The sequence below is a fragment of the Pinus tabuliformis genome, chromosome 8 (genome assembly GCF_031772625.1).
Source record: "Pinus tabuliformis cultivar Carrire ecotype Pingquan chromosome 8, CPIR1, whole genome shotgun sequence".
NCBI classification, from domain to species: Eukaryota; Viridiplantae; Streptophyta; class Pinopsida; order Pinales; family Pinaceae; genus Pinus; species Pinus tabuliformis.
The window spans coordinates 240,857,803-240,929,891 of record NC_142294.1 but is presented as its reverse complement, the minus strand read 5'-3'; the positions used below and the strand labels follow the sequence as shown (position 1 = coordinate 240,929,891).

General features: G+C 37.5%; 1 protein-coding gene across 1 annotated transcript; it reads left to right on the top strand.

Annotated features, from left to right (window-relative positions):
• The first annotated feature begins 13,623 nt into the window (after positions 1 to 13,623).
• Positions 13,624 to 44,090, top strand: LOC149235036 (uncharacterized). Its single transcript, XM_089368439.1, has 5 exons — positions 13,624 to 14,053; positions 14,243 to 15,123; positions 15,506 to 15,560; positions 15,795 to 16,903; positions 43,695 to 44,090. Exons 1-5 carry the CDS (start codon positions 13,624 to 13,626, stop codon positions 44,088 to 44,090), a joined length of 2,871 nt encoding a protein of 956 aa, XP_089224565.1.
• The last annotated feature ends 27,999 nt before the right edge of the window (positions 44,091 to 72,089 follow it).

Sequence of the window (72,089 nt, the reverse complement as noted above, 5' to 3'; positions counted from 1 at the left end):
CAAAGAGTTTGATGTTGCCTTCATCCGCATAATATACTTTTGCAATCCTACCAGTAATTCCTATAATGGGTTTCTTTGACCATAGTTCAAGTGGTAGTCTAGGTAATTTGACCCATATAATCTTCCCTTTTGGGGATTCCAAGACTCGATCAAAACCAATATTCCATTGCTGCAAAATTAAAAATCACCGACCCGAGAGATCTAGAATCTTGTTAGCATCCTCTTCCTTTAAGAAATGAAGGCCAAACTAACCATTCACCAATACAGTCAATTTAGGTTTGTATCCAAGCAAGGAACTCCATTGTTTTTGGATCCATTATTTCATTTGGACCCCTGTGTACGATGCATATACCCATCTTCCCACCAAAACCCTTTTCGGCAGCCTAGCAGCATTCTCCCAATAGACATCAACACCCAGAGTAAGACTTTGAATAACCTCTTGAGATTTTATCGGCTTTTTCTTCTTTTTATTAGTCTTATGGTGTCTAGAACAATCTTTGGGCTCAAATGAATCATCGGAGGCCCCAACAATGTCCCTATAAATTGGAAAGTCCAAATCCTCACCGACTCGGTGGGCAAAATGACTTCTATCTTTCTTTGTTGCCTCAATCTTTGCCATAATGGTAATGTCCACTAGTTCATTGGAATTAAGGATGTTGTAAAAAAAAATTGATTGAATTTACATGTCAGCTGTTGAGTTGTCTGAATTTCAAATATCCCCACAGACACAAAAAGCCCGCCAAATGGCCAAAAATAGTAGTCACCGAGGACACCACACAACCTGCGGATTTAGAGCAAATTTTGCATCAAAGCTGGTTTATTCAATTTATTTGGTATAGGTCCCAAATGATCATCTAATTTGGTTGGTTACTCTTCAGGAAACGAAATGTAGCCCTTTCACACAATAGAAATCATAGGGCCAGTCGTCGGCAATGATGCCCCACAACCTGTGATTTAAAGGACATTATTTTATTCAATTTATGCACTGTGGGGCGTAGGGAACATCCATAATGTTTGATCACCCTTCAGCCAATGCAATGCAGTCGTTTCAGAGAAAAAAGCACAATTGAGGCAGATACCCCTCCACTTGCCTATTAGAGTCTCCAGCTCCACATGTTGACCCCCTATCCATTTGCCCCTTGTCTGGATTTGGATCCCAATGAAACCCCTAAGAGAAATACACCACTCGCTGAATTCAAAACCAAGGATCCATCAAAATCTCCAAACAATACTCTGCAAAAGCTATTACCCTCCCTTGAAAGCCAACGCACCTACACCTAGTGGATGCACAGTCAAGTACATTTATGAAGTAACACCTTGGCAGTGGATCCAAATGCTCATCCTATAAGGCCAGTTAATTCTAATTCAAGAATATGAACCCACTAGCAACCAGAATTGATTACCTATGCGTGAATAAAAATGGTCACCCACAACGCCGCTGGATTTGGCCAATCGACCATACCATCTAAGAGAAATGGCACACATTCACAGTGTAGGATATGAAACACATGCTTACTTCACCATGCTCTTCCAGACCCATCTAATATAAAGGATATTCATATTGTCCACCCAATCCCCACTAGCTACTGGTAAACTTGGATATGCAATGTGTGAACCATTTTGAGACACTTGCTTTTAATCAAATTATGGACATGCAACTTGTAAATCTTGGCCCAGAAAACTACGCCAACATACACAACACTTGATCCGACTACCAACAACTCTAAATGTGAAAAATTTATCCCTAGACACCATACTTTCTATTATCACCCTGTAATTTGAAGGTTGTAGGAAAAATCACAAGAATGTAACATCAAACCAACTTCGGGGTGGGAATCTAGCCCTTCCAATCCCAGAGAGGGCTCTCTCTGTAAAATTTATCTTTGTTGCTTGAAAATCTTAGACTAGTTATGATAGTACTTGTGTTTTGGGTTTTGGAAGACTGATTGTATTCAATATAATTTGCATCTATTGGGCAATGGAGTCAAAAGGTAAATTGGATGGTTGCATCAATTTTCACAGAGTAAACTCAAGGCAAGTTAGGAATATTTACTGGATCTTTTAGAATAATAAGTGGATGATGGAAGAACAATGAAAACCTTCAGCAAAAATAAAGAGAAATTAAGAATTCTTTAGTGTGGCATAAACCTTCAGCAAAAATAAAGAGAAATTAAGAATTCTTTAGTGTGGCATTCATTCAATCAGGCAGAACTAAAGAGCAGTCAAGAATTCTTTAGTGTGGCCTTCAGTAGAAAACATATAGATTGCAAAACCGGCCAGAATAAAGTACTCAAAAGTAAATCATATTCATCACATTTTCTGTTTTGCAATTGGAATTTAGATGATTACAGTGAAGAGATGACAGTGAAACACTTTAACATAAGAAAAACATCACCAGTATTTAAGCCACAAGAATCCTATGAATGGTCTGCTTAGTATTGATGCTCCAGTGATTTTAAAAAAAAACTTACAATGCTCCAACAGATCACTAATATTTCTTATCTCAAACAATCCACCCCTAATACTTCAAAAGCAAAAGTATTTATACAAAATTTACAAATTGTTTACAATAAATGTTGTCTCTAAGAGACAGGACATTTTTAGACTATAGATGAACTAAAATCTCTAATTGTTGTAGATCAATAGTTCTGGTGGAATGTGTTGCACAAATGTCGTTGTTGTGGAAGTGGGAGCAGGTAAGATGTGGACCCAAATTTGTGGTTGTGCTAGCAAATGAACTAGTAGATGCAGATGTATCTCTCTTTCTCTTACTAATTCACTCAAATGCTTGTTGATTCTCGACTTCCCTGTTGTTTTATCATTCATTAGTGTCACAAAATATTTTGGAAAATTAATAATATACATAATTGAATAATATTTCCAAAATATTTTAAATGAAATTTATAATTAATTTTATTCAAAACCATGTGTTGTTTCCAATCCATGGTTTTGTTTTCTCTTTCCATGAATTCACAAAACCATGTGTAGTTTTATTTCTATTACTCCTTCCTCTGTAAATTCATTTTATTTGTATGTAAATTCCTTTCACCCTTGGATGGTTTTATATAACCATGTGTTGATTTGTATGGTTGGAAGAGTATTCTCACTTTACTCTTTTACTTTGACCTGCAACATGATTTTACACCTATAAATTGATTTCACCACACCTGTAAATTGATTTCACCATGCCTATAAATTGATTCCACCATGCCTGTAAATTGATTTCACCTTAATATTCTATGTTGAAATGCATTTACATGAATGCTATCTTTTCTCTCCTATTCATTAATTTCATGTGAAATTTTCCCTTTTATTTCCTCTGATAAATTCATGGCATCCATGAATTTTATTTCATGTGTCATTGTAAAACCATTTTACCTATGAATCTCATTCCACAACCTTAGTTTCATATTCCCTGTAGCCATATAATGTTACCTCAAGTATGGTTTCACCCATAGCTCTGAAATATTACCGCATTCTCATATCTTTGTATTTCACTTGAAATTAATCCACCCTATATTCCTGTAACATTTATAAGATTCAAAACCAAAACAGTTAATGGTTTATCTCACGGCTTTAAAGTGGTAGGTGGTATTATTTTTAGGATGCAATATAACATGGGGCTACCATGGCTGGTAAAACCATTAATCTCGCGTGTTTTTTTAGTGTTTCTTTTTACGAAACTCGAGGCAAATAAAAATAAAGGGGGTTTAATTCTTAGTGTGGGGTGGGCCATTGGTTGACTTTGCACGGGGAAGAGGTAGTATAGGCTTGTAGGATAGATTAATATAAAGTCCAAAACTTTATATTAATAGGGTTTTGTGAAGTAAGGGGTAAAAAGAGGGATTCTATATATATATATATATATATATATATATATATATATATATATATATATATATATATATATATATATATATATATATATATATATATATATACTTTATGGGATTTATCCCACATTCACATTCATGATGGTTTATATAAGCTCATAGTTACATTGTGTTTTGACAAAATAAGCCCAAGGCTACCCACTTGTGCTTGATGTTAGGTGTGCTAGGCTTAGGTATTGTGAATGCAGGTCGCATGGAGTGGGAGCTAAGCTTTTGGGCTTAATTTTTATGAAAATTTCAATAAAATCCAAGGCTTTAAAACCAGAAGCTCTACAATATATAACAATTTTGTCACACAAACCTATTCTTACTGATTTAAAAGCGGGTATTTGGCTTATGTTGGGGTAATATTCACATGAATTAACAAGGAAAGTGGGTGATAAAGCAGGAAGTTGAGTAAAGGATGATGGAAAATGGAGAGGAAGTGGGGCGAGTCAATAAGCTAAAATCTTCATCATGAGAGCAACAAATAACATCTAAATCATCAGATTTCCTATAATTATAGGACCCTAACACTTACAGCGGCGAATTTTTGTCAAATAATTATTTAATTTGGAGAATGAGTTTCTTAAATATAAATAGAGTAAGGGGCAGAGGCAGACAAGGTAACAGAAATTAACCATTAGGAGTGAGAGGAGAAAGGTCGCCCTATGTTTATGTTCATTTCTATACTAATTCCCAATTATTATGAGATTTTTTACATTCTGAGATGGCTAATTTTCTAGGAATCCCTAGGAACTTACCTGAACCATGCCCCAAGTTCTCTCTTTTGTGGTCACGCACTAGTGATCTTGTCCCCCACACATGTCTACTCCCCTCATTCATCCAAATAATGATGGATGGGACTTGAAATACATGCACAACCTTCTCCCTCTACCCAAGGTTGGTTCTCTGCCTCAGTATCCCATCGTACTTCATACCCACATTCGCCCCATTTATAGTTTTTTGGTTCATATATGTCCCAACTAGATTATGCGACTCTCATTGTCTTTCACAAAAACTATTACTGCAATCTGGAAATAAAAAGAGTACTTCTCCACTCCAACCAAGAACTCTTCAACAGAGGCTCCATTGATAAGAGTACTTCTCCACTCCAACCAAGAACTCTTCAACAGAGGCTCCATTGATTCAAAGGTGACTATGTACACCTCAAACCAAAACACCTTCTTCTCGAATTTTTCTATAGCCAGTGTTAACCTTTTTGAATAATTATTATGAATTATTATTAAAATGTTCTTTATAGTTTTAAATGTTATAGTTAAGTCTCAATGGGGCAGTTCAATTGGTGATTAAAGTAATGTGAAATTTGTGATTACTAAGATATATATCGAGTGGAGGACATGCCATAGACCCCATAGGTTTACTAGTAGTTACATGTCAAGCCAACTACTAGATTCAAAAACTAAACTAAAAAACAAAAACGTTTTAGTTTTATTATTTCTCAACTAGTTAATTAGTTATATTATATATGTTTATTATTCTCTCATATTAATTTGATAATTAAATCTAGTATTTAATTTGTTTGATATTTTAAAACTAAATAATTATTGTTATAATATTATAATTATTTTTATGATTATATATATAATTAAATTGTATGTAATATTAATCATCATAATTCTTATAAAAATTTAAAGTTTCATGGACATTTAATTATGATATTTACCTCTGCTCAAAGGGATTTTTTGTGGTCCAATTTGATACACAAAAAGAAATTTATTACCATGTGGTTTTCTAGTTTTGATGTGACATCCATGGTGTTCATTTCTATGTTAATATGGGTTAAGCTCCCAAATCTTCCCCTTCCATTTTGGCACCATCAATTCATTGAAGATATTGGGAAAAAACTAGAAAAATTTAAAAAATAGACCTAGAAAGAACTTAAAAAGGAATATTTACCTTTTCTAGGATCTGTGTGGAGATGGACCTTAACAAAGGATTACCATATCACATCACTCTTAAACATAATATTTTCCAGTGGTCTCAAATTCTAGACTACGGTAACACGACCTTCAGATGTTGTATTTGCTTCCAAACACGACATCTCCTCGAAAAAAAGATCCCAAAAAGAAAAAAGAGACAAATAGAAAAGGATGGTAGTTTAGTGATACTACTCACTTGGTAGTTTAGTGATACTACTCACTTAGAGGAAGAGGAGGATCAAAACATAGAGATACAACCTAAACAAACCGAAAAGATAGGGGAGGAGGAGAATGTAGAACATGATGTTTATGCTCCTCCCCCATAGTCAGGTATGGATCTTGAAGTGCAACATCCCTTAGCATGTCCGGGTGGCACCAAACAAGCTCATTCCTTAGAGGGTTCAGACTTTGACAAAGATCCCCCTCATTTGGAGGAGGGCAAAGAACTAGCTTTGGTTTTGGTTGACCCAGATCTTCGTGGGTGGCAACAGGTCCAAAGAAGGAAGGGCTAAAAAGAGAAATTCAACGCAAAATGATCAACTTTGAATTTCCTTTTTATTATCTGTGCTCAAATGTACATTCTCATATCAGCTTTAGACATGCACTTTTCAACTCACAAATGTAATGGCATGCTTATGTCATTACTCTTTGAGTATACACAGTATATGTGTCTACAAAATGTAATTTTTATTTTTATTAATGAAATTTATAGATTTTTTCTTGTGGAAAATAAAAATAAATAAATAAAAGTTTTACTAAAAATAATTTAAAACAAACTATTTTTATTTTTATTTTTATTTAAAATTGAAATTTTCAATGTTTTAAACTCTTATCAGTTGTTAGGTGAAAAAGTTCATTCTATAGTTAGGAAAATGTGTAATTCATATTTTGCTCAATCTTGAGTCGACACATACTCATTTTAAAATTAAAATTTTATATTTTGTAAATATAAAAACAATGTCAATTATCATTAACAAAAAAAATAAAAACAAAAACAAAAGCAAAAATGAATTTGGTTAGTTTTAATTAAACATCAATAATCCCATTCCCACTAGCTTGCTCCATTTTCCATCGATATTACAACATAGTATGAAGGAGATGTGGTAATAATATTTAACTCTCAGTTTAAACATAAATAAACTAGCACAACCATATAAATTAAATAGTTGGAAAATACTTATAGGCTTCATAATTGCTCAAATTGTAAAAATTAATTTATAACTTTATTATTATTATTATTATAAAAAAAATTAATGTTTTTATTTAAATAATAATAATAATAAAGTTATTTTTATTTAAAATTTAAATTTTTAATGTTTTAAATTGTTAGGTCAAAAATTTCATTCTCTAGTTAAATATGAGGAATATGTGTAATTCATATGCTGCTCAACCTTGAGTGTGACATACTCATTTTAAAACAAAAATAAATATTCTCTAAATATTAAAACTATATCAACTATTATAATAAAAAAATTGTATATGTTTGATTAGTTTTAATTAAAGATCGAAAATCTTACTCTCAGTGTGCTTGCTCGATTTGTAGTTGATAAAATAACTTGGTAAGAATATTTAAGTTTTAGTCTCAACACAAATAAAGTAGCACTGCCATACTCATTTTAAAACAAAAATAAAATATTCTCTAAATATTAAAACTATATCAACTATTATAATAAAAAAATTGTATATGTTTGATTAGTTTTAATTAAAGATCAAAAATCTTACTCTCAGTGTGCTTGCTCGATTTGTAGTTGATAAAATGACTTGGTAAGAATATCTAAGTTTTAGTCTCAACACAAATAAAGTAGCACGGCCATATAAATTAAATGGTTGGAAAAGGCCTATAAGCATCAATCCATGATAAACATCAAAATGCTAATTAATTAATTTATAACTTTATTTTAAATTATTATCTTTCTTATTATTCATTATAAAAAACAATATATAAGTTAAAAATATACACATTACACACTTAACAACATTCTTAACTATGGAGACTCCCCCCACTCTACTATGGAGATTCTTAATTTGTAAATAGGCTTTGTTGCAATACCATGGAGATAGTACTATGGTTTATTAATAGCACATGCCCAAAAAACCGTAGTCATTTCATATGACACTTGTCCATATGGCATTTTATTTAATTAATCAAATAAACTTAAAAGAGAAAAATGGCACAACTACTTTGAAGATAAATCTCAACCTTTGATATGTGCATACCACCAAGAATATTCTAGAATATTTTGTGGAGGTTAAATCTCAACCATCCAACTAATAATTATTGATAATTAAATTTAATCTCTGAAAATCTTATTCTAAAATAAACATGTTTGTGAGTCTAAATATTTAGACGTACATGTGAAGTGATATACTTTTATCAATTTTAAAGAGATAAAGTAATATAGAGAGAGAAAGAGTGAGAGAGATACATTTTTATGTGTGAGGAAAATGTATAATTCTTAAACTTAATTTTACAAAGAAAGTAGAAACGTACAAAAAAAACTATTTTTCTATTACACCACAAAACACTCAAATACGTAACACATTTATAGTGCTTATGAGATCCAACAAATTCTAAACTAAGAGATTTTTTGTTGAGAAAATATATCAACAAGCCAATCCACTCAACAAACCAATCCTACCTATATGTTATTGTAAGTGTTATTTCCAAGTCCCCCTTAACAGATACATTATTACATGAATCACAAAATATATATGAACATCATGTCTGATATGGTCTTCATCAGCAATTACACCCACTCTAGAATCTAGTAGGAACCGCTCTTTTTTCACCACCGCTCAACCTATCACTTGACCTCATTTAAAACATAACTTCCTCTAACCATCGTTGCTGAAATTTGTAAAATTGACACTTCTTGACCTCTTGAAGGACAATCTCGATACTAAACCAATCTATGGACTAACTACCATCCATGAAAATGCAGCGAACTACAGTTTTGACAATTATCTAGGTAAATTGTTTGCGTACTAAGTATACAACAGTCAATTATACAACTGACATGTCTAACACAAAAATCTCATAAAAATAACTTGTCACTGATGCTATTAAAGTCCAAAGCATAACAAGATCTATGAGCATATAATATATTCACATAATCAAATTAGGGGTATGTTCTTGAAGTCTGAAGCATAACAAGATCTATCACCATATAATACATTTACATAATCAATTTAGAAATATGTTATCTCGGAACCACTAATTTAATTATATTATTCTATTTATGTAATTAATTTTGCACTTTTTATACACGACTATAAAAACAATATTCTATACAATAAATCTAAAAAAAACCCTAGAGATAACCAGCATTGGAACAAAATGTCAAGCGTGTAGATCTTCTTAAACACATAAAGCACGTCGTCAAAGATTCGACAAGTGAAGTTTTGATCTTCTCTTCATATATGTAGAAGTTTCACATCTACTCTTGTGACACGCAATGAAACATGATAAGCAATCTTACCCCTGGCACTGTCTCCATTCAAAAAATACGTGAAAAAGCGTAATACGATCTCAACTACGATTTTCCGGCTCATTAGCGGTTTAAGCTTGCACTTTCCTGAATCGAGTAGCTTGTTGATGGACCCATTAGACGACACTGAAACTATCATTATAAGCCATGAGGAGGCAAGACTTTATAGCAAGCATATAACCTACTGAAAGGATTTTATCTCAAAATCCATTCTCAAATAAATGGAGGGTAAATAGACCATGCCGGCCAACCTATCATGAATCATCCCCCGTGGATGTATATAAAAAGCGGGAACTTACTATGTATTTTTTCATGAGCTAAGGTTGATCTAGGAAGGTAAAAGTGTGCCCATACACTAATGCCTGCATCTATAATGACATCTTTGATATTCGATCACGGAAGAAAATCAAGACCAAACTATGGTTACCCTCTTAGCAGGCCTTGTTGTGCAGTACTTAATCCACAAGGATTGTTCAATCTGTAAGCCTCCTGGGGAAAAAATGGCTTCATCCGGACTCCTCTAGCTAATGTTAGCAATCGTTCCAATTTCCTGCGACATCTTCGGAGATACATATTCCTCTGTTCCAACAAACAAAAGCAATATAGATTTGCTTCAATCGGTGTTTTCAACCCTCCATGCCCACTCGTTGTTCTATGCATCTTCCATGGTTGATTGGGAGTGAAGATCAACGATCTTGTTTCCAGTTGTGTCTTTGAAGCGTGGGTCGATCTAAGCAAGTTAAATGGATTCTATGTAATTCTTTTACTGAGATAGAAGCTTCGATAAATAGCACATTCCTGACAGAAGCAAGCATATGTCGAGTAGATCCTTTGATCCAGTGGTTAGATCATCAACCTCTCAAAATCTGTGGTATATTTTTCATTTGGAAGCACCACTAATTCACATGCCATTGGTCATTCAATCATTAAACCAGTCGTTCGATTTCCTCAACATCTTTCCCGCTTGCAATTGCACACAACTCCGCACTTGCAGAAACTCTACCAACGAGAATTCCATGAAAGGTTAATTCTACAGCAATTCCATTAACAATTAACACACACTAATCTAATCTAATCTAATTTTACTTATGTACAAAATATCATTCTTTACATGTTTTCCATCTTTTCTATCTCCTTGAGCCCTCCCCCTCCCATAAGGGACTCAAGCACATATGTGGTTCTGATAACAAAAAAGAAAGCATAAATTCACACACAAATTTATTTTTCTATTATACCACAAAACACTCAAATACATAACACATTTATAGTATTTATGAGATCTAAAACATTTTAAAGTAAGGGGGGATTGTTTGTTGAGAAAAAATCTCAACAAACCAATCTTACCTATATATTATTGTAAGTCATATTTCCAAATATTTTTAATTCGAAACTTAAATAAATAAGATAAGGTTTAACTTATGAAATGGTCTTTTTACCTTAATCAAGCAATACAATTTCAAGTAAGATTGTGATTTTGTGTTGTTTAAAATAAATTTTTGAATGCATAAATAGATTATAGATTAAACAACTTAAACTCAATTGTTTGAAAATCTTTGTCAAATTTAGGTTAAAATTAACCATAAAAAATGAATTGTAAAAATTTATTTCATTTATCAGTTAGAAAATACAATAAAATAAAGAGAAAAAATAATTAAAAATAAAAAATCCAATTACTTTTCAATAAATATAATGAGGAGAAGAAGATGTGTAATTTATTCAATTCTTAATATAAACTTAATAGGTAGCATTTAAAAATATTAATAATTAAAAAATCAAGATGGATTTGGAGTGTTAGACGTGTATTTAAAAATATATTAATAGCAAAAAAATATTTTAATGTGGACAATGCAGTTAATGAATAAAATATTTCAATGCCTATATTAAATAAAAGAAAAAGTATGTGGGAAACAGGGCAGGAGAAGACGCGCGAGGGTTTGGGTTAGGGTTTCAGGAACTCTTTGCAGTTTACTGAAACCGCGTCGGACCTCCGTTAACCCGCACTGCACAGCTGCCGTTCACCACACAACCGCCTAACGCACCTCCATCGCTTCGAGCTGGTAGACTTTTAGGGAAGGAAGGGTTACAATATCGCGACTCCCAGTTGACAACCCATGACGGTTATTACTTACCCGCCCAACTCGGTCCGTTTACCCGGAGTTCTGTCATTTTCTCCGGTTTTCTCGACTTTCTGAGGTGTACGCCGTTCCGAGATGCAGCTGGCGATATGGAGGACCTGGAAGCTGTCGATTACTCCGAAGACCCGCTGGAGGGGGTATCCATCTGGCGCTCATCTTTCTCCACATCAGAAGGTATGTTCAGTTCTGGCCTCTCCGAAAACTACTCTCCGTTTTCACTAGGGGTACAGTCAAGGTCATATCCTGTGGTCCTCCCAGATGTACCACCTACTTGGCCAACGCTCTCTACCCCCCCCCCCCCCCCACTCTCCGGCAACCCTCGGTTTTGTTTCCGGCTGTTTGAACCCTAACCCTGGTCTTGATCCCTCGGCATCTGGTACCATTTCCCGGCCGTTTTTAACCTCTTCACTGCCCACTGCCTCGGCCGGTCTCTCCGGGTCTCTCGGTCTTTCGTTGGGTAGCTTCACCACTGTTCCCCCGCTCTCTGGTCCCCCCCCTGTTACTGGCATCGGAGACCCTTCCTCCTCGGACCGGAACCCTACACCACTGTTTGTTACTGCCCCTCCCTTGGGTCGGCCACACAACCTACCTCCCCCCCAGGGCCCTAAAAAGAAGTACAGGTGTTTCAAATCAAAGGCGAACGACATCTTTCTCAGGCTAGAGGAGGACATTCAGTGGGGTGAGAGTATGGAATTTGCGGACCGAGTACTAGTTGGACGCATCAGAGGTCGGAACTACACGGCAGCACGTTTGAAGACCTGAGCAGCGGAAGTCTGGGGTCAACATTTGGTGGACATCCCTTTCGTGCAAACTTTCGTGAGGGGATGGTTCGCATTGAGGTTCACTCATGCTGATCATACCAACTGGGTCTTGTCCTCTTACTGGCACTTTGAACATGCCCCGGTGCTCCTCAAACGATGGACTCCCTTATTCGACCCCGAGACGGAGCAGATTGGCATCGGGCCCGTATGGATTCGACTCCCAGGCCTACCACTACAATATTGGTCATAAGATATCTTCAGGAGGATTGGCAACGCAATTGGCTCCTACATGGACTACGATAAATCCTACCAGCACACTAGCATGATGGCATATGCCCGAATTCTTATTAATCTGGATACTAGGGGAGGACTACAAGAGTTCATAACCATTCAATGGAGAGACACGGCTTGCAAGCAAATTATCGACTATGAGGGAATTCTGTATCGCTGCCGAAGATGTCACAAAGTCGGACACCTATACAGGGATTGTCCACTCCTCCGGAAAAGAAGGGAATATGTACAGGATGGAGAGTCTGAGCTTCCCTTGGACCATACTCCCAGGCTGAATTCGGAGAAGAATCAAGAGGAGTGAGCACATGGTGATGGAGATCCACGAGGCACTCCTGATAATACTGATGCTGCTAAAGAATCCACTGCTCCCTATCCTACATCTCCTGCTCCAGTACACTCAACGACTGAACAGGAGAGCATCGCGACGACGGGTATGTTAAATTCATCCCCCTCTCCTTTGCCTTCTGTTTCTTGCATATCAGTTGGCTTTACATCTCATCACATTACTTGCACACCTCCTATATCAGCACATTCGACCTCTGTGGTTTTTCATTATCCTCGAGACACTCCCCCTCCTCCCTCCTCTTTTGCTCCCTCCCGCTCCCACCTCCCGTGACATCCCCTTGCCAACCATCTCTGATGTCATCCTCCCTCGCATCCCTCTCCATTCCTTCCCCCCCGGTATCCCCCCGATATTCCCTTCGATCCCGATCGAAGGATAAAGGACTCGATGCTTTTGGTCTTGACTCTGAAGTCGCCCCTGCAGCGCTCAAGAACTCCCGAGGTCGACCCTCTTGCATCACCAAATCTAGACACACTGCTGACGAAGAAGTCGCCCTTGGGCGACAACAAACTATTCCCTGGGCCCTTAGAGCGAAGAACGCCCCCCCCCTACACCCCTCATGAAGATTATATCCTTTAACTGCCAGGGGTTTGCTAGTTTGGCCAAAAAACTAGCACTCAGGAGATTGCTTACCACATCACAGCCGGATATTATTTTTCTTCAAGAATCCCTCTGTTTGGCCAAACCTCTTATCCATACTCTCAACTCCTGGCTGCCCAATTGGACCTTCCATGCACTGGATGCGTCCGGGAGATCCGGAGGCTTAGCCATTGGGATTAGTAACAAAGCAATGGAGATCAGGAATATTTGGGGAGGCAGAGGATTCATTGGCTTAGACATTTTGGCTTATTCCATTGAGATGGACATTCGCATCATCAATGTCTATGGCCCTTGTGCTGACAGAGCAAATTATTGGAGAACCTTACTGGAATCGGAATTACTTCAGGCAGATAACATTATACTTGGAGGCGATTTAAATTTCTCACTGGGATTCTGTGAATCATGGGGACACTTGGCGCAGGTAGACTCTTTATCAGACACTATTTCCAATCTACTGGAGGAACACCAGTGGGTGGACATTCCTTCTGCCAGAATACAGTATACCTGGACAAACAACCGCAGTGGAGATCAAAGCTTGGCCAGAAGACTTGACAGATTTCTTATCAAGGAGTCACTTCACAACAGACTCCCCCGCATTCGTCAATGGGTTGGAACTGGAGGCATATCGGACCATCGACCAATTTTCTTAGAAATGGTCGACATTAATCATAAGATCAAGAGCCCCTTTAAATTTAATGCCTCTTGGTTAAAGGACCCCTCATACGTACAGTTGGTAACTAACTATTGGCAAACCAACCATATTGGGGAAAATGAGGATCATGCATAAGGATTCGTTAGAAAATTATCAGAACTTAAGAGGATATCTAAAATCCGGGCACATCAGAAGCGTATCCGTGATGACAATACTCTGAGGGAGGCTGAAAGAGTCATCGCTTCACTCGAGGACTCATTAGTTGGGACCTTCCCCACTGCAGAGAGCAAAGAACAGTACTCCTCTCTCATTGCGAAGCGCTCACATATTTTGAAGGAAAGAGAAGAAAGTTGGATATTAAGGAGCAGGGCAATATGGCTCACAGAGGGGGATGATAACACAAATTTTTATCATAAATTTGCCAATGGACGCAAATACATCAATACTATTTGGGAACTGCGGGATGAGCGAGGGCATCCAGTTTCATCTCAGAAGAACCTGGCCAGGTTAGAAACAGAGCACTTCATGGGTATATACAAAGCTCCTAGAGATATAAATATCATGGAGATCATGAGGGTGGCTGAACATTTCCCCAGGTTTGTGCTTCAAGAAGATTCGGAAGAACTACTGAAGGAAGTGACTATGGATGAATTGGAGGCAACTATAAAATGGTTTAAAAAAGATAAAAGCCCAGGCCCAGATGGGTGGACCATCGAGTTTTACATCGCTTTCTTTGAAATCCTAGGGAATGACCTTCTTAAGATTGTGGAGAATTGCAGAAGGAGGGGCAGAATATCCTCTGCCATCAAATCCACATTCATTGCACTTATCCCTAAATCGAACAATCCTGTCTCTTTCGATGATTTCCGTCCCATATCCCTCTGTAACTGCCTATACAAGATCATTGCCAAGATCATAGCCAACCGCCTGAAGCCCATTCTTTCTCGGCACATATCCCCAGAGAAATTTGCCTTCCTTCATCACAGACAGATTCACGAAGCTATTGCTACTGCACAAGAACTCATGCATACTTTGCAGGTCAAAAAACAGAAAGGAATGATACTGAAAGTGGACCTATCCAAGGCTTTTGATAGAACAAACTGGCTCTATATTAGACTGTTGTTGACTCATCTTGGTTTTCCCTATGAATATATCAAATGGATGATGAGCTGCATCACTGATGTGTCCTACAGTGTGCTACTCAATGGCGAAGCTACTTCTTTTTTCACCTCAGAGAGGGGCCTCAGACAGGGATGTCTACTCTCACCCCTGCTATTCTTGCTTATTATGGAAGGATTAAGTAGGATTATTACATCTGCTCGGGATAGAAATCAACTGACTGGCATTAAAATTGCGGATAATTTTTATCTCACTCATCTATTATTTGTTGACATGATATTCTAATATTCTTAAATGGCAGCATTGGGGAACCACTACTCTTCATAACTTAATCCTACTTTTCCAACAAGCTACAGGTATGAGGATCAATGATAGCAAGTCAACGATTACTACAGTCGGATGCACACAACATGAATTCACTTTTGCATCACAGCGCTTCCCTTTCACCTCATTGAATTTGACAGATGGGATAAAGTACCTGGGTTTTAGATTAAAACCACTCGGATACAGGATAGCAGACTAGACTTGGCTCATAGCGAAAGTGGAAAAAAGACTACAGGTATGGTATCACAAATATCTCTCTCGAGCAGGCAGATTGGTTCTCATTAAAGCAGTTATTGAAGCCACTCCAGTCTACTGGATGACCTTGGCCTGGATACCAAAAGGTATATTGAGCCGATTACAAAGCATATGTTGTCGATTTCTTTGGAAAGGACATCAACCGGGGAAGCTTTTTGCCTGGGTTAAATGGGACATCATTGCAAAACCCAAAAGTTGGGGAGGATGGGGCATAAAGAGGCTTGATCTATTCTCCAGAGCATTAGCAGCCAAGCTTGGGTGGCAGCTCCTCACCACAAACAGTCTCTGGACCCGTGTTGCCCAAGTAAAATACATCAAGCCATTGAATTTAATGGACTGGTTCCGTCTGCAACATGGAACTATTCATAACATATCTAATATCTGGAAAGCGGTCATAGGCTCACTATCACTTCTGCGAGAAGGAATTACATGGCGTATAAAGGAAGGAAATGTTGTTCGAATTGGATTGGTCCCGTGGGTCGGTTGTGGCAATGCCCATAGATTATCTGCAGACCTTATAAGATATCTACATAGCAGAGGAGTAACACACATAAAGCACATCGGCGATAACGACAACTCTACCTTTCTCCAACAGGCATGGATATTAGCGCAAGCATTGGAGATACATGTTCAGTGGCAGCTCGAATGGCAAGATTATACAGATGCCCTTACCCAGGCTCATATCAGGCTTACAGAAGGACCAGATGAGATCATTTGGGCCTTTGCTAAACATGGATTATACACCCCAAGACAAGGTTATAAAAGGCTCATGGAACCCTTCAAGCCTCGGGACATCCTCCCAACCTGGAAAACGCTCTGGAAGCTTAAGGCTGCTCCTCGCACACGCTTACTGATGTGGAATATCCTCTTCGATAAGATTCCTACCGGAACCAATCTAATGAAGAGATCATTTTATGGTCCCTTCCGATGCCATTTATGCCGCAGGGAAGAAGAAAGTACAGAGCATCTATTCTTAAATTGCAGCACAGCTATAGTATTTTGGCAATCCCTCATCTCTCACTATCCAAGTTTAAAGAACTGGCAAGGGAACACTCTCATGGAAGCTTGGATTGATTGGTGTCAAAATCACTTTGGAAAATTCATTAACATACCTTTGCTGGTATGCTGGGCTTTATGGATTACGCGTAACCAGGCCATCTTTAACTTAAAGATCCCCCATTGGCCTGCTATTTTGCACTACACGATTGCAGACTTTGACTTGCTCCCCAAAGTGGATTCCTCTACCCCCCCCCCCCCCCCCCCGCTCCATCAGACCTGAGATCATAGATAAAACCAAGCCCTGGGCTTATTTCGATGGCTCCGCTCAGGAAGCAGGCTGTGGGGGTGGAGCCATCCTTTATCTCAATGAATTGCACTGCTACAAGATCCAAATCAACCTAGGCAGAGGCACCAATAACTTTGCTGAACTATGCACGGCAAAACATATCATTCACTTTGCATTCAGACACCTGCAACTATTTGGAGATTCTAAAATTGTTTGCAACTGGCTGAATGATGCATCTCATTGCTATGCATTTTCATTGAGGCATATATTAGATGAAGCAAAAAGACTGATTACTTCTTTTGAATCATTTGTCTGTCAACACATCTACAGGGAACAAAACACAGTCGCAGATCAACTATCCAAAGAAGCAGCGCACAGACAAGGAAATGACTGGTTGATACAGGAGGAGATAGATGGAACTTTCTATCAGCATTATCATAGACCTTTTGATGATCCCATAGGAAATGGGCTATAAGGCCCACATACAGCAAGCACTGTTTTTTGTATTATCATGTATATATGACCACTGTATGGACATGATTAACAACTCTTTTTTTGGTAGTATATAGTTTATATGTCGCTCTCTGCGTAGAGCAGGACTTAATTTTTGATCAAATCATAGTCAAACCAGTACAGATTTTGTAGACTCCCTGCGTGGAGACTTCTAGACAATCTTTCAGATCTACAGACTGTGAACTCTACAGGCTCAGCAGCCTCCATATGAATATGCATTGGCATCTACAAAATGTAATTTCTTTATACTAATAGAAATTACGACTTTTTCCCATGGGAAAAAAAAAAAAAAAAAAAAAAAAAAAAAAAGTATTTATATAATATAGAAAATAATTGAAAAAAAAAAGTTCTTACTATGTTGAAAGACGCTTTACAATCTAGTATGAGTGAGAAATGTAATTAAAATTAATAAAATAATAATACTTAAATTAACAAATTAAAAATTATTAATAAGTAAAAATATTTCAATGTGAACTATAAATAAACTACTTCAATATCCACTTTTATTTTACATCATTTTTATATATTGAGGGGAATAATGTAATTGTGAAGAAAAAATATTTGATTTCATTTATAATTGCTGTCCTACTTTTTAATATGACATAGATTTGTAATTCCTCCACTATTCAATATGGAGTTTGACACATGCAATCTAAAATAATATAGATATTACTCCCCAATATGAAAGAGATGTGCAATTCATTCCATGTTCAACATAGAGTTGACATGTGACGTTTTAAAAATATATATATTACTAACACATGCAATCTAAAATAATATAGATATTACTCCCAATATGAAAGAGATGTGCAATCCATTCCATGTTCAACATAGAGTTGACATGTGACGTTTTAAAAATATATATATTAGTAACAAAATAGTATGATCCGTAAATAAGATATTTCATTGAGTGTCTTAAATAACATAATTTTGTATCAACTTTATATAGATAGAGCTAAAGTAATTGAAAGAGAGAAAAAGATGTATAATTTCTTTACATTATAACATATTTCAATGTCTCTTTTAAATAAAATATTTCAATATCCATATTATCAATGGATTTTAACATCAAATTCATATATATTTATATTAAAAAAAAATCGATATCTCCTTTAAATAAATATTTTAAATGTCTATGTTATTAATATATTTCGAAATAAAACAACTTCTAAATGTGATTTCCTGGCAAAAAGTTGACTGTAGAAACCCTATGTCACGATGGTGTCCCTAGAGAGGGGTCCTCCCCCTCCTCCTTCACATGTAGATGAGGCAGTCACATTCAAATCTCTTGTGGTTTCCTTGTCAAAACAAGCCTATTCATTTGATATGAATTCTAAGTTTGTTAAAAGAGTTGAAGGCATCCCCTCTGTGGCCCTCCCCAAGGGGGTTCGAAGGATGATTCTTGCATATTCAGAGAGGACTTTGATTGGAAAATTTACTAGGATGTGGCCATCCCCGCAATCATGATCTGAAATGATCATATGTTAAACTAAAGTAGAATTGATTATGCCAACAGTGAACTGAATGTTAACTTAAAGTGCTTAAACCGTGAGAACTACTTGAGAAGAAAGACTTTACGACGGATGATAAATATAAGAAATATGTAAAAACAGAAGTGAAAAGCAACAAAACACAGTGATACCAGACAGCAATATTGATTACGGAGTTCGTCCCTGATGGACTACGTCTCTGGGTCTGCTTTCAAGAGGGGCAACCACTTTATTAGGATTGAATCCAATGAGATTGATTACACAGAAAATTTACCAGACTGATCGTGCACATAGGCACTTCTGGTCACTGTCACAAGAAATCTCTTTGAATTATCTTTCCAATGCCTGTCTTGGTTCCCAATTCTGACTCCTAATGCTCATGTTACATTGAAAACAAAACAGCCTATATCCTCCAGATTCTGCATACAAAACTCAAAAAATCACTCTCCCCATCTTCAATGAGAAAAACTGCCTTTATAACCCTGAAAATGCATTCGAACTCCTTCATGCCAAGTTTAGGATTGAATGAGCTAGCAAAATGGGTTCATATGCCTCAATCTTGTCATTTTTTGACACCTAGGGATTTGTTACAAGGTCCTCGAATTAGTTTAATGACAAAAATAACCAAAAAAACCCATTTTAGAACTTTGGATAAACATAAACTGTAGGTGGTTTAACTAACGGCACGCTCTTGGCTAACGGCCCATGTGAACAGCAAGTTTGATTGGCAGTCGACTGACTGACTGCCACCTACGCGATTACCCTCCCGCGGTTCCGGTCTATGATTACTGCTCATTCATATGCTTGTGGTTTTCATGTCATGGTTATGTAACCTCCGCCCAGTTTTAGCTGACTTCCACAGTTTACAGCTGACTGTTCACATGCTACGTGGTTCCGATGAGGCTATTTGCTACGGGAATCATTTTATGTAACCTCTGTCACTTCGTTGTTTGGTCACATAGCACATGGTTCCGTTGCAGTCTCCAAGCCCGGAGGTTAGGACTATGGGTTGGAATTATAATGTTTTCTGCAATGTATTTGTTTATGTAATGTGTTTATAATGTCTGAGGGTTAGGATTAGGATTTTAAACTAGGTGTTACATCGCTTTTTTCACCATAGGTTTGTAGATTAGGTGTTTAGGCTTTATTACAATGTTTGATACAAATCTTTTAGGACTTGATACATCAAATTAAAATAAACCCTTTTACAATAAAATTGTCACAATGTGACACCACTCAATGACCACATTACTGAACCACACATTACTGACGATGATTGAATGATGCCCATGAACTGCACACTGACAATGAACTGAACCTGTGTAACTGCTCTGATGAGATCCTCCTAGATCAATCCTCTCCACTTGAAAGCTTTTGGACCATAAAATTTTCATTTTAAGCAGATATCAAGTGAGGGTACAGTTCCCTAACTTTTCATATTTCCATCCACCTTGCCTTGCTCGGATTCATGCCCTTGAGTCCTACTCGAAGATTGAATCTTCATGTCCAAGATGATATCTTCCGGCAACTCATTCATATACTCAGGTTCCAAATCATCAATAGTCGGAATATGTGTATCTTCCATGGGATCCATGACCATCAGAGGTTCATACAATTTCAGATTTTCCACATTTACAACTGAGTAAATTCGCATGTAAGGAGGTAAATTTAATCGAAATGCATTATTTCCAATATTTTCCATAATCTTGAAAGGGCCATACCTGATAGGTTTCAATTTCTTACCTTCTCCTTTCAACCTGTCTTTACTGATATACAACCATACCTGATCGTCGACCTGAAAATGATGATCAAATCAATGCTTGTCATGGCGCATTTTATACTTGGCTTGACTCTTCTCTAATTGATCCTGCACTGTTGCATGTATCTATTGTATATGTTGAATGAACTTAACTGCTTTGTTCGCATCATCATGTTCACCCACTTTATCCTCTTCACCAAACATGAAATCCATCGGTGACTTCGGTAGATACCCAAAACATGTTTCGAATGGCGATCGATTAGTTGATGAATGTAAGGCTCGATTGTAAGCATGTTGCACATAAGGTAAATATTCATCCCACAACTTAGGATGTTTACTGCAATAACCTTAGAGAATATGTATGACTGTCATATTCACCACTTCGGTTTGTCCGTCGGCCTGTGGATGAAAAGTTGTGCTCTTCTTCAGCTTTGTGTCCATGAGTTCCCATAAAGTGGACCAAAATTCTCCTACAAAACGAGTGTCTCGATCAGAAATAATGGAAGTAGGTAACCCAAAATGAACCCATACCTGATCAAAGAACATCTTTGCAGTCTGTTCAGCTGTCACTTGCTTTTTGCATGGAACAAGAATACACATCTTGTTGAATCTATCAACCACAACATACAGGTAATCATGCCCTCTCCTAGACATAGGAAGTCCTCCAACAAAATCCATGGAAATATTGTCCCATGGTCGCAAAGGAACTGGAAGTGGCATGTACAAACCAATATTTTGATTGCTTGGTTTGTTGGTAGAACACATCACACATCCTTTAATGTATTTAGCAACAGTTTCATACATACGAGGCCAGTAACAATACCTTTGAACTTGTGCCATTATTTTGCTTACTCCAAAATGTCCTGAAATGCGAGAAGAATGTGCTTCCCGGACAACATGCACTCTTTCTGTCTGTGGTATGCATAACTTACCCAAATGATATAACAACCTGTCATGAACATGATAATTGATCTCTTCCACCTGAGCACCATGAGTTAGTGATTCATAACTATCTTTGAAATCAGCATTCGTACTATATTTTTCTGTATAACTTTCATGCTCTAAAGTACTATGCAGCACTACTGAAGCATTCAAAGATGGTCTAGACAACATATCAACTACTTTGTTTGTGACACCTTTCTTGTACTTAATTACTAAGTGAAATTGCTGAAGAAATCCCATCCATCTATAATGACGAGATTGTTGCAACTTAGTTTGAGATTGAAGGTACTAAAGCAGTTGATGATCTGTGTGAATCACTATTTCCTTACCCATTAAATAATGTTTCCACTTCTTAACACTTTCAACCAAAGCAAATAGTTCTTTATCATATGTCGGATAATTCATTACTGCCTTAGAAAAATTTTCTGAATGAAAACAAATTGGTTTCCCTTTTTGAAGTAAGACTACACCCATTGCATAACCACTAGCATCTATTTCAATTTCAAATGGTTGTTGAATATCTGGTAAAGCTAAGATTGGTGTTGTGACTATTTTCTTCTTAAGTGTATCAAAAGATTTTTGTTGTTTACCTCCCCACTGAAAGGGAACTTTAGAACCTGTTAAAGCATGTAATGGTGAAGCAATCAAAGAAAACTGAGCAATAAATTTTCTCCAATACTGAATTGCACCTAAAAAACTTCTAACTTCAGTCACATTTTGTGGTCTTGGCCACTTAACAATCACATCGATTTTAGCTAGATCTATTTTTAAACTTCCACCTCCAACTATGTAACCAAGATAATTCAGTGAAGTTTTCCCAAACTCACATTTGGAAAGTTTAAGGTACAAATTTTCTCTGTGCAATACTTCGAAAACCTGCTTAACATGCTTAACATGCTCTTCTATACTGGAACTAAAAATCAGAATGTCATCTAAGTATATTATGAAAAATTTATCAATGTATGGGTGGAAAACATCATTCATAACACGCATGAAAGTTGTTGTTGCATTACACAAACCAAAAGGCATTACCACCCATTCAAAAAGTCCCTCTCTAGTTTTGAATGCAGTCTTCCAGATGTCATATTCTGCTATGCAGATTTGATGATACCCACTTCTTAAATATAACTTAGTGAAATAGACATCATTTTTCAGTTGATCAAGTAAATCATCTATCTTGGGAAGAGGATACCTATTTTTTATTGTTATCTTGTTTAAGTTCCTGAAGTCGACACACATTCTCCATGTCTCGTGTTTCTTAGGAACCAAAATTATGGGTGAGCCACATGGAGATGAACGAGGTCGAATAAAACCTTTTTCAATCAATTCTTAGATTTGTTTCTTTATTTCTTCGTTCTCTATAACTGATAGTCGATACATTCCAATATTAGGAAGAGGGGCATTAGACATTAATTGTATTTCATGTTGTATTTCTCTTTTAGGAGGAATATTTTTTGGTTCCTTAAATATATTTTGAAAAAAATCTACCACTTTAACCAATCTATCTTTGAACTGAGATTCACAAACTGGAAAAACATCTTGTCGATCCTTATGTTGTTCTTTTACAACCATAAGTACATATTTCTTACTTGAACTTATTAATCTCTTCATCTGATTAACTGAAACTAAATCCAAGTGTGTTTTAAGTTTATGTGCCCTGACAATAAATTCAATCCCATCTTTCTTAAGATGATATTTATGCTCTTTCCTATAAAACACGACATCACGATCATAGAGATAAGGACTTCCTAACACCACTCCACATATATATGTTGGAATCACATCTAAATCCACTTCATCAATGTAGTTATTTGTTATGGCAAATTTTAACTGACACTGCTTTGTGACATTAATCTGAGTCTTTAACCAACCTAGAGGGTATGGTCTTGGATGATTATGTGTCTCAAAACCCAATTTCTTAACTAAATCTTCAGATATTAAATTTTCTTGTGATCCACTATCAAATAATTTATCTATCTTTGTGTGCTTAGAAGTTATCCTTATGTGAAATAGTTCAACCATTTTATCCTCATTAATATGATTTCAGTTTGAAGAAGGTATAGAAGTGCTAGAACTTGAACCAGTATCAGAAGTTTTACCTGTTGAAACAATTGTAGTTATTTTACCTTCATCACCTAAGTCGAAGCCCAAATCTTGTTGGATTGTTGTATTGGCCTTCTTTTCACCTTTCTTCTTCTGAAACTTCTTTGGTCTGAGTTCTGGGTGAAGTTTCCAACATTTGGACTCATCATGTTTGATCCTCTGGAAATGAGTACAAGTAGGTCTTTCACCTTCCTTCTGAGTTGTCATTGATCTCTTTCCCTTCAGATTGCCCTTCTTCTTGCTGTCTTTTGAATCCTTGATTTCCAATTGCCTAGATGGTTTCTATGAAAACTTGAATGGTTTGCCACCTAATTCAACACGTATAGCTTGAACACACACTTCATCAAAATCATCGGGATTAAACATCAATAATGTATGCTGCAAATAGCAAATATGAATGTAAATTGTCGATGTATTTTAATAAAGTTTCATGTGTATCCAATGAAATACCAAGTGCCAATGATTTCTTTTTTATCTCCTGAGTAAACTCCTGAACACTATGCCCTTTACCTTGCCTCAAATGTTGCCAATCAATAACATCTTGCTGCATGTATCTTAAAGGATGGAATTATTTCCTAAGAGCTTTTAAAAACTTAGCCATGAAGAGATGACTTTACCTTTCCACTGTACATCTATTTGAGTTTTACTTTCCCACTATATTAAAGTTGTTCCCCCCATTCTAAGTGTAGCTAACTGATTTTTTGTTTTATTGTCAGAAATGTTCTGAATACGACAATACACTTCTAGCTGCTTAATCCAGTTATCTAGCTTTTCAGGATTCATTTCACCATCATAAATAGGTAACTCAAATTTTACATCAAGTTTTAAAACAGATGTTTTCTTAGGTTTCTTTTTTGTTTCAGATTCTGCACTGGAATAAGAAGAAGAAGATGATGATGATGGAGATGATGGAGGTGAAGGAGGTTTATCAGCCTTGCCTTTACCTTTGTCCTTCTTTGATGTCTTTGAAGAAGAAGCTGCATCTCTCGCCTTCTTATCTTCGTAGAGTTCTCCCAACATCTGCTGCATAGTCAAGAATGCTTGCTGAAACTGTTCATCGCTCATCTTAGTTTTAGGATTTTCACCTGCATCAGATCCTGTCATGGTCGACTTATGAGCGACTCTTCACTTTCCAATATTTGGATCAATCTCCTCGAGGATTCCTTCTCCATGTTGTAACTTTGACCTGGTTAACATTCACTGACAAATTCTACAAATGCAACCTGCTCTGATACCAAATTATATGATCTGAAATGATCATATGTTAAACTGAAGTAGAATTGATTATGCCAACAGTGAACTGAATGTTAACTTAAAGTACTTAAACTGTGAGAACTGCTTGAGAAGAAAGACTTTACGACAGATGATAAACATAAGAAAGATGTAAAAACAAAAGTGAAAAGCAGCAAAACACAGTGATACCAGACAGCAAGATTGATTACGGAGTTCATCCCTGATGGACTACGTCTCCAGGTCCACTTTCAAGATGGGAGACCACTTTATTAGGATTGAATCCGAGGAGGTTGATTACATAGAAAATTTACCAAACTGATCATGCACACAGGCACTTTTGGTCACTGTCACAAGAAAGTTCTCTAAATTAGCTTTCCAGTGCTTGTCTTGGTTCCCAATTTTGACTCTCTATGCTCCTGTTACACTGAAAACAAAACAGCCTATATCCTCTAGAATCTGCATACACAACTCAAAAAACCACTCTCCCCATCTTCAATGAGAAAAATTGCCTTTACAACCCTGCAAATGCATTCGAACTCCTTCATGGCAAGTTTAGGGGTGAATGAGCTAGCAAAAGGGGTTCATATGCTTCGATCTTGTCATTGTTTGACACCTAGGGATTTGTTACAAGGTCCTTGAATTAGTTTAATGACAAAAATAACCAAAAAACCCATTTTAGAACTTTCGATAAACATAAATTGCAGGTGGTTTAACTAACGGCGCACTCTTGGCTAACGGCCCATGTAAACAGTGGGTTTGATTGGCATTTTACCGACTGACTGCCACTTGTGTGGTTGCCCTCCGACGGTTCCGGTCTATGGTTACTGCTCATTTATATGCTTGCGGTTTTCATGCCGTGGTTATGTAACCTCCGCTTAGTTTTCAGCTGACTACCGCGGTTTACATCTAACTGTTCACATGCTACGTGGTTCTAACGCGGCTAACTGCTGCAGGAACCGTTTTATGTAACCTTCGTTGCTTAGCTGTTTGGTCACATAGCGCGCGGTTCCATTGCGGTCTCCAAATCCTAGGGGTTAGGACTGTGGGTTGGAATTATAATGTTTTTTGCAATGTATTTGTTTATGTAATGTGTTTATAATGTATGAGGGTTAGGATTAGGATTGTAGACTAGGTGTTACATCGTTTTTTTCACCATAGGTTTGTAGATTAGGTGTTTAGGCTTTATTACAATGTTTGATACAAGTCTTTTAGGACTTGATACATCAAATTAACATAAACCCTTTTACAATAAAATTTTCACAATGTGACACCACCCAATGACCACATTACTGACGACGACAAAACGATGCCCATGAACTGCACACTGACGATGAACTAAACTTGTGTAACTGCTCTAACGAGATCCTCTTGATCAAATCAATGGATGTCTTGGTCGAAAATACTTGGAGATCAATGATGAATTTTTTTTTACCTTGTATGCCTGTGGTAACAAATTCTTCACTTTTTTGTTTGATTTTAAAGAAGACAAAAATGTGATTTTCAGGAATGGTCCTTAATTTTTTGGATCTAGAGGCATGTATCTGAATAAGTGGATTTTATATTTAAACCCTGATGAGGACATCCTAATTGCAGTACTTGTATGGGTTAAATTTCCCCAACTTCCTTTGTCTTGTTAGAGTGATTATTGCCTAAGGGCAATAGGAAATAGGGTTGGAAAATACTTAGATAGGGTAGAACCTGAGGGATCCCAATTTACATGTGCCAATATATATGTGGAGGTAGATCTGGAAAAATGCTTGATGCCTGACGTCGATCTAACCCTAGGGGATTGGATCCATAGGAAAACCCTTGATTTTGAAAATATCCATTTTAAATGTTGATATTATCATGAATATGGCCACTTTGTTAGAAACTGCTCAAAGTCCTCTAGCAACAATGGCCTTGAATCAAATGAATATCAAGGGGAGCAATGGTAGATGCAAGGGCGAGGAGGAAATCAGGGTAAAATAGCAAATGAATACCCGAAATAATAATGGAATGTCTATGATTCTACAAACCCTTTCAAAGTTCTTCAAAATCAAGGGGAAGACAATCAAGATGACTCAAATTCTAATTTGAATAAAGGAACACCAGTTGAAGAAGTAGAAAATACGGAGCATGAGGAAAGGGAAGTGAATGAAGTAGAGAAAACTCTTATAAAGAACCCTAATCAACCGAGAACGGAGTTGATCCCCAAGTCTCCTACATTGGGATTCAAATGTGATAATGTTGAAGAAAGTCTTTATGTTATGAGGGTAAACAAAACACTAGTGCCTCCAGTTTCAGTTCAAAAAGAAAACCCTCAGGGCACACTAAGGCAAGATTCAACAAGTTCTCTAGCAGTAGTAAAAGGATCAAATACATGGTCCAGAATTTTAACCAGGAATGCCAAAAAGAATTTGAGTGGGGGAGACGATTCATCCAGCCATGAAACAAAAAGCAACAAGAAGGGTCAAGGAAGATACTCTAGAAAAGAAGAGAGTCAAAGGTTGAATTGAATAAAAAACTTGAAAGTCATTCCCAAATCATGCATGTTTTAAAAATCTACATCGACTCGTGAACAGGGGTCCAAAAAAGGAAATGGGAGTCAACCTCAATTTGATAATGTAATTATGCATGTAAAACCCCTCTGGTAAATATGAAATTGGAATGTAAATGCATTTTAATTTTGGGGGTGTTTTGGAAAATTTTAAAATGGAATGGGAATGAAAAAATTGTATTATAGGGTCATTTTCTGAGAGACTGGATTGAGCCTTCGTGTTTAATTCAACGAGGATTATTGGAAATTATGAAGAAATGTAACAATTCTAGGTTTTCTTTCAAAAATACATATATTTTCGCCTTGGCGGCGTAGCTCAATTAGTGATCGAAGTAATGTGAAAAATGAGAGATCCAAGGTTCAAATCCCCCTTATTGTGACCTTATTTATGGAGAAGAGGACACGTCGTAGACCCCCAAAGGTTTACTAGTAGTTACATGTCAGGCAAGCTATTGGGTTTATATATATATATATATATATATATATATATATATATATATATATATATATATATATATAGATATATATATAATTTTTATATTGACTAAAAAAAATATTTTACTATCTAACCTTGAGAAACTTTATATTTTAATATCCACTTTAAATAAAATAAACACACAAACAAGGGGAAAGTAAATACACACACATATATACATTTTAATTGCTTCCTACTTCTTAGTAATGTTCTATATGCTTAATTTATTGTGCTTAGTATGGAAGAGATGTTATAGTGTCATAAATTTATAAAAAAAAAAAAAAAAAAAAAAAATAACAAAAATAATAAATCTATTCTATTCAATTTATTACATTGTAATTTTGTTTCTAGTAATAAAATTACAAGTATTTTTTTTCCCAAAATATCACAATATGCATATCAAAATTAAATAAAGTTAAATAATATCGATTCATATCCTTAACTAAGTAATTAATATATATATATATATATATATATATATATATATATATATATATATATATATATATAAGGGTGGAGGATGGAAGCTAATTTGGGAGAATTAAAAGTTATCCCAATAGGCATCCAAGCTCAACCGAGCTTCACACAATCATGGTGATAGCATCCCATTGTAGCTTGAATATTCCCTTTCCATCCAATAAACGGACTAGCTCCAGCCTAAGCTCAACCTAATCACAAAAAATGAAAACAAAATGTGTGTGTGTGTGTATCAAGGTTTGAATCAAATTAAAAGTAAGAATATAAATAATATTGTTAAGAACCAGAATAGATCAATCTTCACTCCAGTTCTACTAAGCATTGAGACAAAATGAATCTCTCAAGATGAAAATTTTTCTTCAAGTTTTGCACTCAAAATAGGTTTGCATCTTGAGAGATTTAATCACTCTTGACTCTTGGTAGATACAGAGTTAAGATACATCTATGGTGGTGTCAAAACATTTCAAATAGCTTCATTATTCTACATTTTGGTCATTTTTTGGGTATATTTTTTTATCAATTTTGTCTTAAACATAACAACAGTTTGTTTGAAATACAAATTTAAGCTATGTAGTCTACACAATCTAATTGTCCAAGGAGATACAAGGTGTTGAATTCTTTTATGCATTCAAAAAATAAATTTAAACAATGAAAAATTATATATATATATATATAAAGTGACGAGAGGGATTAAATTTCTCGAGCTACAAATAATTTTTCAAGTTTTGCATACTAAAAGAGATTTTCACCTAAAAAGATTGGATCCCTCTTAGCTCTTGATATATCTGTGATCAAGATAAATCTATACGGATAAATATATTTAATCTCCAATTTTTAATAAGAAAAAATGCACATCGTTAACTTTAATAAACTCAAACAACATAAACATAAACCTACTTTAATAAACTCAAACAACATAAACATAAACCTAAAAAACAGACAACATGGAGTGTTAATTTCTAGATCCATAGACTAACGCTAATGCATCTCTAAGGTTTGTAATGCATTTGGTTTCATTGGGTTAATGTAAACTTTTCTTAAAATTGGTTACATATTATTTAACAAATGTACCCCTCTATTGCCAAGTCTAAAGACATGACTAAATCGATGTTGTATACATGGGAACTTCCAAGTAATAAGCATTTTAATACTCAACTAATCTTTATAAAATTCAAAGAAGATTTCGTAAAAATATTAACAGATAAGAATCATTTATAAACTCAAACAACATAAACATAAACGTAAAAAACAGACAACATGGAGTGTTAATGCATCTCTAAGGTTTGTAATGCATTTGGTTTCATTGGGTTAATGTAAACTTTTCTTAAAATTGGTTACATATTATTCAACAAATGTACCCCTCTATTGCCAAGTCTAAAGACATGACTAAATCGATGTTGTATACATGGGAACTTCCAAGTAAAAAGCATTTTAATACTCAACTAATCTTTATAAAATTCAAAGAAGATTTCGTAAAAGTATTAACAGATAAGAATCATTTATGATGCATAACATTACTCGTGAAAATTAAGATAATTATAATTTGTTAATGTTTTCGTACTCGGACTTAATGTGGTCATCACCCTACCCTTCTTTATTAATCCCCGCCTTCAACATAGCAAGGACTATAGTGATCGGTAGACGTTGAACCAACATTAATTTGCCCTAACAACCAGCTTATTCAAGATTTTAGTCAATTTTTTAACATAAATATTTCACAAAACAACGTTTTATCCAAGGTTTGAGTTTCCACCTCTTATTGCCGGCAAAAATATGTGATTTTCATAATCTTTATTAAAAGTTAGGATAACTAGTTTTACATTTCAATTGAATGATAGTTTAAAGCTCGCTTGGAGCTAGCATTACTTACAAAATATTTAATGTTTTGTACTCTCCATTGCAATGCATGTCCAAGGAAGGACATATCAAAATCCACCACTTGGATCAGCAGGCCACATGATGCTTCCTATTGCCACTTTTCACCTCACCTGTTCAATCGTCCTCCCTCCTCTTCATTTCACGGAAATGTGTTCTATCCTCTTTCCCCTCTTCATTCATCATTGTATTCAGCACTTGTTGGCAACAGATGCGACGGGTGATCCAGCTGAACAAAATGTATGTTGAGGTTCTTTGCATGATTTTGAATACTGTGGGAAAACATCTTGAAAGAAACCTCAGGGGCCGTAGTATCGTTGATTATGTAAACATCTTGAAAGAAAGCCCATTCGTAGTATCGTTGATTCTTATTTCTCCACAATGAAACAGGTAAGTAATAATCAATTAATCAACGTCTTGCATTTCAAACAAGATTCATGGTCAAGAAGGTTCTTGATTTTGGTGCTAATTAATGGATCCCTGGACATGAAAATACGAAATCCAAAACTATAAATGAGTTCCACTCAGAAACTAGACAAAATATCGGTTTAAACCAAAAAAACATGTAATATGCTGTAGGAAATAGTTTTGGTTTAAACCCCAGAACAAAAAACATGTGTGATATGTCTGCACGAAACAGTTTTTGTATTAGACTTGTCATAAATGGTGGGAAGGAGTTAGGAAAAAGATCAGGGGAACTCACATGTTCAAGTACACGCTGCAAGCTGCCGAGAATGAGAACATTTTTGCGAGCTTCTGAGCATGGAGACATTTTTTTAGCACTGACATTTCTGAGAATTGTATTCATGGTGGCTTCCCAAGACCACACTGCAAGCTGCCGAGAATGATAAAATTTTTGCGAGCTACCCAGAATGGAGACATTTTTTAGCACTGGCATTTCCACCTGAGGGCGCGAAACGAAAAGGGTCGTTGGTATTTTTACTCTATCTGAAAGTTCTATGGGACAACAATTGTCAGAGGCATGGAACTAGAGACAAAAGATGGTTTCATTTTTCTTCACTTTAATTCCACTCTATCTGAAAGTTCCCAGGGACAACAATTGTCAAAGGCATGGAACTAAAGGCAACCGATGGTTTCTTTTTTCTTCACTTTATGCAAGTGGGTTCACAATTGAAGACAACACGTGCTTTTTTCTATGCAAATTCTCACAACTGGAATTAATGAAAAATTTTAAGTCTAGCGGTTTCCAAAAGACTACGTTGTTTTGTGAGACTACATGGTTTTCCAAGACGTGGCTTTCCACCTCGGTCTCAATTCGATTGACAAAATTCAAAACTGGACCCTCCAAGCCAGTGTTAGATTTTAATAGTGTTGTGTGCTACTACAGTTTTATTTATCCTTTTGTAAAAATGTTGTGTTGTTAAACTCAAAGTTAAATTCATATTTAGCTTAAAATTTCAAGTCAAAACCATTTTTTCTTACTCGGTATATTGATTATATCGCTTCAAAATTTATCTCTACGATATCTCTTGAATGAAAATTTATAAAAAGAGCAGTTAAAAAAAAGGCAAAAGTGACCTATTCCACATGTTTCCATTCGGCACATACTAGCTCCTTCTGGAATAGGCTTTTAACAAAAACAATGTTATTGATTTCATGAAGGAGACCATTACATTCTTGACATCTAGTATATGTTCTTCGATTTAAATTCTTTAACTAGCTAAACCATATATCTCTTGAGGGCCCTCTAGCCCCATCTTAATTGACAGCATTGAATGGAGTGCATATGAGATATGGCAAAATTGTCACATTAATATTTAAAATAGAGGTTTACAGTTGTTCGATGATGAATATTTCGGTTTATGCAATTCAATGTATTTGACATTACTCTCCTTTCGGAACTGAAATGTCTAAAATTCTACACGTTCATTCTTATGAATATTTCATATTAATCCTCTTATGATTAACATTGAAAATTATTATAAATACAAAATGGGATACGGGAGTGGGGAGCTAAAGGACACATGATCTGTAAATGAGATCTTAAATCAATATAAAGGTATTACAGACTCATGTGCAGGAATGCTATATTACTTAGTGCAATGGATCGAAAGATTGCAAATAATATAGACAATGAGTAGTTAGAAAAACATAACAGTCACACATATCAACACAACAAATAATCAAGGAGTTCACCAGACTTCCTCGCTACATTTCCTGGTCCAGCTTTCAGTTTCAACCTCTATATTATGCCTTCAAGAGCAAATTATTACAAGTGTGAGCTCAAACCGAGTCTCAACACACCAGTGACAAAACAACAGGGATTTACTTGAAATCCTCAAGTTTACAAGAGTACATAGACCCTCCCTCTTGCTCTCTATCTTTTTCTTTCTCTCTGTCTCAACAACCGCCCCCTCTATCTCTGCCATTGAATGGCTTTTAAGCCTATCGGCGCTCGTCTGTTCGTCTCCCCTTTTGGGCTCTCTGGCTCCCGGCCGCTATCCCTTCATCTCCTTCTGGAGCATTTAAAAATCATTGCTAAACGCCCTAAGGTATGGTGGCCACCTGTTTGTAACGGAAAGGACCACTGGCGCAGGTGAAATCCCAAAAAGTCGTTTCTCTATTTACACAGAGAAATACACAGAAAACACTGTAAAATCCGACAAAACATTTTTTATCGGACTTTAAATAATACTGAATTCGCCCTATAATCCTATCGAGTCTGCCTTTGATCGCTATCGCAAGCCCACCGTTGATCTGCGTGATCTCCGATCCAACAGTTGATATCCATTTCAGGTGGCTTATGTGCACGGAGATTACCCGCCCGAAAAGGCGGTTTTCTCTCTCCTGCGCCAAGCCACATGTCGACCAGTGTATGGAATCGGGCGGAGCCCATCCAATACCAGTTACCGCTTGAGGCCCGTCCGAAATCCCGCTTGCCACGGAACTCAAATAACCCAAATCCGCATCTATAAACCTTTCGGGTCCGGCTTTATCACTTTGGGTCATTTCCTTTGTATTTCGGTTTTATAACGAAAATGCGAAAATACACAGAAAAGCCTGACAAATCCCTTTATATCGGAACTCAAAATTTATAGAGCCACGTTTATAAACCCCATGGGGTCCAGCTATCGCAAGTCACATGTTGTATTGGCCCCACTCCTTTGTATTGTTGTGATGCGATATTGCGATGCGATATATCGCAATCGCATATGGCATGGTCTTTGGGCCTCCAATCAGTCTTCCCTTTGTGTTATAGCGATGCAATATTGCGATTTGATCTAGGTCGTTGATCTGCGCGCTCAATCAACGGTCCTCGTTAAATTGCGTTGATCGCTATCGCGATTTCCATAGGGCTGCCTCTGATGTACTCCGTTGGTCTCTCCCGATTGCGATATTCCGATTTGATCTGGACCATTGATCGGTCCAATCCGACGGCTCCTATGCAGCGTCACTTCCACCTTTGCTTAGCTCTATTTTCCGCCATTCTTTCACTATTTTCCCTTGCGATAGTGTTTCCGATAGTTAATATATATGAAGACTTAGAGGTTTTAGGATCCATTTTGGATCAACACATGTAGTGGATAAAGCAGTCTACCGTTAAAATATACAGAAATATCAAGAGGAATATGTTCATGTGGATATGAAGGTTCTTCGTCAATCTTACAATTGGACTAAAATATTATTAAGATTATCTATTTTTCCTTTTATTGTTTCCATATGGGCCAAAAAAAAGTTAGTCATTCTCAAAAATGGTTTCTAAAAAATATGTGCATTAGTGTTACATTTTCACACAAATTTATTAGGCTAAATGGTATACATTTTCACACACATTTAATATGCTAACTGGTATGATTTTGTATGCCTCCAACCATATTTTCAATAAGGGATGCAGTGTTCTTCAGTGGTAAATTACATCTCACAACTTTGCTATAAAACATATATATTGAATCCATAGTTTCTTTCATTCCCTTATTTCGGCAGGGACTAGGGCAACGCTAGTCACCCTTGTTTTGATCATGGTTCAATGTTTTCATACTCAAATCAATTAATCAACACTCTAGTGTTATTCCTCCTTTATTTGAATCATTGTTAATTATTTCATACTCCAATGATTTCATACTCAATAGTAATGTATTCATCACTCAAGTGTCCCTCGTCTTTACAAACATCATCTATGATATCCTCATGGATGCCTACATTGTCACTTAGTTTACCATATGATTTTGGAGGTTGGATTTCATGGAACACATATTTTGATGACTTCATTGAACATATTTCATCGAGCAAGTATTTTAAGGTGACTTTTCCTAACGAGGATGACAATGATGACAATGTTGTTCATAGTAATTTGGATTAAAAAAAAAAAGTCTTTAATACTAATACGGTTACATTTAATAATGTGGTTGATTTCTTAATCAATATTATTTTCATATGTTGGTTGGCATGGATAAAAGGTGGAAAATGACATAGATCAGTGTATATCAACCACATTAGCAAATGTGGTTGTGCTAGTTAACACTCATCATGTATGGGGACGTTTCATTGATTCATTAACCACATTAGAAAATGTGGTTGTGCAAGTTAACACTCATCATGTATGGGGACGATTCATTGATTCATTGACTCTAGCTGACCATAGTTGAAGAAAGTTGATGAGTTTGATCATATTATTAATGTTAAAAATATTTATGTTAATATTATTTTTTTCCCATGGGGAAAAACCGTAATTTTATTTCATTTTGAAAATGATACAAATTTGCATTCTTTAGATACACACCCTTATATGTATTCTCCTCTATTTTTTTTTATACTTCAGGGACAAAGATAATATTAACTTTCACCCATATTTCTTTACTTTTTTCTGTATATGCGTTTCAAAATAATGGAGAAAAGGGTTCTCCACCTTATCTCTATTTATAATTAATGTTAATGTTAATGTTAATGTTAATATTAATATTAATATTAATGTTAATGTTAATGTTAATGTTAAAGTTAATATTAATATTAGTGTTAATATTAATATTAGTGTTAATATTAACAATAATGTCAAGATTAATATTAATATGTCAATATGTTAATATTAATACTAACATTAACTTTAATATGTTAATGTTAAATTAAAATGTTGATGTTAATTTTAATATTTATATACGCATTATAATGTTAATATTGAACAATAAGTAATATATTTTGTTTAACCATTATCAACTGTAGTTAACAATGGTTGATGTTAAATTAATGTTAATGTTACATTGGTTGATAATGGTTTGCTATGGATGACCATGGTTGACCATTGTTACATCGTTACAATAAAGTTACATTAATGTTGACCATGGTTGATATTACATTAATCATAGTGCTAATATTGATATTGCATGAATGGTTGATGGGGTTAACCATGGTTGATTTCAGTTAACTATTATTGTCAATAATTATGGTGTTTTACCTTAGTTGAACATGATTAGCAATGATTAGAATGGTTAATCAAGGATTAAGAGGAAGATTACGGTTGACTTGGTTTACCACGGTTGAACATGGTTGACCAAGGCATGTGGTGCTGATTTGTTTATCATGCTTAGCCATGGTTGAAGAGGGTTGATGATTTCGATCATGGATGACAAATCAAACTGGAGTTCAAAGGAGGTGAGTAAGAGTTGACAATGGCCAAACATTAATGTAACAATATATTAATTTTACATTGATTTAAAAATGTTATATTAATTTTACATTGATATTGACTATGGCTTACCATTATTAAACATGGTTGACAACGATTCATATTATAATAATGTTAATGTTAATTCTACATTGGTTGATAATTGTTGACCATGGTCGATATTACATTATTCTTAGTGCTAATGTTGAAATTACATGAATGGTTGAAGTGGGTTGCTAGGGTTGACCATGGTTTACCTCACTTGACCATAATTTCCAATAATTACCCTTGTTGACCTTAGTTTAGTATGATTAACACTTATTACCAAGGTTAATCAAGGATTAAGGGAAAGATTATGGTTGACCTTGGCTTAGCATGGTTGACCATGGTTGATGATTCGGACTTATTCAAGAACACGACAAAATATAGATATAAACATAAACATAGAGATGCAGCATGAATAAAATTTAATTTCATTAATATCAAAGAACTGAAATATGCTTACATAAAAAATGGAAATAAACTAGCTCGAGCAATGGTATCTTATCTTTGAGAAGAGATGTGGCGGCTACATGTCTCTAAATTGTGTTACAATGAGGCTCGAAGGCCTATTTATTATTGAGAAATAATGGAAAACACTAAACATCAAAAAATCTAACCCTAGGAGATGAAGCGACAAAACTATGGGCCTCGATTGGGTAAATTGGTACATCAACTTCCCTGGGTGGTTGGCATACGATCTTTGTTTGATGCACACAATACCTCACTAGAAAGATATATTTGAAGACTACAAATTTTGGTTGAAAACATCAATCAAAGACTCATGTTTGCTTGGTTTCCAAAAAAATGTTGATTAGGGCTCAAAACAGATCCGGAAGTTTAGGACCTAAAAAACTGCCAAAAATAGTAAACTGTGCTACAATTAAGGAAACTAAAAAAGTGAAAGAAATAGTGATGGGGGACCAAATAGGATAGGTGAGTGGCCACCAATATCTATTTGGATCATTCCTCCCCCTTAGGAAGCAATGGTCCCCATTACGTTGAGTGCCTCCATGAGATGGGCAAACTTCTGCTAAACTCAGTCCTTCGTGAACCACTTGCCTTGGTGTAGGAATTGGCCAATGTTGACAATGCAATACAGTTGTATCTTATGATGGAGAGTGTTCTTGATCTATGTGTCCATGACTTGATCAGTTATGTCTTGTTCCATCCAGTTTGGGTTTAACTCTGTTTGTGTGAGTTGCTCAGCAATGTTTGAAGTGTCTACTAATGGTGGAAAGTATGGTTGAAGGCAGTCCACATTGAACATTGGGTGCAAGCCAAGTAATGGGCGAATGCTGAGCTCAAAATCATTGTCTCCCACAACCTTGGTAATGGTGTAAGGACCATATCGGAGTGGTTTGAGCTTCTGATGGGCTCTGGTAAGGCATTCTTTCTACAAATGCAACCAAACTTTGTTGCCCACTTGAAACTTGTGTGGCACCCAATGTTGATCATGTCGCTGCTTGTACTTTCCATTTGACTTCTCCAATATGTCATGAACCTACTGGCGGATGTATTAGATGCATTCAATAAATCTAGTTTCTTTATCAGCCTCGGATAATATATGTGTGGATTTTGTTTATGTAGTCACATGAGGCATGGCAACATTAATCATACACAATGGTTGAAATCCTAGACCCACTTGAAAGGGACTGCGACCAGTCGAGCTATGGAGAGCTCTGTTATAATTATGTTTCACATAGGGAAGACTCTCATCCCAAGTTCATGGATGCTTGGAGTTGTACATGTGGAGTATGTTCACTATCATCCTATTGACGACCTCTGTCTGGCCATCACTCTAGGGATGGAATGTAGTCGACTTGGTGAGCTTAGTGTCCAATAGTGTCTAGAGGCTTGACTTGGATGTGCTCAGGAAATTGTTAGCCTGATATGCTATAATGGTCCGCGGAATCCCAAAATGTATCAACACTCATTCAATTAAGAGTTTGGCAGTGTCCTCTATTGTGATACTCTTCTTGCCGGTCACCAATATAGTCATCTTAGAAAATTAATCCACGACCACAAATACACAATCATTACCATGCTTGGTAGAAGGGAGGCCAAACATATAGTCCTTGGAGATGGATTCCCAAGGCTATTTGGGAGTAGGCAGAGGAGTGTACAAGCCTTTCTTCTTGATGGTTGGCTTGGGGATGGCACATGCAGTTCAAGATTTGATATATTTCCCAACATCCAGTCGGAGTTTTAGCCAATAAAAGTAATTTTGTAGTACAACCAAATTTTTCTCCACCCAAAGTGTCGTACGACCCGACTATAGTGTGACTCCCAAATCAGCTTGGCGTGCTCGCTTGAAGGAACAAAAAGATGGCCCAGATAGCATAATAATGCATCCTTGAGGTGGAAATCAGGAACTTGCATGCCATCTATTGGCATCTAGTATATGGAGGTGAACTCAAGATCATTTTTGTATAGTTACATCCATCTAGAGGTCTCATGGCCACAAGAGTTGAGAACAATAGTCAGTGCTGCAACTGGGGGTCGGCTGAGGCAGTCTGTAACATGATTGGTGCTACCCTTTTTGTATTTAATGTTCAAGTGGAATTGTTGCAGATATGTAGACCACTTCTGATGGAGATCGTTCTACAAATTTCATTATGTCTGTATAAACTAAAGATGTCATTGATTGGTGTGGATGAATGTCTCCTTCCCTAAAATGTAATGCTTCCATTGCCGACAAGCCTGCATGATGGAATACATCTCTTTATCATAGGTGGGGTACTTCCAAATTGTATTGGAAAGTGTCTCACTATGATAGACCATTGGATGCCTGTGTTGGGTGAGAACTGCACCAATAACATAGTCAGAGGCATCTCTCTCAATTTCAAATGGTTGTTGCAAGTCTGTCAATGTGAGTACCGATGCAGAGTAGAGGCGATGCTTCAACTCAATGAATGCCTTCAGTTGGGACTCAACCCAGGAAAACTTTTCTTTCGCTTTTCCTTTGGTAATTTTACTCAAAGGCCAAGTGATATGGGAGAATCCCAACATGAACCTCCAATAAATATTTACAAGACCCAAAAATTTGTGAAGCTCTGTTAGAGTGGTCGGGGCTGGCCAATCCCGAATGACATGGATATTAGTTGGATCCACATGCACGCAATGCTCATCTATGATGTAACTCAGATATTGGACCTGGTTCATGCCAAAGGTGCATTTCTCCAAGTTGGCACATAGTTTGTGTTGTCGAACGATTTGAAGGACCTGGTGAATATGTTGCAAGTGCTCTTCCCAACCCTTGTTGAAGATGACGATGTTTTTTAGATAAACCACCATGAATGAGTTGTTGAAGGGCTGCAAGATTTCATCCATTAGCCTCATAAAAGTAGCAGGGGAATTTATCAACCCGAAGGGAATAACTAACCATTCAAAGTGGCTTTCCTAGGATTTGAAGGTGGTCTTCCATATATTTGTGGTCTCTATTGGAACCTAGTGATAGCCAAAATACAGATCGATCTTGCTAAAATAATTGGCCCCCTTGATTTGGTCTAGAAGGACATCAATCTGTGGGATTGGATACCTATTCCTGACAATGATTCTTTTTATTTCCTGATAATCAATGCAAAGCCTCTAGGTCCCATCCTTCTTATGTACAAGTACAATCAGGTTACCCTAAGGCAAGGAACTTGGTTGTACGTGCCCTTATTGTAACAACTCCCGGATTTTCCACTTGATCTCTTCATTTTCCAAAATAGTGCAAGGGTACCCTTGTGGGTGAGGAGAAGATGTCCCTATATTCTCACATGACTATATCCACCTACTTCTACTACATGGAGGAACCCTTCCCGAGGGCCATGGATGTGGCCACGATCTTCCCTTTACTCCATGGGAGGTCGTCAGGGTTTGTGAGGCTGGTCTTTCAAAGGTTCAACTAGTTCAAGCCCCAACTCCTTATACCCTGGCCTCGTTGGGGACATGCAAAGAAAAATAGAAAAAGAGCAGATCGTTATGATAACACTGATCCAGGCTTATACAGGAGCACAACAGAATATAGAAATAAACATAAGAACATAGATGCAATAGGAATAAAACTTTATTTCATTAATATCAAAGAACTGAAATATGCTTACATACATAATGGAAATAAACTAGCTCAGGCAATGGTAGCTTATCTCTGAGAAGAGATGTGGCGTCTACATGCCTCTAAACCGTGTTAAAATTAGGCTTGAAGGCCTATTTATTATTGAGAATCAATTGAAAACCCTAAACATCCAAAAACCTAACCCTAGGAGATGAAGTACCAAAATTATGGGCCCCATTTGGGTAAATTGGTACATCAACTTCCTGGGGTCGTAACTTTGGCATACAATCTTCACTTGACACACACAGTACTCTCTAGAAATATCTATCCGAGGAATACAACTTTCAGCTGCAAAAATCAATCACGGATTCATGTTTGGCCATTTTCCAAAAAAACGTTGTTTAGGGCCTCAAAACGGCTCTGGAAGTTCAGGACTCGGAAAAATTTCAAAAATAGTAAATTGTGCTACAATTAAGGATCAGTTGACCAAGGCTAAATGGTGTTGACTGTGGATGAAAAGGCTTACTAAGCTTGATCATGGTAAACCATAAATATATTAATGTATTTATGTTACAGTAATCTAATAATTTAACATTAATGTGGTCAACTTGTTATGTTGTTACATTAATGTTTCACATGGTTGGTGTTACATTTATGTTCATTCTAATGGTACCTTAATGTTAGAAAAATGGTTTCAGTAATGGTTGAAGAGGGTTGATGAGGTTGACAATTGTTGAAGAGGGTTGACCTAGCACATTGTTGTTGACTTTGTTGTTTATGGTTGACTATGGCTTTTTATTTGTCACATAGTGATATCAAATTATAGTTTTTATGTTTAGTGTTTAAGTATTTTCATATCTAATTATTTATAAAAATAAATAAAAAGAAAAATTTATTTTATTTTACTTTCCTTTGTTTCAACATCAAACTTTATAATTTAGTTACTCTTTATTAATTACTTAACTTTATTTGGTCAAATATTTAACTATAGATGACTATGCTTAATCATGTTAATTATGGTTAACTATTTTTTACCATGGCTACCCAAATTTAAAGATGGGAAAACATGGTTGACCTACTAAATTATGGTTGACCAGGGTTGACCAGGATAACTACTCAATTTGCATTCATCACTTTGTGGCATTGATTTATATTTGACACATAGTGACGTCAACATTGTTTGTCACTAAAATAAAGGTTTTATTTTCCATTTTATTAATTTATATTCATTTTTATCATATCTACATTTCAATTGTATTGTCAACATTGATTTCTCACATTATGACCTGAATGTTGTTATTGTTATACTACAACATGGATATTTCTTTCAGACATTGTAAAGTGATTTTTTGGTCGTCCAAAATATAACATTAATTTGTGTTTGTCAAATTGTGACATCGATATATGTTTTTCACATATCAATTTCAACCTTTATTTGTCACATTATCAAATGTCATTACTGTAATAACTTCAATGTAAAATTATACAATCATAAATTCAATGCAATTATTAAATCATATAAAGCATCACGTCTGTCTATCAAGACATTCAAATATCGTCCCTTTGCATATTTGCATTCATAATAGAAATATAACCTAACATATATGAAATTAAAAAATCAATTTAATGTAACTCAAACATAAGGTTATGACATAAAAGAATAAAGAGAATTCAATTGATAGGAATTGAAGTTAGTAAAATTAGAACAAGGGAAATATAAATAGCATTCATATTTGAATTTTACATAACCATATGAAAGGGACACAATTTATAGTAGAAAGTTTAAAAACAAAATGAAAATTTTATTTCAAAAAATATTTGTGTTTTTACATCATAAAATTCAATTTCCAAAATAAAGTTGTAATGCTTATTTCCATGCAAAACATTAGACAACCTATTCTAAAGTGCAACCAGATTGATGACACCGACATCAATTAACATCAACACTATGTGTGGCCCGTTTCCTCTGTAGTCATTCTCTTCTCAATTTTCTACATGCTTCTTTATCACAAACATATTGTAAATATATGATGATTGATTCATCTCAACTAAAAGTTGCAAGTGATCATAAAAAAGGTGGGTAGGAGATACATTTCTTGTATCAATCTTATTTTTTATGTACCTAAAATAGTTTCAATTGCAGTGATTGCATGGATTACTAACATAAATTTTGAAATGCCTTCATTGTCCATATTTGTATGTCAATGAAATCAAAAATAATTAAAATTAGTTAATATGCTTTGTGTGTGTTAAAAGAAATAAATTAATTTGCACAAATTATAATAACAAATATCAATATAATTCAAGTATGAACACAATATTGTTTCTTCCTCCCTTTTAAATTAAGTTGGAAATATAAAAATAATAGGTTCTCTAATGTGATTTCTCCGAAAATGTTTCAACACATAAGCCAAGTTGGATGCCAGACTAAAGATGGGAGTACATGCATACGAAGGTAATTTGAATATTAATAAATTAATAGCTTGGATAAATGTCATGGATAATTATTTTGATTATGAAGAACTAAATAAGGCAAAGAAGGTGAAATTTTTTGTTACAAGGGTAAAAGGACATGAAACCCTATGGTAGGATGAAGTGCAAGCTAACAGAAAAAGGAAAGGTAAGCCTAAGTTGAGAAGCTGGGACAGAATGGTGTCAAAAATCAAGAACAATTTTCTACCCAATGATTTCCAGCTAAATTTTTTCATACAATTGCAAAACCTTAGACAAAAGTCCATGATAGTAACGGAATATAATGAAAAAATTTATAAGTTGAATATGAGAGCTGGACATATTGAATAGGATGTTGAAAGGTTGTTAGATATATCAATGGCTTAAGGTATGATATTCAAGATGATATTAGTATTTTCACTCTATACACAATTAGGAATACTTATTATGCCACTTTGAAAGATGAAGAGAATATTGCTCGAAAGCAAAGTCAAAGAAATCGAGAAAGGAGCGTTGTGAGAGGCAAAGGATAGTATAGTGGAAGAGGAATAGTCCAAATTGCAAAAGAAGAAGGAAGATCCAACAGTCAATCACCTGGAGGAGATTATTCGAGAGGAATAAAATCATTCTTCAAAGGTAGAGGTCGAGGAAGATATTATCATCCTAGATGTTTCGGATGTGGGAAACCAAGACATATGTCTTGGGAATGTCCCAAGAATGCACCAACATGAAAAAGAGGTGCTCGTGTTGCAAAAGAAAAGAACAAGAATTATAATCCAACCATAATTAAAGAAGTTGCTCAAGCAAGGGAGTTCTTGTCGATGAAAAAAGAGTTGAGCAAAGCATAAAAGGAAGTCAAAGAACTAGCTCAGAGGAGAATGTGCAAGTATGAAGGTAAGTGTTGTAAAGTCATAATTGATAGTGGTGGCACAAGAAACTTAGTCTCCACTAAAATGGTAGAGAAATTAAGTTAGAAGAAAACAACACACCCTCATCCTTACAAAGTTTCATGGTTACAAAAAAAGTCATCAAATCATAGTCAATGAACAATGTAAGATAAATTTTCAGATTGGAAGATACAAGGATGAAATATTATGTGATGTAATGCCTATGGATGTTTGTCATATCTTGTTGGGAAGACCATGTCAATTTGATAGGAGAGTTATCCATGATGGTGGAAGGAACACCTACACACTCGAGAGGGATGGTCACAGGCATACATTATTGCCTTTACAAGATGGAGGAGCTAAAGAAGAAACTAGTCCTAGTGAGTTGTTGATGAGTGGCAAGGAGTTGCTACAAGAGGTCAAAAAGAAGAAATTTGATTTCGCCTTGATTGTGAAACCCAAGGTAATTCTTACTAGCAACAATTTAAATGATTTACCTAAGGAGTTCAAGGATATATTAGATGCTTTTGTTGATATAATCATGGATGAATTACCGAGTAAGCTACCGCCTATTTGAAGCATCACCATCATATAGTCATGATTCAAGAGCAAGTTTATGAAACAAAGCATCCTATAGGATAACACCCAAGGAGAATGAAGAAATCAAAAATCAGGTTCAAGCATTATTGGACAAGGGACTAATCAGGGAGAGTTTAAGCCCTTGTGTTGTACATGTAGTTTTAAGTACAAAGAAGGATGGAGGCTTGAGAATGTGTACTCACTCTAGAGCAATAAATAAGATAATGGTAAGGTATAGATTTTCTTTACCTCGCATAGATGGTTTAATGGATTTTCTAAGTGGTGCAAATTAATTTTCAAAGGTAGATTTGAAAAGTGGATATTATCATATTAGGATGAAAGAGGAAGATGAGTGGAAGACAGCTTTTAAAACCAACAATAATTTGTATAAATGACTTATCATGCTTTTTGGCTTAAAAAATGCACCTAATACCTGCATAATTACTCAAAGATTTTATTCCAAAATTTGTAATTGTTTATTTTACCGTTTTTTAAATTGGTGTTGAAAACGTTGTAGCATGAGAAACTTTTGATAAATCTAGAGAAAAGTTCCTTCATAAAAACATAATTAGTCTATTTTGGTTTTGTAATCTCTCCAAAGGATTAAAAAAGGATCTTTATGACTGGGCTAGTTTTTATAAAAAGTTTATAAAAAAAATTATCCATATATGTGCACCCATAGTAGGTGCATAGTAGAAACAGAACATCAGCAATTTAAATGGACAACAGCAACTAAAAGACGATTTAGATGGTTGAAAAAAAAAAAATAGAAAACTCTATCTCAGCTCTACCATATTTTCATAAACCGTTTCAAGTTAAGTGTGATCCAAGTGGAATGGAAATCGGCGTTGTTTTAAGCTACGGTGATAAACATCTGGCTTATTTCAGTGAGATGTTGAATGAAGAAAAACAAAGTTTTTCTTCTTATGACAAATAATTTTATGCTATAATTCAGCTTTGAATAAATGGAGCCATTACCTCGTCCAAGGGGAATTTGGTTTGTACACTGACAACCATGCTTTGCAATTTATAACCAGACAAGAGAGAAGTTAAATCTTAATCTCACCAAATGGGTAGATTTTATGCAGAATTTTACCTTTGTTATTAAACATATCAGTGGTGGGAATGCTAGCAAAGTTGCACATTCTTTGAAGAAGAGATGTTCAGTTTTGCAGGAATTCCAATTTACTATTTCGGGATTTGAAACGTACAGAGTGGAAATGTTACTCAGACAATCAACTACTTTTCTCGTTAAATTGTACATCTCAAGGAAATGTTAATCAGACTTTCTCCTTAAATTGTAATTCATTTCTAGATACTTGAATACCCATTCTAAACCACTGTACACAAACAATTGTGTTTGAAATTATAAAACGAAACGAATCGAAAGATTTTATGAATCAGTCATTCTGCCATTTAAGTCTCCAAGAAAACATGAGTATATATATATATATATATATATTTAATATGAAAGCCGTTGATATATTGAAAAAATTGCTTGAAAAATGTACAATTGCCCTCTGGAGCATAAACATAATTATTCCAATAGTCTTGACGTTAAGTCAGCTGAAATCAGCGACCCTCAATGCAACATTTCTGAAAGATTTCTGCAACATTAAGTACAGAACATTCCTTGCAATACACAGTTCACTCGTCATCATGGCGGAAGAATGATAGTGAGACTGAAAATGAGACAGTGAATGTTTTCGATGCTGGTGATGGCGGTGATGGTAATGCTAATGGGGGTGGGGAATCGGAATGCTGCAGGTTGGAATGATGGTGTTCACCATGATGGTGGCGGTCGTCGTCGTCGGGATGGCGGCGGGGGTGGTACTTGTGGTCTCCAGAGGATTCAACGCCGCTAAATTGCTCTCCGACTGAGGTAGAGGTATTAGTGCACATGACTTCGTCTACTTTCTTGGAGCTCATGGAGCCGTTTGCACATACTTCATCACGCGGAGATGCGCCAAGGGCAGGCAGCATTGGCCCGGTAGAGGAGTCCTCATGCCCACCAGTTTCCGGCATCGATTTGCCAAAAAAATGGTCAGGCAGCTGCGTTGGCGCGGTTGAGGAGTCCTCTTGCCCACCAATTTCCGGCATCGACTTGCCTAAAGAAAGGGCAAAGAACTCGTGGACGCATTTCCGAAATTCAGAGACGCCGCAATTGGACGATCCGTCGACTGCTGAGGGCTTGAGAAGCGCGGCGACTCCATGAGCGGCAAAGCGGTTGTCGAAATAGAGATTCGGGGAGGAGACGCTTACATTGTTAACCATGTGGGTCTCGGTCTCGCCCTCCTGGTCGCCCGGAGCCAGCAAGGTCGTAAGCCTGATGCTGTGACTCTGGAGAAGCGTATCGAGGCGTGTCCCGTTGGGCACATGGCTGGAAATGTAGTACGACAACTTGGCGTTCACAATGTGATACTTAATGGCGTCCATGTATTCTTGCGACGATTTAGAATGACAACGCAGGGAGTAGAGAGCTTCGTCGGGCGGAGCGAAGAATGTGTATGAACCCCGAGAGGAGAGGAGGGATTGACTGTAAACCCTTTTAAGATCGTTAGCGAAGGCACGGTACCCGGACCTTTTCAGCTCTCTGATCACAGACTGAATCTCGTCCTTTTCCGGATCTAGGTGGTCCTCAGCCAGCGCCGTCATCTGCAAGAACGCAAGTAGCAAGAACAGCAGAAGAAATAGCATCACAGAATGCTTAATCCGCAACAGTAATTCCCTCGACATCGGCATTTTCTGTGAAGTGAAACGGATATCAGGGCTAACTTCTTTGTTTCTCCTTCTTCCTCCTGGATGTAGTTGCAGCAGAGCAAAGAGCGAATGATCAACTGAAAGCAATAACAGAAAAGAATGGCAGACACCGTAGGAATAGGTTCCAATACTATTCGTTTAAAATCTAATTTAAAAGTATTGGGAGGCTTGCTGAATTACGGCCGTTGGAGTAGTTGTGAATGATGTTGACGGAAAACCGTAAGTCGGCCGAATTATCGTTGGTATGGTTGTGAATGACGTTGACGGCGAATCGGTGAATGCTCCTTCTACAGAACTTTCTAGACGTTGCTGCAAAGCTTGTAAATACCAGACAACATTTTATTCATGCATGAAGTGATCATCTTTCTGGGGAACATGGGAGAAGGCGGGTGGACTAGAGTTCCAATGAAACCAGGGGACGACGGTTCCACTGTCCTACAGATGCGTGGAGCTTCGTGAACTGTAGTGATGGTGATTTGGGGTTGTTGCAGCGGATATCTGGACCTTTATTTTCGACACCATTGCCTCCGAAGGTTTGATTTGCTGCATTGCTTATATCGTTATTTGTCACACTGTCGTTGTCTCTGTTTCTTCTTTCTCTATGGTCACTGGCCCTGATACTTGACTCACGCTATAGCGGGGGTTTCCACTCTTATTTGGAATAATGCTCTGTGACTATTGGGTGGTTCGAGCTCAGTGATATAGCATGCTCCATCTGTTCCTCCATGGATTTTATTATATCCTTCACTCGGAAGTTTTCCATATAATGATACTTCTCTGTCTTGCCATATATCTTCTTATCTGCATATACCATTCCCATCGACATCCTTTCTCTAGCCGTCCATATACCTAACTAATCTGAGCTACATTTCTTTGTGTGCTCCGCCTTCCCGGGCAGATGGTTCTTGTCTGCAAACTACCCATTTTATTCCACTCTGGCACCGCTGGATTGACTCCTTCATCATATCACGACTTTGTAAATCATTTGGTTTTCGTTTTTGCAATATCTGGTGGACCTGTCGATGCTGCAGTTGTTGTTGTTGCTGCGAGGATTTTTAATTGCCTCCTTACTGTATCATTGTTTGGGGTTTCGATCACTTGACCAGTCTTGAGTTGGTCTGGTTCTTGTGTTTGGGTGGCTTCATTTTCCAGTTACTGGTAATTGGTAGTTTTCCGAGGTATTTTCGCATTAACTGGCTGGGCGGTACTGTCCCTACTTGAGGTGACTTGCTTGGGCACCACACATTCCTTTTATGACATTCTCATACCTTTTTTAGGCCGACCTGATCACAAACTCATTCTTTTAAGTACTAGGGGAGGGACGCCATTAGGGGAACACCTCCATGTCAACCAGCGACCCCGTTGGCGTACCCTTTTTGCTTACGTCTTTCCCATGTAGCGATGTGTTGCCCACCTACTAATACTGGTTTGGGAGGTATTTGGTGGGGTTTAGGGTTTCATTCCCTCATTACGCTGCGGGTAGTTCATTCCACTGTTCATTTTTGTTTGGGACCATTGCTTGTCTGTTCACTTCGCCGGTTGTTGACCGCGGCTACTCCAATGGCGGTGACTGCCATCACTATTTTCCGTCATGCGAGTAGTGGCTTCGCAGTGTCAGGTGGTGTTTATTGTTCAGCTAAGGTGGTTGTTCCTCAGCTCGCGGCGTTGTATTCGTCTGTTTCGTGTTGTTTTTCTGCCTGGTTTTTCTTCCCCGTCTGGTGGTATGGCCTTGTTCTTTGTCTGCGTTTATCCCTGTGGCTAATTACGCTCAGCTCAATGTTGGAGATGGTCGTTTTGCGCTCCAAACGGATTTTTCAGGTTTGTGGTAGAAGAATTTAGCTGCAGTTTCATTGTTTAGCTTATTTTTGGTCTCTATCTAACAATTTTGATGTTGTTTTGCAGGTTTTTGCAGGTTGTTGCAGTCTGAGCTATTGTTTGAGCATCTAGGGTTCCTATGGCTTTCTAGCATGGAGAAAAAAGGTAGGACACTGTCCTACCAGTCACATTTATTGTGTTTTTTAACACATTTAACATACATTGGAAAATTGTGACATTGTTTACCTATTTGTATGTGTTTACCTATTTGTGTGTTTAACTGTGTAGGTTTAGGGTAATTATTGAATTTTGGGTTGTGGATTTAACCTACATTGGAAAATTGTGCCATTGTTTATCTGTTTCTATGTGTTTCTCTGTCTATATGTGTTTAATTGTGTGGGTTTAGGGTAATTATTGAGTTTTGGGTTGTGGGTTTAACCTACATTGGAAAATTGTGCCATTGTTTACCTGTTTGTATGTGTTTACCTGTCTGTATGTGTTTAACTGTGTGGGTTTAGGGTAATTATTGAGTTTTGGGTTGTGGGTTTAACCTACATTGGAAAATTGTGCCATTGTTTACCTGTTTGTATGTGTTTACCTATCTGTATGTGTTTACCTATCTGTATGTGTTTAACTGTGTGGGTTTAGGGTAATTATTGAGTTTTGGGTTGTGGGTTTAGGGTAATTATTGAGTTTTGGGTTGTGGGTTTAACCTACATTGGAAAATTGTGTCGTTGTTTACGTGTTTGTATGTGTTTAACTGTGTGGGTTTATGGTAATTATTGAGTTTTGGGTTATGGGTTTGACCTACATTGGAAAATTGTGCCATTGTTTACCTGTTTGTATGTGTTTACCTGTCTGTATGTGTTTACCTGTGTGGGTTTAGGGTAATTATTGAGTTTTGGTTGTTCTTGGTTGTTCTATGTGTTTACGCTATGCTTGGTTGTGCTCATTCAATCAGCTATGCTCATTCAGTTGGCTAGGGTTTATGCAAAATTTACTGAAAAATGCTTAAATTTTCAACTGTTTGTTTTCAGCTGTAAATATTAGGTATAAGTCCTGTCATAGTGAACTCAAGAATATTTCCAATTTCTGAATTAATTTTGTATATAAACTTCCAATATTGGAGAGTAATTTTCTTTAAAATTAATGTTCAGATGTGATATTATTCAGAGCCTCTTGTGATAAATTTAGGATAGTATATGTTAATTCTTGTGTGATTTGGTGGTTTTGGGAATGTCCCATTTTTTGTCATGGATGGAAAAAAGGTGTTTTCATTTTTGGGGTTGTGCTTCTCTTCTAGGGATGTGATGTGCTTATTTATGGGTGAATTCACAAGTATACTGAGAGCATAGGATTGACTGGAAAGGGCAGAGTGAGCACTGTTGTTATGGAACAATATTCCCTTAATTTTTTGTTTGTGCATATAATAGACTGCCTCTTTATATGCATGGGAAGTTTCATGCATTTGGAAGAACTCTTTGGGAATGTGGAAGGGGTGTCTGAATTGAATTGAGATTGTATTTGAGGTAGTATCGACCCTTACCAAAGTGATAAGTTTTTATCTGTAGTACAATGTATACCACCCTTGAGGCGGATCTGATATAAATTATTGGTCTGATCATGTGTGTGATTTATATATTATATCATATTCTTATCTCGACTCTTTGCACTCAACGAAAAATCTAATGTGTTTTTTGCAAAAATTTCATGAGTTTGTGGCTCTGTGCAAGTGAAAGGATACTGAGTAAGGTACATGGAAGCCTATTTTTTCTCATCTATGGTGGGGATTTACTTCTTCTATAATCATCACTAGGACTTTTATATGTTGTCATAGATAGTGGAAATGCATGGGATGTTGGTGTTGTTGAACTAGTTCACTACTATATATTTCTACACATATGAATGTGGAGCTTCCCTAGTTTCGATCCCTGAAAGGTCCAGACAAGCAAAAGGTGACAAAGCTTATGGCTAGAAATTTCGAATTCATTGTTTGATGGTATTTTCCTACTCTTGTAGGTCTTGAGTTTGGAAAATATGCCCTAAAGAATTAAAATCCCATGTGTAGGTTAGAGGTGATAAACTAGAACAAGGTTTTGTTTCATTTTTGTATTCAATGTGTGGAGGAAGTTGAGGTACAGAGGATGCACAATGAAAGCTTCACCTAGACATAAGAATCATGTTTGAACACTTAATAATTGACTTACCATCTAGAATTCTTATATACGTAAATATAATTAGAAAGATAATGTTAAGAATATTGATTGAATTATATCGATGACCCTATTAATCATGAACAACCTCCAACTATAAATGATACATCCCTTTTTAGTAAATGTTGAACTGGTAAGTTCTACAACTGTTTCCATTGTTTTTTTTTTGTGAAATATGGGGAGAGTAATGACATTTGAGTTCTTGATCTTTTTTGTCCTTTTGTACAGGAAAATTTCTCCCTCTAATCATTGCCTTACTCAAGGAAATGCACTTGATTTATGGCACAATGATTGAAGATATAGGAGCCATAATGTACAAACTATAGAATGGGTTTTTCATGATGCCCTCATTAGTTTTAATAATGATTCTTAATATTTAATAGAGAGAGAATAGGGTCACCTGCAAGAAGCCAATTATCTCCCCCATGGCCTATGGGGAAATTTTGTATGTTTAATATTGGGGTGAACATAGTTTAGCCAAGGTAATCTACAACTCTTGCCACAACACTTAAGACCATGGAAAAAAAAAAAAAACAAACTTCTCATCTTATTTACCATCATAACACAAGGCTACATATCTATCAATAACACTATTAGTACTTAATTATCATTCACCTACTTTTATCTGAATATTTGTTTAAGACTGTTAATTTTGTAGATCTGTGTTCATAGATGAATAATAGTAGTTGACTCTTCTTCACATATTGGTTACTTCTTTAGTCTTAAGAAGCCCACAATAGATTTTGGCTCTTCTAGCATGGTTGGGAAAAGAAAGCAATGCCTTGTACTTTGATGTTTTTCTTTTTGTGATTTTGCATTGAAAATGCATTGTTTGTTGTTGCAAAAAAATCCAAGCCTTACAACTTTTTCAATTACAAACATTTCAAGAATCCACACCTAACATGGTTGGTTTTGTTACTATACTTAATATGTTGATTACTTGGAATCTATTATTGTAGCATTTCTTATTGTGTTGTATTTTTGTAGGCATTGAGTGGTGGCTAATTAGAATCATGTCCAATCATGAGACATTTTAATTTTTTCATTGTGGGAGTTTGAAATGATTTTTACAAGCCTTGAATACATGTACTACATGCAGGATATAGAAAAGTTGGTTTAACAATTTGAATTCCCAAATCTAGGTTGTTATATTCTGGTGGTAGCCCATGGATTAACAATTAAAATCACTCATCTTTAAGGTAAAATGTGGTTATGGTTTTTGCTTAATTGAATTTATTTTTAGAAGTGTGAAGAGCATGATCAAACAGGGATTATGTATAATATGTATTGGAGCCCTAATTCCAGATCATCATCCTTCCAGATCATAATTCCAATTCAAATTCAATTTAACTGCATGGATCATCATAATTCCATATCATAATTCCAATTCAAATTCAATTTAACTACATGGATCATCATAATTCCATATCATAATTCCAATTCAAATTCAATTTAGTTTATAGTTTAGCTTCTACTATGAAACCAATCAACATATTGCATCCTTACAAAATTCACATTGGAATGAATAGGTCCCAAACAGAAATGAACGTTGGAATGAACTACCCGCAGCGTAATCACTGAATGAAACCCTAAACCCCACCAAATACCTGCTGAACCGGTTTTAATAGGTGGGAAACACGTCACTGCATGCACGGGACAGGTGTCGTTACAAAATTCACATTGCAATAGCGGTTACAAAAATTAATTCATGCCACCCCTATGCTTGATGGCATCCATTTCTTGCATTGCCTAGAATTGTTGAGTCTCCTACATGACCCAAGTATGGTGGACTACCCAAGATTGGTTGATTAGGATGTGCCTGAATGTTACCATATCCTTGACTCCTATTTGCTCCTTGTAGCCATGGAGGGACTGAGTAACCCAAGTTTCCACTTGTGTTACTAACTCCAACACTGGGTGTAGGTGCCATATAAACACATTTTGCATTTAAACCTACACTGGTAGGGGTATATGAGGTGGGAAGAACACCTGGCTGATAGCAGGGGACTTGGATGTTAATCGACTCTTGGTATGATGGTGTGTGCTTTGCAATGTGGTCCAACATATTGGACATCATCCTATTTACCTCAAACTGGCTTGGACCATAGACTTATGTGCTTGTCACCCCTCCTCTTTCCAACACTTCTTGAACCTTTCTTGCCTCCCTCTCTTTCCTTGCCAATTGTTTTTGATGTTCCTTATCTTCCCTTGCTTTTTGTCTTTCCATCCTTTCCTTTGTTCGAGCTTTTGCTGCTGCAATCCTTGCAGCTCTCTTGTCCTTGGCCAACTCCTTCTTTCTCTTTTTAGTTTCCTGAATTTCATTTTTTTACGTTCAAACTCAAATAATAAATTCATATAATCTTCAAATGTGAGAAACTGTGAACTCCGCCCCAAACGAAGACAATATGAAGTTAAGTTCCTTGATGAGGCCTTCACTCTCTCTACTAGTAGCTTTAGGAATGCACTAAGTAATTTGGGATTTTCCCCTTGCTCCCTAGGATATGACACTTGGCTTTCAGCCTATGGCACAGCTGATTGGCCCCCATTATCTTCTTCAGGTACCTCATGTTGAACAGGCTCCTCTTCCAATGAACCATTGTCCACAAAATAATGAACAAGTTTGGTGTTCAACTCTGATGGTTGTGAAGGCATGTCCATGCTTTCCTCATTGGTGGTAGACACATTATGTGGGTTGATATTCATCATGGCCTCTACCAACCATGAAGGTGGGCTTACCTGGGTTGGCATGCTCAATTGTTCATTGTTTAATCATGTTGCATTATCATTTGAAATCAAGTTTGCATTTTCATTCACTTCATCAACTGCCTCATATGGAATATCACATGCAGAATTGGCATGTGGTTCAGTAGGTGTGATAGCCTCCATGACATTGACAGTTGGTTCATGATTGAACTGTGTCTCATTCACTTGTTCATCATCATCACCACATAAGTGCCCTTCATAAAGGGACATTATACCTTCAGCAGCAGCAACATCTTCTTGGGCATCAACATGGTCTTGTAAGTTCTCTGCTTCTTGACCTTCCACATAAAATGCTTGGCTACAACAAGTATCATGCACGAGAGCATCAACATTAAGTGGCCATATACCAGTCCTCCTAAATCCAGCCTTGATATTAGAAGGTGTGAGAGCCCTTTTTAATGCTTTACTTGCAAGCTCATCTAGCTCAAACCTCTTTACTTCCACCCCTGGATTCTTTGCCATCCACGAAGCTCACTCGATCTTGAAATAATTCTTGAAAGGCCCAAACATGTTGACATCAAGGGGTTGCAATCTGTGAGTGGTATGAGCCAGTAATGTTAACAGGTCAATGCCAAAATTGTTGGCCTCCTCAATTATTTGCAAAGCCATGTGGCTTCCATGGCCATCTAAAATCAGTGGGTGTCCGTTTTCAGGTGAGACAGCACCTGGTACAGATGCAGCAAAATGACAAAGCCAATTCAGGAATAGTTCCCTGGTAATCCATGCATGGGGATGTGCTGCCATGCACGCACCTAGTTCACAATTCTGTATATAGTTTTTTAGTTGTGTTTTACCTTTGAATAGGTAAAATCCTGGGATTGAAGAACCAATTGCATTGACATAAGAAAGTATAGTGATCCACTCCCTGCTCTTAGGCAAAATATTAGGCACATTTTTGCTCCCTCTTTTGGCAATTACCCGCATACCACAATTCCTTCCTGCCTATAAGCCAGTTTCATCACAGTTCCATATATGGTCTAGGGCATATGGTTGTTGCTCATATGCAGTAGAAAGAGTGTTATAGAACTTGGACACAATTGCAAGGCGTAGATTTAAAGCCCTATCTCTGTCAACGCCCTCAGTTGTACGTAGAACAAGGTCTAGATGCCTTTTTTTAAATCCACTCCACCATGATTTACCCACGATTTACCAGGAAACCCATCTTTGAAGGGGTTTGGCCTCCCCTGACATATTTGAGCTATTGTGGATTTCAATTGTATAATCTCTAACCCATGTCCCAATTGGGCCATCTCCTTACACCACTCAACCACCTTGGCCTCCTCCTCTTCAGTCATAACTGTAATATGCCCTCTACGCTTCGTATTAGTCAGCCCATTTATCCAATAATGTATGTTAGAGGAAGAAATACCATGTTTTTTTCCAGAGGCACAGATTGAATATCAATTAAATTCGATGTCATCAATTGTAGCCTACATGTATTGCTTTGTCCAGCCTCTGATGGCACTGATTTTCTTTGTTGAACTTGCACCCTGCACTGTGGTTGAAGGCGGCTCTATGGTTGATGGTGGGATAGCATGATCTGCATCCACAATGCCCTTTTCAATGACACTGCTGGGTGCATTGTGAGCATTAACATCACCCCCTCTATCCTCATCTGATGAAGTGGACCACAGTTGGGCCCCCCTCGCCCCTCGCCTCCTCCTGTTCCTTGTACGATCTGCAACAGAAACTCTTCGCATGGTTGCAACAACCTGCAAAGTGACCACCAAATTCTGATTTTAAAAAACTGTAAGTGTCTAGTAATAACTGGTAAATGAATCACACAACCAACTGCAACATTAGGTGCAAAGTGATTTATAATTTGCAAGAAACTAGAGCCCTGCTTTCCAATGCAAAAGAACCTTCTATTAACTCAATGAGAGGCACTATTATGTTGATTTGGCTATCTTTTGACATGACTTGACTTGGTTTGGACCTTTGTATGTGAGCTCCCAAAGTCATGTGTGCATCCATAGCTCAATGATGGTTTTCTTAGCACATTCACACTTTGTGTGGAGAGAGAGCACTACACCTTTGGACCAATTGATGATCATGATGTAGCCTTCAAAGGGGTTACATGCATAATTGAAATTGGCTTGATCATGATCTATCAACACAATTTTATTGATTCATTTACCACATCTAAAGGTCATTGTTGAGCATTTAAAATATATCCATTGCTTAGGCATTTTACCTTGTACAATTGTTGAGCATTTAAAATATATCCATTGCTCAAGCGTTTTACCTTGTACCATGTTGGGTTCTTGATTTTTCCAAGTCTCTTTTATGTTTTATTTCTAATAGAAATCGTAGTGGAGACCCACACATGAAGGTAAACTTTGTGTGAGACAATAAGTGTATTTTTGGCAGTATTTCAGATATTACAGAGAATTACATGCGCATTAGATTTGAAAGATCATTCCTTCATGGAGGGATGCTAATGACTAGGCACAATAACTCTATTTTCTATTATAGTAGTCTGATATTGAGTTGCAGGGTCAGATTTGATGTACGTTGTAATGGCTTTAGTAAATCAGTAATGAAATTGGTTGTAATGGCTTTAGTACCTGAGGCTATTTGTCTTTCCTCTTTGAAAGGATATTCTTTGCTATTATAGTAGTCTGATATTGAGTTGCAGGGTCAGATTTGAGGTTATAGTGGCAATGAAATTGGTTTCTAAATCAGTAATGAAATTGGTTGTAATGGCTTTAATTTACCTTTGTTTCTCAACATAAATAACATTATTCATTATTCAACAAAAATGGTAACATTATTCAACAAAAACATACATGTATGTCTCCAGCAACTGATGAATAGAGTGAATGTAACACTATGCACACACTCAGTTTGTATGTTTCCAACAACTTCTGAAACTTCTGAATAGAATGAATGTAACAGTGTTTGAACACTTTGATTGCATATCTCCAATAGCTGATGAATAGAATGAATGTCTGAAATGAAAATGAGTAAGAGTTGATGTTTTATAGTTTTTTCATATAGAATTTAATTGGTAGGGAAGTTTGGCATGGATTTCCATCTCCCAAATTCAAATGTGTGGCCTGGATTGATTTGTACATGATCAAATGGTTGATAATCTTTGAAGGTTGATCCATGTGATTTCCTGTTTTTAATTCCTGAATTGAAAAGTCTAGTGTGTTGGTGACATTTATTGAGAATGTTGAGAATGTTGAGAATTGTGTGTTGAGTATTGAATGTTTTCATTTATTGTCTTTAATCCTGAATGGAATGTTGTCATTTATTGTCTTTAATAGGTTGAATGGTTAAATACACATGTACATATGGCTGACACACATTTCACCTATTCTTATGCAGGTATTACTGAGCAATGGGATGTGTTGCTCCAGTGGAAATATGTAGGTGATTGTTTGATGGGATAGGTGTACTCCTGAATAGAATTCAATGGAATGTTTTGTAGTGCATTTTGCCTTATTTAGTAATTCAGAGCTAGAGATATTTGGGACATTATGTCTTGTCAATATGTGATGTTAAGGTTTGGTATTTGACACTTGTTGGCCCAATCAATATGTGGGCCCATTTTGGACTAAATTATATAACTTATATAACTTAATATAAAGTATTTATGTACAAATTTTTGATGATTTATGAATATTTTTTTATGGTTGTGTGGGACCAGTACTATAACTAGTATTGGTACCTGCACAACAATAGAAGGCTCTCCCCTACCTGGGTACCTTCCTATTTTAGCCTAGACGTTTGATGGTACTTCTCATTAATTGAGCTTTATGCGGGTGTTACTTCTGAGGGTCCAATCCATCGTTTTTTGCACACTGTGGATCCCTAGATATCTGTCAGGGATTCTCTAATTATTCCCCATTTATTTCCATGCTACCACCTGAGCTTTATTCAATTCGCATTTACTACCTCATCTATCGATAGACCTGGACTCTCCACATGTGTGCATGCACCTGCTAGCATCTGACACCTCTGCTCACGAAGCTTTCATCCGAGCCATGATGGATGCGGGGCATCCTTCGGGCGGCGAGGTCCTTTGATCTTCAAAATCTGGCACACATCTCAACCTTCCAATATCTCACTAGATGGCACACATGCGGACTTGCATTTGCATGCACATCCCCACGAGGTATATGGTCGGAGAACCAAAAATCAACAATGTTCTCTCTGTATCTCATCTTCGATCCCTGCTCTGGCTTTCGACCATGATGTTATCATAGATCGAGTTATCAGACTACAGAAACGTGCACTGGTTGGTAAGTGGCATTTCGCCAAGTTGAATGAAGCGGATATGCGGATTTGGGTGGCATCGAAGTGGAAAACACTGTTGGGATACATGCCAACAGTGGTGCGATTGTTAAACGACTGGTATAGCTTTCACTTTCTCAGCCAAGAGGATCTTCTCAAGATCAAATCCATTCCCTGGATCAATGGACAGAGCTTCTTGTCGCTTCACTCATGGTACATAGGGTTCAATCCCCTAAAAAATACCCCGCAGAACAAGCTAATTTGGGTCAAGCTGCCCGGCTTACCCTTGGAATTCTGGTTGAAACAGGTTTTCAAGGACATTGGCAACGCTATTGGCACATTTGTATATATTGATCCGAGATGTTTGGGCACACAGGAAAAAAATGTTGCTTGGATTCTTATTGAAAATGAATACAGGGGCAGCTTCCTGAATCACATTGAAATCATTTGGGTGACACACACTTGGCTCGGTGGCTCGACTTCTGGGGGGTTCCTTTCCGGTGTATCTACTGCCATCATACCGGACATCTCATGGCTCATTGTCCTCGGCGGCAGGGTGGCAGACATAATTCACATCGTCAGCAACATCATATGCCGGGTAAGAATATTTCTCTTCCTATTGTTTCTCCTTGTAGCTAGTCTGAAACCCCCCCCCTTCCAACCATAGCCCACGTCATCCTATGGGAACCTCACACCCACTCCATAATTCTCATACACTTGATAATCTTCTCTTATCTGCTCATCATCATATCTCTAACTCTCCCCGATCCTCATATGAGCTAGGCATTCCCCTGGAAGTTCCCACCTCACCACAACCCCCAGACAGCTACCTAAGGCACTCTTTCTTCATGCCTTCTCTCAGAGTTTACATCAAAAACACTAAAACTTGCTCCCTACAAGACTTGTTCAAGAGAATTAAAAAGATAGAATATATAGTTAATGATAATGGTGATGAATAAAGGCCCTCTTCTTCCTTTATATGGTATAGTTGAATGAGACCAACATACAACATGGATTTGGGTATATACAAACAATCAACAACGGAAACCTCACATGGAGTGCTATACAATAAAAGAATGACAATTTTCAAGCTAGGTCTTTTACAAGACCCCAAGGTGATTTTCCCTCCAAGCATGATCCCCCTTGAGGCTCAATTTCACCTCTCCAAGATGTTGTGTTATCCAACAAGTTGTCAGTCCAATGCTCCCTCTTCCATGGTGGTTCATTATCCGAGCGTTGTCATGCAAGGCGTTCCTTCTCAGGTGGTGTACCATATGTCCTCTTGTTCCCAATGCTCCTCAACATGTGTATTGATGTGGTTACTATGCTCTAATGGTTTTGCTCGACATATATGTTTAGGTCCATAACCAACCTCCATTAAGCATGCTATTCAACCTAAGCATCCTCAATTCAAGTGTCCAACCTCCAAAGTGTATGTCACATGATCCTACGTTACTATTGCTAGATTCCCTCCTTCAATATCTTAGTGATCCTCCTAAGTAGAATTCACTCCTAATTAACAAATCAACTCCCCACTTTATGTTCACCCAATGAGTCAGTCATCATGAAAATTAGGAAAACAACCTTGAAGTTAAGGGAAACATGTTATCGTTGTAACCAAGGTCAAACATCTACCCAAAATATTTCATCCCTATGTCCATGAAGCAAAGCCAAAGGACTAGAAGACATAACACTCTTCTAGCTTGGTGAATTATTTTTTGGAGAAAACCCAAAAGCTAATAGATAGATCTATAAATGCCATTACCAAAACACATAGGTTATACTATACTTCCCAATGATTACTTATGACTAGAATGTAATATGACAAGCATAATGCTCAACATATGAATTTAGAATGAAGAGAAAAGTTCATAAATAAAAATATGGCATTACCATTATCACATTGAACACAAGATATACCCTAGGAAATTCAATGTGAGGAACTTTGTAAACAAACAAGGAATTTGCCTTGCTCTTTTCATGATAGATATATAATGCAAGATACAAAGAAATATCTACTCAATATGGAGTTACAATAAACAACATGTGTTGAATTGTCGGTACATGTTATTCTTTCTATGTTCTACTAAACTGCTCCCCTTTTATGCTCAACTATGAAACAATAAACCATTACAATATGAACAAGATGACTTCATTTTCTCATGAACATCCTTGACATCCATCTAGGGTTAGGATTTTTACATGTCCCAACTCTTGACCAAGGATAGGGTTTTGGATGCTTTAAAATATTTTGAAACTCCACATATGTTAGTAGTAAGAGCCAACATGGCATCCACTTGGCACTACAATGGTCAAATCATATGTCAACTTGTTAGAAGCATAAATTCTTCATATATATTGTGATTGAGGTGATCTTTGGACCATTAGAAAACTCTCAATGAATATAACAAAGTTGGGGTATTTGAATTATTATAAATTTTGTCCTAAAAATATTTATTTAATGCACAAACAAATTTCAAAACTTTAAATCACCAAACCAAAACAAAAAAAAAAAAAACCCATTATATGGAAAATACAACGAAAAAATCTATACTATAAAATTCCACATAACATAACATATTTGTGTATGTAATATATGATAAAAACCTAAAACTACACATTCCATATAATAATTATCCTTTCTTGTTATCATCATCTATATATAAACAAGTGTTGCATGAAGCCTAGTCCGTGCAGAGTAAGTTTGAATATCAATGTATGCTAACTTGTGATTGTTTAAGAATTTTTTAAAAGAATTGTTTTGAAATTGTTTAGTAAATTTAAAACAAAATACTAGAGACAAAAATTTGAATGGTAGAAATTGTGAAGTCTCTAAAGCTTAGAGAAATGATATTAATGTTAGACAATATTTTTCATAGCTATAGTCTATATGTTATATGTTTTGGATTGGTTTTCAACATATTTTTTGGTCTAATTTGCCCATAATTCAACAAGGATTTATTGGAATCACAAGTTTCAGTTTTGAACTTTCCACAATATGAGTTCCCTAGGGGTTTTTCAGGGTGTTGAATCCATGTACGTTGTCAAAAGCCCATTTTAAATCAAATATCAAGATTTAGCCAAAAAAAAATTATTTGATTCTGGCAACAACAAAAAAATTGACAGATTCTAGCCAAAAATTTCAAAAACTTATAATGTTTAGACTGTTGAAAATAGCATCAAGAAAAATCCTAATTTAATTTGTCCTTGAATTAAATTGGGAATAAAATTGCAATTCCACATATCATGAAAACTTGTAATAGTTAACTAAGTTAATTTGACTTAGTTGGATCAGTTAATTTGAGTTGAGGGTCTAACTAGAGTCATGTAGAGTGTCTCCTACAATTAGGAGCACTAGTTTAGTTTATTTTTACTTGTAATTATTTAATTCAGTCTAACTGAGTTAAATTCAGTTAAACTAGTTCAAACTGATGGAGGAATTAGTGGAAGATCCAGTAGTGGGGTGTAACCAACACTGCTCAACCAGTGAACTGAAGATTCACTCATAATTAACTCATGCATGTCAGATCAGAGAAAGACCCAGTTGAGATTGGAGTTTAGGGACAGTGTACTATCAGTTGTATAATCATCTGAATTATACAGGTGGTGCATGCAATCAGAGGAAGGCCTATGATGGATTGCGCAGTTATGGATGAGGAATTTCCCAATTAAATATGGGTTAATTCCCTAGGAAACTGCGCAAGGAAATAGGAGCTTGGCAAGAAAAATATTTGGCTAAGTATTGGCTGGAGCTTGTTTGTGAAGCAATGAGATAGATTGAGATAGTGCAAAGGTTGCTCGGGCTTGAGCAAAGCATTGTAATCTTCTCATATTTTTATTAATGCAATATACAGATAGCAGGGGTTTTTAACTGTGGTTTTCCCCATAAAATTATTGTGTTATGCATGATGGAATTCTTATTCTTTTATGATTCATGATTTCATCGATCGATTATTATTTCTGCTAATGAGTAGATCATATTCAAGTCAATTGTTTTAGCACACTACAATTTGTAGTTGAAACTACAAGGAATTTCTACATGGTATTAGAGCTGAAATCACTATAAAATAGGAGAACACAAGTTGTCTTTTGTAGGATAAATTGAATTTGCAATATCACACTCCAGAGCTAGCAAGATTTCATTCTACGGATTGAGACTCGAATATGCCCTTGAGGGTAGTTCGAACTATAATGCTTGGAAGGATAGGACGGAGGCAGTGTTTGAAGACAACGTGCTTAAGTAATTCATAGAAAAAGATATTCCTAAGCCAGTTGATGCTCGGGATCTGGCAGAGTGGAGAAAGTGTGGAAAAGGCGAGAAGGATTATCCTAGAAGGAGTTCTAGATCATATTGTCTCAAACCTCCATGGTAAGGAAACTCCATTTGCAATGTGGAAGGTCTTGGCAGACATGTTTCAAAACAATAGTTACCATAGGAAGTTGGCACTAAAGAACAAGCTCAAAAAGATCAAGATGGAGAAGGGTGACACAATACCGAATTACTTGACCAAGTTCACCCAATGTCGGGATGAGCTTGGAAGTGTCGGTGTTATAGTTGTTGAAGACGATCTCGTGAGCCTAGAACTTCTAATACTTCCCAAGAGATGGCACAACTACTAGGACTCAGTTAATGGGAGGGAGAAGCTACCAGAGTGGGGTTGATTATGGTCCGACTTGGTACAAGAAGAGATTAGAGAAACACCAAGGATCCTCATCCAAGCATGATGATGAAGAGAATTGTGCCTTAGATGGAAAGGTGAACAAATGGAAGGGGAATTCATCTCATTCCAAATCAGATTCCAGTTAGGGAGGCAAGAAGAAGGACATGTCGAAGCTTAAATGTTTTCACTGTCACGAGTTGGGATACTATGCCTTAAAGTGTCTGCACAAGAAGGTAGGTAAGAAAACCTTAGGAAGAGTGGCAAGTGAAGCTCTTTCTTCACAATTAAAACTAGATTTCACCCCCATCGCTTGCATGGTGAAATTGGTGATGGGTAGTGTGTGGTACCTGGATAGTGGAGCCTCATTCCATATGACCGACAACAAAGAGTTCTTCAATGACTTGGATGAGAAGGACTTCTGTTGATGGTGTTGGACCCGCCAACATGTCAAGGGGGTCTCCTTGATAAGAAGTCCCAATTATACCTCAGACCTTTTGGTGTAGGAGTCCCAACAGTGGGTCGTAAGGTAATGCCTTGACCGCGATGTCGCACAGAGGCAAGTAAGATAACTCTGTCAGTAGAAAGCGTGTGACTATTGCAGTGAGTCAAGGAAGGTGTATGAGAGGTTCCAACACATAAAGGGGGAGATAAGGGTGAAGGTGAGTTCCAAGTTGAAAGGGATTAGTCCCAACTCAGCTAGGAACACACAACACAAAAGGACATACACAACTTCTGGTGGAGCAGTCCACTCGGATGAAGTAGTCACAACATACAAGTTAAGATAACATGTATAGCACTTACGGATCAGTCCGAACGAGTGCAACAGTTATTACAGCAGAGTAGTCAACACGGACGAGACATCATTAGCAGCATATACAACACATTTGCAACAAGATTCATATAATTGCATGTGAATCAGTTCATACACAAATACGTAAGTTAAACAACATATATCCTTAAGGAAACTGGAGCAGTCCAACTACAATAACAACATGTGCATGAAAATGTGCTAGATTTTATTATATAAAAAGGTGTAAGTTCCAATCATACAATACATCCATGTAAACCTGCTAGCCCCATCAACAAAACATTACATCCACATTCGCCTACTCCTCCAAAGAGATGTACTAGCTCCGTGCAGTGGAGAATCCAAGGCGCGTTACAATATTGTCCAAGCTTTCTTCAAGATAGTCTTAGTATAAGCTTGGCTGACCAAAATCCTATACAATGAGTTATGAGGGACTATTTATAGAAAAGGGTGGGATGACCCTTGACATTCCCCTTTGTGACCATTCGACTACCCTCATGACTCTTCACCTACTCTATGACTGTTACATCCACTATTAAGACTTGACTTACACTTAACATGACTCAACATTACAATGCACATGTACCCATGTGAACAATGGCTTGAACAAGCCAAACTAGACATCATTCTGACTTAGACAACTATATAAGTCCAACTGGTCAACATCCTCATGCTGATCAACAGTAACATATTGATGCCAAGATTGGTAGTCCTTGATAGTGTCCGTGTGTTCCGCCGTGACATCTGTCTGAAACCTGAACCTTGCCTCCATAGCATCTGGGTACACTACTCGGGCTCCTCTGTCCAACTCGTCTGAGAGCATGTGCATCATTGTCTTCAATGTGGCCAGACCAGCAATGTACTTGTGCATGATGTCTGCACTGATAGGCAAGTCTGGGCTGGTGGCGGTGTGCATCAACTCGTCGAAGTACGAGTCAAGCTCCTGTCAGACTTGCTTCTTCATCTTTGCCTGGGTGAGAGTCCCAAGTGATGGGATTGCATGAGTGTGCACTATAACATCCATGCTCTTGAATACTCGTGCATGGGAAGCCTGTATGCTAGTGATGAGTTGTGGTAGGTCTTCATAGTTCCAGATCTGACTCCGGATACGTGCTTGCAGCTCGACCACATTGGCCCTCATCATCTTTGGCAAGTGAAGCAGGGATCCCTTGTACTTCATCGTCCATGTTTGCATGTTATCAACAGAAACATGTATGTTCTTCAAGATGCATGCTCTTCTCGCACATCGCTACTGCCATCCATGGAGATGGACAACTGCTTGGTGCACGGTACCAAACTTGGAGTACAATGCTCGCATAACTGTATCAAGGGACAATACTTCATCTAGTATTGCCTTCTTCAGTTCAGCTCGGGCAGACATTGTCACCAAGTCCCCTCCTTGCTTGGCCACCTGTAGTTCCTTCGCCATTTGCTCATTCTCAGTTGTGAAGAAATGAACACTTGAGCTAGTGGCTTCGGCATACACTCTAGTTACATCGGCCAAAGTAGCTAGATGTTTGTGCACATCAATCAGGATCACTTGTTCTTTAACTTGCACAAGGGATGTTTGGTCCTCCGAAGTCGGTACTCTCTGAGACTGCACAACTCTATGATGAGATTCGTCAAAGGAGATGTTGTGCATCTCTGCTTCCGGCTGACCACCAAGGATCTCAGTGCCTCCTTGGTCATTTGAGACTTGCTCATCATCTAGATGCAATGAAGCGGGTGATTCGATCTCTTTGTGGTGAGGCATGAGGTCAGTGTCCTATTCCAACTCCTATTGCTCCATGTCTGCATCCAACTATTCAAGCACCTATTCTATCTCATAAGCAAAGTATTTCCCCTACGATGGTTCACCCTGTTCGCGTCATGCCAGCTGTTCAAATGAATCAACTACTTGTACGAGCGTTGCTTCATCTGTCTGTACATGATGTGCCCCCTATTGTATATGTTGTTTTTGCGCTTCCTTCTCCTGTTGGCGCAGCTCTTGTTCTTTCTGGAGTTGCTCCCTCAGCTCATGCAACTCCTTCTCTGCTTCTTCCATTCTCTTCTTATCCCTCTGCCTTTGCACGATTCGCTTGTCGCGTTGCTGCCTCTTTGCCTGAATAGCCATAAATGCTTGTTCTACAAGTGGATCTTCTTGAAACTTGCAGCTTTTCTCCTCCTCCATGCAATCGACAATCTTCTTCTTCCCTTTGTTGCGCACAGGTATGTTTGGCTTTGCTGCCTCTGTTGCTACTACTGTTGCTACTGTTGGTGCTCTCCGTGATGCTGCTTTGCTAACCACTCTATGGCGAAGCCAACTATTTCATTGGGTCTGGAAGAATTGTATCAATACCTCCATGAGTCTTCCTCAGCCCAATGAAATGCCCCATGGATCCAGTTGAACTGAACTCTCATGTAGTGATCCTTCACAATGAAATGTGGGTCATACAGGTTGAAGCTTCGGAGGTCAAACGGGTACTTCTTCATTTGTTCTGCTTCGACATCTACTTGCTTGATACTCTAGATCTCATATAACCTGATCTGCAACAAAAGAGTGGGCCAAGGGGCCTTCTTCTTCTGCTTCAGTCTAGCTGCCAATCCTGCTGAGATGTGATATGCTACTTCCTACATGACAAGTACGTTCAAGGCAAACTTTGGCAGAACATGCGGAGGCTTCTCCGCACTGAACATTTGGATGAAAGTATTGAACGGTGAGGCATACCAATCTGCAATGCCTAACAACGCCTCCATTGCTTCCTTTGACATGCAGGATGGGTCCTGTTCGACTATCAACCTGTACACTGGGGTGACAAAATGGTCGGATAGTCGTATGATTAATCCCCTAAAGTTGCATTTGGACAACAACTTGAAATATGTGTTCACAACAGTCTCCGTCGATGACCATGCCCATTCTAAGCCTGGGAACTCATGTTGGGCACAGACTGCATCTGAGATGTAAGCAGACATATAAATCTTTGCATGCATACACTTGGGTGACTTTCGAGCCTTCGTGACTTGTTCCTTAAGTTGATGAGCCAGTGTGCTAGACTAGTTGCACGGTCTTCCTTCTCTAGCCAGTTGGTCCAATGCAATCACCCAACTCTGAGGAAAGGTTTCAGTACTTGCTTTCTCGCTTAGTCGACATGTGAATATGACCAAGTATTGGTACACCTTCCTTAATATCTTTGTCTTGTAGATCTGGTTGGGTGTCATCCTGAAATGAGTTGGCTACTTTACCCAATCCTTCATAATGTCTCTGGAGTTACCTCTACTACTGGGCAAGCTGAATGGAGGACTCATGACATTTGCGGGCTCTGAAATCTTATACATCTCATCATAATCTTGTGCCCAAAAAGTTGCAAGCTTCGTGCCATTGACAGTGCTCAAAGTCATCGTCTTGGGGTCAGTGTGAGAGACGATCCAGTGAATCATGTCCATGCATGGGAACACGAGGTATCTGCATGGAATCTGGTACAAGCCAGACTTGTGAATGTTCGCATACACCTGGCGGTCTTTGAGGTCTACCCCAAAATTTCCTAGGAATGTTTCATTAACCTCTTGCCACTTCAGTTTGATGTCATTGTCTAGATACAGCTTCGTATCTTCATAGATTGGCAGACTAGAGAACTCCTGCTCAACTGTTGTTCCAGACGCAACTCCATCAGTGTCCTATGATCCATTTCTCTTAGAAGCCATTGGGACAGATGAAAACCTGAAAGATCTGGAAACAAGCAGCATGCATGGCAAGAAATATGTCAGTGGAAACAAAGCAAATCCAGGGAAGGACACAGCACATACCTAGGAACCTGATGAGCAAGATTACGAAATTTTACTAAGAGGCTTGGTGACTCGCTGCCAGAAATGCGCAAAAGGTAGTCTGGGTTGTCTGGGAGGCAGGACTGGCTGTTGGATCTGTGAAATGCGCAATCCAATCAGGCAGCTGGCTGCTGGGATTGCGCAATGCACAATTCCAGTTGGGAAGGACTGCTGGCCTAGGGACAGATTTGTGCAATTTCTTGGGCCAAGTAGCCACTGTCCTCCAGAAATGCACAAAACAGTCCTGGAGGCCAGTGCTGGGCAAGAATGTGCATTTCTGGGGAGGAAGGTGAGCCTTCCTTTCCCAGATTGCGCAATGCAGCCTTGGTGAAGGCAGAGCCCAGGCCAAGGTTGGCCCGACTCGCCAACGGGAAACTGAAAGAAACTAAGACAGTAAATGCATGGCGACACTAAGTGATAGCAGAAGTGATTGAAAGTGCATGCAAAACATGAATGAAATATTCAGCAAACAAATCAACATGCATGTGGGTGAGGCAGTTCGTCGATTGGGAAAACATCCGTGCAAAACAGTTTCATGCATGCGACAGCAGTGAGATAGAAACGAAAAATGAAACAAAGCTAGGACAAGCTAGTATACATGTAAACGACAACAAGCATTCAAAGAAATCAAGCAAACAATGCTCACATAAGCAAATACACAAAAAGCGACAAAAACATTGAAAAAGACAAGTTGAGGCCACTTACCCATTAGTAGCTGAGCCGGATGTGTCGAAGATTCTTGGATTTGTTGTGGGATGTCAGAGCTCCAACATCTATGTGAATGAATGAGCTCTAATGTGTCGAATAAATAAGTTTGGTCTCATGACGTGCATGCCACAAATTTAGGAAAAGGCGACACTTGGAGGGAAACTTCTAAGACAACTTTGCATGTAACCCCTGCTGCTAAAAATAGCTTCTTGAATCATGGGATGCCTTTTGCATGTTGTCTCTTGCTATTTCGGGAAGATAAATTCATGCATGCATCCAAGTCAAGTTTCCTCAGTCTTGGGTGGAACTGGTCAACCGGACTTTTCATGCATGTAGTTGCTCAACTGCTTAGGAAAAAAGCGCATTCTTGACTGGGAGCTAGGCTGACTGCCCAGGAGGATTGCACAATTTCTGGGCAGAGCAGCTGACTGCTGCCTAGATTTGCGCAAATCTTGGACTGAGAATTCCTGCTGGGGAAAGTTGCACAAATCCTGTTGGGAGTGTTGGCTGGCAGGATTGCTCAATCCTGGAGCCCAGCAGGCTACCAAAGAGGATTGCGCAATTTCTGGAGGGAAGGTTGGCTGCCCCCCAGAAATGCGCAATTTTCAAGGGGAAGCTACTCATCCTACAACTTGACCAAGTCTGGGTGAACATCCCATGAGGGGAATGGATCAACTGTGATCGACGGGCTACCTTTGTGCGAGGAAAACACTGAAGCTTAAGTATTTGACGAAGCAAGACAAAGTGTTGTGGAAGGTTGGTAGGAAGGCTCCAAAACAGGTTAAGGCAAAATTTTGGAGGGTGGTTGTAGCCACTACAACAACTTCCATGTGCACATTGAGATGGGAGATGATGGGAGGTATAGCACGACCTACATCAGTATCGTTATCTTTTAGAGGGAGTTTGTTTCTCCTCTCACACTATTAAAATATGTCATGTATGTTTCAAGATTGAAGAAGAATTTGGTTTCAGTTGCCATGTTGGAGAATTGTGGCTATGGTGTGATATTTAGAAAGGGAAAGGATTTCCTTCGTCACATAGCCTTAGGACAAGTGAAGCGGATCGAGGTTCAGGTGAAGAACCTCTACAAATTGGATGTAGAAGACTACGCTGCTTTGAGCAGTAAAGCAGAGAAGGTGCAAAGATGAGACATCAATGAGTTGTAGCATAGAATATTGGGTCACTTGCACCATAGATCTTTGAAGATCATGCAAAAAAATTATACAGGAATTCCCAAGGGTACACTAGAGAAGAGAGACACATGCAAAGGGTGTACATTAGGGAAGTACACCAAAGCTTCCTTTCATGATAAAGATAGTCAAGTGCAAGTGATCCTTGATCGATTTCACTCAGATGTGTGTGGATCGTTCTCTACAGCATCCACGACCAAGCACATGTATTACGTAATATTTGTTGATGATTTTTCTCGTAAGTGTTGGATTTTCTTCATGCAGAAGAAAGATCAAACATTCACTAAATTTTGAGAATTCAAAGCACTTGTCGAGAAATATACAGGGCCCAGGAAAGTTAAATCTCTCAGAAGCAATAACGGTGGAGAATATGTGTCGAATGAATTCAAGAACTTATGTGCATCAGAAGGCATTCGATGGGAGTTAATAACACCTCATAACCCACAGAAAAATGGGGTGGTTGAAAGGAAGAACATAAGCATTGTGAGAGCGGCACGAGCGATGTTACATGATCAGGGCCTATAGTTGCACTTATGGGCTGAATAATGCAACACAACTATTTATTGGCAGAACAAATGCCCTCATCGAAATCTCAGGATGAGTACACCAGAAGAAGCCTTTTTAGGTAAGAAACCAGATGTGACACACTTCAGGATCTTTGGTTCATCAATCTACTGTCATGTTACCAAGGATGCACGGAAAAATCTAGAGCCAATAACTGATTTGGGCATATTTGTGGGGTACACTAATACACCTCACAACTATCAGGTGTACCTACCACCCAACAGGATGAGAGTGGCTTGTATAGATGTGAATTTCGATGAAGAGAAGGCCATGAGATGTTCCCTTGAGAGGGAGCTTCAGTGACATGTAGATGAGGATATTTTATCTCCAAGGAGGAACCTCAGGATGATGTGGAGTAGCCACATGCAAAGGAGTCGAGAGTGGAGGCACCCACTCATGAAGAGACTTCCAGAGATGGAAGGAAGTGCACCAGAGAAGCTGACAAATTGATGCATGATGCTAGAGATAATGTGGGAGAACCCACATCACAACACAGGCAGAGGAGGTCACTAGATTAGTACATTGGCTACATGGCTCTAATGAGCGAGAGTGTAGATATTGAGTCATCCTCATTCGAGGAAGCAATGCGACAACTAGTATGGGTTGATGCCATGATTGAGGAGTATGACTCCATTATCAGAAATAGGGTTTGGGAAGCATCCCAAGACCAGCAGACAAGTCAATGGTGAGTTCTAGATGGCTTTACAAGGTAAAGCAAGCAGCAGATGGGAGTGTGGAGAAACACAAGACCAGATTTGTGGCCAGAGAGTTCTCTCGGGTGGAGGGAATTTATTACGAGGAGACCTTTTCTCCAGTAGAAAGGTACTCTTCAATCAAATATATTCTAGCACTGTCAGCGTAGATGGGATGGAAGATACATCAGATGGATGTGAAGACAACATTCCTTAACGGTATGATTGAGGAAGAGGTGTATATTGAGCAGCTAGAAGGATTTGAGACCTTCAACAGAGAGTCACATGTGTGCAGACTCAAGTGAGCGTTGTATGGACTAAAACAAGCACCCCATGCTTGGTACACCAGAATTGATAGTTATTTCATTGGGTTGGGCTTCACCAAAAGTGAATCAAATGCAAACCTTTACCATATTTTGGTTGAAGGTAAATTGTTAATTATAGTATTATATGTTGATGATTTGATTCTAATAGGTCATGAGAAGCTGATAAAATATTGCAAAGAGGATTGTGCAAGAGAATTCAAGATGAAGGACCTGGGGCTCATGCATTACTTTCTTGGTATGGAAGTATGGCAAGGATATGAGGAACTGTTTGTCTCTTAGGGAAAGTATGCCAACGAGATATTGAAGAAGTTCCATATGGAGAGGAGCAAACCCATGGAGACCCCTCTAGCAGGTAATCGGAGGAAGAAAGATGCTACTTCATGTGAAGTAGTGGAGGCTACTATTTATAGACATCTTGTGGGTTCACTTATGTATTTGGTGAACAAACAACCAAACATGTGTTTTGCAGTTAACCAGCTTAGTCAAGCCATGGTTAAGCCAACAAAACTTTATTGGAAGGCAGCTAAACATGTGTTGACATACCTCAGAAGCCCCACTCAGTTTGGTCTTTGGTACAGATGGAAAAAGGGAGTGAAGCTTCAAGGCTTCATAGATGCAAATTGGGCAGGGAGTCTATCCGACAGAAAGAGAACATCGAGGGGAATCTTCAGCATTGGGTAACCATCAGTTTCTTGGTACAACATGAAGCAGAGATCAATTGCACTTAGTTCAGCAGAAGCAGAGTCAATGGTTACTAGTCAAGCAACTTATGAGGCTATCAAGATGAGGAAGATCCTTGTTGGGTTATTTGGTCAGCAGATGGATCCTGCAGTGATTTACTGTGACAATCAGAGTTGCATCAGAATATCTGAGAATCCAATTTTTCATGATCAGTCCAAGAATATCGACATCTGGTATCACCATCTACAAGATTGTGTGCAGAGGAGAATCATGTTGTTGGAGTACATTCTGATAGAGGAGCAGGTGCATATATTTTGACAAAGGAATTGTCAAGATGCAAATTTGATTTTCACAGAGGCAAGATTGGGTTAGCAAATAATCCCTTTCTTGTTGAGAGGGAGTGTTGAAAATACGAACAAGAAATGTTAAAAATAGCATCAAGAAAAATCCTAATTTAATTTATCCTTGAAATAATTTGGGAATAAAATTGTAATTCCATATATCATGACAACTTGTAATAGCTAACTAAGTTAATTTGACTTATTTGGCTCAATTAATTCAAGTTGAGGGTCTAACTAGAGTCATGTAAAGTGTCTTCTACAATTACGAACACCAGTTTAGTTTATTTTGAATTGTAATTATTTAATCAAGTGTAACTAAGTTAAATTAAATTAAACTAGTTCCAACTGATGGAGTGATTAGTGGGGGATCCAATAGTGGTGTGTAACATGCAATAGTGGGGTGTAACCAACACTGCTCAACCAGTAAACTGA

Excerpts from the sequence above, each read along its gene's own strand:
- LOC149235036 (XM_089368439.1), top strand. The coding sequence starts at position 13,624 with ATGGAGATCAGGAATATTTGGGGAGGCAGAGGATTCATTGGCTTAGAC. Across the intron at positions 15,561-15,794 it reads ACTTTTCCAACAAGCTACAG|GCAGATTGGTTCTCATTAAA; the intron begins GTATGAGGATCA and ends TCTCTCGAGCAG. Across the intron at positions 16,904-43,694 it reads TCATTAACATACCTTTGCTG|ATTGGAAGATACAAGGATGA; the intron begins GTATGCTGGGCT and ends ATAAATTTTCAG.